This window comes from Barbatula barbatula (assembly GCF_947034865.1).
Source record: "Barbatula barbatula genome assembly, chromosome: 22".
Lineage (NCBI taxonomy): Eukaryota > Metazoa > Chordata > Actinopteri > Cypriniformes > Nemacheilidae > Barbatula > Barbatula barbatula.
This window is the reverse complement of record NC_136785.1, coordinates 1,769,288-1,841,181: the sequence shown is the minus strand read 5'-3', so window position 1 is coordinate 1,841,181 and position 71,894 is coordinate 1,769,288. Positions and strand designations below refer to the sequence as shown.

The window sequence follows — 71,894 nt, the reverse complement described above, 5'->3', positions numbered from 1 at the left end:
GCCAGTTACAAAATTATAAAATGAAACCCAAACCACACACACACAAAACCAATCAATAGTAGCACAGCACTTGTAAGCTTAAATTATAGCAGTAAGCGGCCCCCTTCTTCCAAACACCACGAATATATGACACAGAAAATTAAGAACAAATGACATAATCATAAACAAAACAAACCAACGAAGCAACTATTCATAATACAGGAAAATAATATAATTTATACCTTAAAGCTAATAAGGATATCTTTGCCTTACCCTTAATTACCCTGCTCAGAGAAACGGCAAGGCAGAAATAAACGAATACTATTTATAAGAAAAAGAAACGAAAATAAACAGCATCCACACATAAGACACAACAAAACAAAACAAATTATATTAACAACATAACCATACAAATGAACAAACCAGCCAGCCAATGGCAATAGAGAGTAAACAACGTACTGGACAACGCCAAGCTCCACACAAAAACATCATCAAAAATGGATTTGCAAAAAATGGTAAGTGAACACAGTCCACAACGCGGTGAAGCTACGCACCAAAATCTCAGGGCCGCTGCTAGCCATTTTGGTGCCCTAAGCATAATTACATTATGATGACATTCTGATTTGATAGCATCTGGCTGTCGTATATATGAGGAAGCTGCAGTTTAAATCAAACAGGTACAATAAGTGAGGTACATTGGCAAAATCTTATCTATGTGACATGGCTCCTTGTACATATGCTAAATAAAGTTTGGCTGGTTGTTATGTGTAGACCACAAAAAATAAAAGATATTGAAGCTGAGAAACTCGTCTTGACAGGTTTTCACAATGCCAACTCTTTGGTCATGAATCTGAAAGCTGTTGAACCACACAGGTTTGTTTGTTAGACACCAGTTCTCAATGAATGAGGCATATGTGCCCGTTTTGTGTTGGTATCATATAACAAGCTATACGTAGAGAAACATGTCTTGGCAGGTTTTATGATGTCAACCGTTCAGAAAAACAATGGACGTTTTTAGAATGTGAAAGCCGTTTTTTATCATAAGTGTGGAATGTTTCTTGGAAAGTATTTTGTAGATGTCGAAGAACTGATGCTGTTGTATTTTTAGCGTGATTATTTTGGTTAATTCCCACGATTGAGTGTATTTGGTCCTCACTATTGTTTAATAGTGATATATTACCTTATTACTTGTGGAAAATGCTGCGTCGTTCTGTGAATTATGGGTTGTTTTTTGATTGCCGTCATTGACACACAGTTGTTGTTTCGTGCCATTACTGTAGATTATTGTTCTATAAGGAATAAATTATTATTTAGCTCAAGTGACTAACATGGCTTTAGCATATGTTGCAAAAGGCAGACGCTAAAATGAGAAAGTAAAACTTCAGAATAGGTGGGCATTCTTACATTCATAGAAACCTTAAAGTTTTCTGAATGACTTTACAGGCCTACAACATATTTTCATTCTACGGTCAAATGTTTGGGATTCGTGTGTGATCTTGTTTTTACCTTTTTACTTTATTTGAGTTTTTTTGTGATAGCTCTTGGACTGGATAGTTCATTAAACATTACATTTTGTTCCTGCATTTTTCAGTTCTTTATTTAGAGCTTTGTGACTCTTTTAAGAGTCACAAAGTACATAGTAAAAACATATAACAACATATGAAGAGTTTATTTCCAAAAAGAGAGAACTCTTTTAACTCTTAAACGTTTTAAACAATATAAAAAATCACGTTTTTTTTATATATTCATGTTTTTTATTTATTGAAATTCAATTCAATTTTATTTATATAGCGCTTTTCACAATTTGCATTGTTCCAAAGCAGCTCTACAGGTGTGTCATGATTCTGCTGCATCATGTCATGTTTCTCTTGGTTTAGTGGCAGGATCATGACAGAACCTCATGTTTTGTGTGGAGAGAGGCAATTATTGTTCTTATGGCCTTCCATACTCTCTCTCCTGTCTCGTCTTTGTTCCCATCCTCTCGTTACCCTCGTTATTGATTAATGCCCTTCACCTGTTTCCCTCTTGATTTGCTCCCTTATTTAATGCCCTTGTGTCTTCTGTCTTGTGCTGGTTCATTGTGGTTTGTGTGGTGAGTTCCTGTGTGCTGGACGAAGGAAGTGACGTCCCTACAAAACTTCAGCCACTATTGGATTATTAATGATAATTTTAAATCATATTTTTGCCTTGTTGTGCAAGCACTGTTGAGCTTGTGCAGAGGCAGCAGTTTTTGCCAGAGGGGAACTGGAATCCCCTGGTTAGGCCTGGTTTCCCTCCGAGGTTTTTTTTCTCCTCCAAAGGAGTTTTGGGTTCCTCGCCACCGTTTGCATACTGTTTTGCAGTGTTTTGCCTGGCCGGGGGGGCTGCTAGAATTTGGTAGTCTTATTTAATTAACACTGCATATAGGAATTTATTGTGTGTCTGATATTTGACCTGTGTTTTGAATTTCATTACCTTTTATGTTTTACTTATAGTCATTTTTTCTTGTACAGCTGCTTTGTAACAATGAAAATTGTAAAAAGCGCTATATAAATAAAGCTGACTTGACTTGTGTCTTGTTAGTCTAGTGTAGTTTTGATGTTCATGTTCATAGTTTATTTTAGTCTTGTTTAAGTGTAGGTAGTTTTAGTCCTGTCTTGTTATTGTAGTCATGTCATGTTTTGTACTGTTACCCCCACGTGGGTCTTTGTTTTATTATTTATTAAAAATATGTTAACCCCTTAACCGCTGTCTGCACCTGGGTCCTCTCTCCGTGTCTCACCACGAGAATCATGACAGAATGAACCAGCCATAATCGGACCCAGCAGACAGGGGGATCGTTGTGGCAGCAGTTGAGGCTGCCGGATTCCCCTCCAGGGTTAGAGTTTGCCGGACTCCCTTCCAGGGTCGAGAACGTCGGACTCCCTCCTGAGTCGGGGCCGCTGGACTCCCTACCAGGGTTGAGACTGCTGGATTTCCGCTCAGGGCCGAGACCGCCGGACTGCCTTCCAGGGTTGAGACCGCCGGTCTTCCCTCCAGGGTCGAATCTGCCGGAATCCTGTTGCCTGCAACCGATCCCCAGCCAGGCATTCCAGGTCGGTGCAGCCGGGCATTCCCGTCTGGTGGAGCCGGGCATTCCCGCCCGGTGCATGCGGCCATTCCAGCCCGGTGCATGCGGCCATTCCAGCCCGGTGCATGCCTGTTCCGTGTTTGCCGGCTATCCTGTTTGTATCTGGTACCTGTCATGCCGGCTATCGTGTCCGTGTCAGCCCTTGTTTGGACTTCCCTTTGGACTCTTGTGTGCCCCTTCCCTTGGACTCTTGTGCTTGCCCGTTTTGTTTTATTGTATTGTCATGTTGTATTATGTTGCCATTGTCACAGTCTGTCTTGTCTTGTTTGTGCCTTGAGGAGCATCAGGTTGCTGCTCCTTTAGGAGAGGCTTATGTCATGATTCTGCTGCATCATGTCATGTTTCTCTTGGTTTAGTGGCAGGATCATGACAGAACCTCATGTTTTGTGTGGAGAGAGGCAATTATTGTTATGTCCTTCCATACTCTCTCTCCTGTCTCGTCTTTGTTCCCATCCTCTCGTTACCCTCGTTATTGATTAATGCCCTTCACCTGTTTCCCTCTTGATTTGCTCCCTTATTTAATGCCCTTGTGTCTTCTGTCTTGTGCTGGTTCATTGTGGTTTGTGTGGTGAGTTCCTGTGTCTTGTTAGTTTAGTGTAGTTTTGATGTTCATAGTTTATTTTAGTCTTGTTTAAGTGTAGGTAGTTTTAGTCCTGTCTTGTTATTGTAGTCATGTTTTGTTCTGTTACCCCCACGTGGGTCTTTGTTTTATTATTTATTAAATATATGTTAACCCCTTAACCGCTGTCTGCACCTGGGTCCTCTCTCCGTGTCTCACCACGAGAATCATGACAAGGGGACAATAAGAAAAAACACAAAAAAGGTAAAACACAGTACATGATATTCAAAATTCATATTAATTGGAGTGCACAGTAAAATAACATTATTTTTGAATATATATTTTAAGCGGTGTCATCTCTTTTTTTTTATATAAAGCCTTCATAGATATAATATATGCTAAGAAAAACTAATTCGTTTTTAGAAGCAACTTTTAAATAAAATGGTAGAGCAGATGCGACTCTATATTGGTAAAGGTAAGCTATTCCACAAGCTCAGTACAACCAGCTTTACATGAACAAGTGACAGAAACTAAAGAAACTGAGTTGAACTATAAACATAGTTTTTTTTTGTGAAACTGCATTCAATATTTCTATTCTTGTTTACAAGTGATCAAACTTGCAACCTGTTACCCCCACCTGTTGCGTGACACACGATTGAATTGTTATTTGGAACATTGAGGTTTTCAAGTCAATGGTAAGATTATTTCAAGGAAACGAAACCCAAGTTATTTTAACCCCAGTCAAGTGAGTAAACTTGTTCCCACAGTTATCATGTGCACGTGATCAGGAAAACAACATAAACAACATTAATACGCACATGAGGACATAACAGTTAGGTCCAGTTAAATGATCATTTCATTCAATAACCTTACTCATAGCTAAAATAGGTTTCATGCCTCTAAGTGCTTCCTCAAGCATCACATACTTAGGAAAAACTGCAGAAAACGTATTTTAAACAGGAAAAGATTGACATTTAAAGCAAGTCTACCGTATTCACAGAGGATTAGCATTACCTGAAGTAACTTTTTTACAGGAAGTAAAACTCGCCATAATGTTAACAGACATTGTCTCACTGAAAAAAATGATTTGTTGTTTATCAAAAATAAGTTAGCTGGTTGCCTTACATTTTTGAGGTAAACTGTTGTTTTAAGGGGAATTAAGGCAAACAGTTAACTTATATTTTTAAGTTGATGGTCAACAAGTTAAAGGTAGAACATACATTTATGAGTTGTCACATTCATTCATTTTTATTTCGATTGTGATTCTTTATGAGATTTTTAATAGATGGATTCATGTTTCATTGTTTTTGTAATACAGCTAAACAAGTCAGCTGGTTGTTTAAAAAGAAATTATATTATATATTTGAGGAAGCTGCAGTTGAAATCAAACAGGTACAATAAGTGAGCTACGTGGTCAAAATCGTATACAGTATGCTAAATAAAGATTGTCTGGTTGTTATGTGTAGACCACAAAAAATAAAAGATATTGAGGCTGAGAAACTCGTCTTGACTGGATTTCACAATACCAACTCTTTGGTCATGAATCTGAAAGGTTTGTTTGTCAGAAATCATTATTTAATGAATATGTGTCTGTGTTGTTTGGTTTCACTCAAGCATGTGATTTCACACATATTATCTTTCTGAATAACACTGACTTTTTAATGTTTTAAATTATTACATTTTTAAGGTAAAACATTGAGATTAAACTGGGGATGAAAACTATTGGGACCATACAACTGCTGACAGGGCAAATACAGACTAATGATTTGAATGAAACTGAATAAACTACAGAGCAAAGCACAAAAGAAAACAAAAGTTTTCAACGTAAATTTTTACTTTCTATAATAAATATAAAAAAGTGTGTGTGTGCATATGTATGAAAATTACACTCTTACAAGCGACAGCACATCTGATCAGTAATAGTGATAATGCGTCAGGAGAGTGCTCCTTTACAAAATTATATATTATTAAAGCAGACATTCTTTGGACAATAATAAATATGATAAACAAAATATAGAGTTCTAATATAAAGAATTCACAAAGCAGTTTTTCAATCTTTCAGCATTTGAAAATGAACCCATTGTATAACATTAAACAAACTGACACACATTTGAGAAGTGTAGGAGCCAAACTGTGTTTAGCTGTGCTATTTCTATCTTAGCCACTGAGTGACTCTGTTAACATGCTGGTGCATTTTGTTTTTAAGTGACCTAGTTACTGTTGTAAGGCAGGTGTTTGACCCAGAAGTTCAAAAATGTTTTTTACCGCAAACACAAAGCAACCAACGCATGATACCCATTGGACATCGTAACGTTCACATGTTTGTACGTACATTGGATATAAATGGAATATGCATGTTGATGTGGAGCCAGTAAACTATATGGTGATGCAAATGAGAAATAGTCCGTTCCTTATGCAGATAAAGACAAAGAAGCAAACAACAGTACAGGAGGAAAGCGGGTACACCTAAAACCTCGTTATGAAACACGCTGGAATATATCGAACAAGGACGACGCGGGAAATGGGAGTAGTTCTCGTTTTGCAACAAGGAGCATATATGTGGAAAGAATTGGGAAAGAAGCTGAACATTTCTAATGCTGGCCATCCAAAGAACAGTCAACAGTCAAAGAACAATGGTGTACAGTCTGAGGGATTTAAAGTTAACCTTAACACCTATGAGTCTTGTTTTGACACTGGATGATCTATTGGGGGCAGAGGAAGCCATCATTTGTTACCTGGAAAAGTCATGGTGAATCGACAAAGTCCTATTTATTGGTTGGATCCATTTTTGGATGATGGACTGTTAAGAGTTGGAGGAAGACTGAGTAAAGCAGCCATGCCCGAAGAGGTTAAACATCCACTTATACTCAGCAAAGATCACATATTTCTATGCTTATTCTGAAACGTGCATGAAAGTCTGGGTCATGGTGGACGAAGCCACACATTGTCTACAGTTAGGAGGAAATTTTGGATTACTAACTCTCACTCAGCTGTTAGGAAGGTCATTTCTGAGTGTGGATTTTGTAGACGCCATAATAGAAGAGCAGTTGAACAAAAGATAGCAGATCTTCCAAAGGAAAGGATCCTACCTGATGTACCACCATTTACTGATACTGGAGTTGTTATCTGTAAAATATATGGAGTATTATGTACCTGTATGGCAAGCAGAGCAAGTTCACTGGAAACAGATGCATGTATTAATGCATTATGACGTTTCATTAGCAGAAGAGGACAAGTGACACATTTGAGATCAGATAATGGTCAAAGGTAACTTCCTTGGTGCAAAAAGAGCTATCAGACGATCCTACTGATCTGGAGCCTCTGACGCCTAATCATCTTCTTCTCTTGAAAGGGAACCTGTTTAGGAGAGGCAAACGTGGAATCAGAAGAAAAGGAATTTGGTTCCTGGAGATATTGTTGTAATTATGGACTCTTCAGTTCCTCGTGTTTCCTCGGCTCTTGAAGCTATCGAGCCAAGTTATTTGGAGCATCCTAGAAAAACCACAATACAACACATTTGCAACGACCCGGAATACATTTCAACACCATAGCAACCACCTAAAAACACTTGCCAAAACAGATAAAGTTTATTTTCTTCAGAGTTTTACATATCCCCGAATCTTCACATTTTCTTCTAGTTTTTCACACTGCCTTATTATTACATCTTCTAGTTAAGAATTATTACATCTTCTAGCTAAACAATAATACAAAATAAATACAAATGTGTGGAACTTTAATGCTTTCCTAAAAAAAATCAAAATGGCTTTATTTGCAGATGAGTTCATGTTAATGAGTTAATGTTCTTTCAGCTAATTGTAGCTGAAACATCCATTGTAAGGCTGTTAAACAGTTCCTGTACCGGCCAGCAGGTAGGAGTGTTGTCAACAAACAAAGTCATTTGACAGGCATTGACAATGGGAAATAAAGTCGACAAAAAGACAGACAGTGAAGTGAGACAAAGAAAATAAAGGAAAGGAAACACAGACAGGAGCAAGGTGAGACAAGACAGGGGCCGCAAAGGAAAGGTATCACAAGGACCTGTCGGACCTTCAAACTGACAATATCTCAGCGAGTGTCCTTACAGGAAACAGAATGAGGGCCAAAACGGATATTGTGTTTTGTACTGTAACGTAAAGAGTAAACAGGAAAATAATGAAGATATTCAGATTCATATTTGGTCAGTCAGGAGGAGATTAAAGTGACGAGTCCTTTTCATTCCCCCTTTTATAGATGATCCAATAGAAGGAGACTGTGAAAAAGTGAACTTGAATATTAGAATGGGTGGGCATTAGCTGAAATCAAACAAGACATCTTCTGAACAGACCAACAGCTTTTTTTTGGTTGCACATTATATTTGAGATGTTTGTGTAGTTGTTGATAAATGAAGGGTCCAGTAAACTCACATCAGTTTCCGGTTTACTACAAAAGCTGCCATGGCTGTTTAATTTAATATTTGAATTAAAGAGAACCATCTATACCTGAACATTTAGCTGGTAGTTTGTCACCTGTTTGCCCTTCATTAAGTTCCTTCAAAGGTCTGATTAAAATGTATAAAGTGACTATATATGTTTTTTCTGATGTGCTGTTTAAGTTTAGGTTAGTTTTGTGTTAATTAAATACTTTCTGTTTGATCATATGGAATCTATGAGGGCAGTTTTTCTCCTCCTCGTGTGTCTATTGTTCTTCTACTTTTTATTTCACTGAATTCAGCACGACTTCAGATTCTACAAGAACACAAAAACAACTACATAAACCACCAGAGTCTTGGCTGGCCTTGCACACGACCACAGACACACCTCTTGTGCCACTCGGCTCATTTCCACTGAAAACCCACAGCCTCAAACATCACATCTACAGAGCAGCAACCTTCCACATTCTATGGGTACAACCGTAAACACCTCAACAGATTCAAAGTCAGATTCTACAGTATTTCTGGGAGATGTACAAAATCCCTTAATAGAACAGCCCAGACTCAACACAAAATCAATTAAACAGCACAAGAGAGCAAACACAAGGCCTTTAAAAATATGGGTCTATAGAGGTTAACTTCTTAAAGCACTTTTTATTTTATTTTATAATTTTTTGCACAGGGAAAAACATTTCAGATATTTTCATATTTTGTGATTTACTGTTTACACAAAATCAAATGTAAAGAATATGCTGTCAAAATATAATCTTGTTATCTTTAATATTGGGAACCATGTCAACGATTGAAATCATAGTGATGTTAATGGTTTAATCCAAATTTTAATGCTTGTTTTCTCATAATTAGTCTGTGAGACTTTACCTGTATTCTTTTTCTCGTATTAAACATATTGTTTGGATAAGCACAGCAAAGATAAGCAATAAACAACAATATTTAGTTTAGCATGTAGCTGTAATTCATGTGTGGTTTCAGCGATGTGGTCTTCACTGCAGATGAATTCAGTGACACAGAAAGTAGAAGAACAGCGGAGACAGCAGGAGGAGAAAACTGCCCTTGAAAACTCCATCTGATCAAAACAGAAAGTTTTTCATCAACACAAAACTGCATTTTATCAACCTGATGTCATGTAGAGGTGTTTTGTTCATAAAGTCACAGATTCTGATGGTTAGGATTTGATGTGGATTCGATGTCGTAAAAAAAGATCAAATACAGTTCACAAATGCTTAACTTTAAGGTACTTTTTCAATGCATGTGGACCTGAGCTTTATCTCTGGGTTTAATTGTATAGTGTGGACATGGACATGTCACTCCTGTTCATTTTGCCATATCTAAAATATCTGTCATTAATCATTTGAATGTAAAAATTCAAACCAAATTGGGTTTGAACTTTGTGTATAACCTTAAAAGCAAAGGTAATTTGATTTTCCCCGCGAGGGTATGCGTTCGATGCAAAATAGGTAATAAAATAATTTAAATCAATATGTCATTAACTATGAGCCAAGCTGCAGTGTAATTGGCAGATGGTTATCGCGATAAAGTTCCTCCGCCTTGTAAGAAATCATTTACAAGGCAGCCAGTTGTTATGTATGGCACCATAAACCCCAACAATGTGATCAGGACCCAAAGTGAAGCATTGCACTTTAAAACATTTGTTTTTAACATTTTTCAGATTTTTCAAGTCGTATGTAAATGTATGACCCTATACTGTAACTGATAAACTGTAGTTGCTTCGTAGAAAAGTATCAATTTAATCAATAGATTTCAAAGTAAATAAGTGTACAATTTTAAAATCTCACTGTATGGTAATTCCTTGGTTAAAAGACCACGATAATATTGCAAAAATTTTGCTATTGAAATAACAAGATTTCGATAATATTGTTGCATCCCTATAAATGAGTTTATGGATAAGCCAAAGGAAATACCTGCACCATTGCATAGGTGTTTCTTCACAAACATCAGAGCCACGAGACTCACACGCATAACATCTGATACAGCGTCCTTGAGTGGAAATAATAGAGCGAAAAAGATATTCAGTAAATCTCTCTGATAGATATTAATACATGAATACATATTGATGGATGGAGAGGGTTTTAACCTCCGGTAATGAAAACGGAGAGAAGAACAATGGTGATGCGCAGATCCATCTTTGGTCAGGAGAGAAATGAGCTGGTAATGTATTGGTGGTCCAGATTTCCAGACATATCTATATAACTTAGACCTACTGATATAAAATGATTCAACTTTATTTGGAGTACTACTTGTACACAATGCCCAATTCGAGCCTTGAATGCGTCACATAAAAAGAATAATTTTATTCTTATTCTTTCAAGAAAATCAACTAACATCCTGTTTCCCAGTTTCATTAAAAGACCTCTAATGCATGACAAAGGGTGCGTTTGAACCCCTGAGAACCTGCCTTTAACTGTGTCATCAAGACAAGAACAGTGGATCTTTAAGGAATGTCAAGAAATGTTGTTTCTAATATTTGTTTTTATTTATATTTTAGATAAAATTTTCTTGGCCCAAACCATGTTTTATAGTTGTTTAATACTAAAACATTTTATATGACAAGTTCTTTGTTGGATTAAGAAGAAATAAAGGTTTAGGTCATACCTTTTTATTGAGTTATGCAAACATTCAAAAATTATTATAAAAAAGCAACACAGAGAAACACTCTCTACTTTATTACATGTTGGGTTAGGCAGTGCACATTTTTGCTTTGCTTTTCTACTATGAATTCTTTAAAGTTGTGATGTGGAAAAATAGCAATGGTTTCAGTGGAAATGGATTCAGTGTGTGTGATATTTGTGGAAATCAGATAAGATTTCACAGTTAAAATCTCTTTGAATAATATTTACATATAATGTCTTGAATGTTCCTGTAAGCAGATGTAAACGATGTTGTTATAAACATTTCAAACATGTGAAGCATTTTTAAATTCATCAAAACCCAAAATTGCATTTGAATAATTTGTGGATAATTGATACAGCGCTCTGGTCAGCAAAATGCAAAAAACTAAAACAATAAACAGGTTTGATTTAGTTAAGAAGTTGTTGTTTGTGTTCTTGTAAAATCTGAAGTTGTGCTGAATTCAGTGAAACAGAGCGTAGAAGATCAGTGGACACAGCAGGAGGAAAAAACTGCCCTTATAGACTCCATCTGATCAAAACACAAACTGGTTAACACAAAACTAACACCGTACAAATATTATATATTAAACTATATATCTTAACTAAAACATACAGTATATCGTTATAGCCACTTGAAAAATATCACTCTTAATGTAGTGTATCGTGTTGACCCTAACTAGAAGTGTTTGATGCATTGTAGAAAGTGTCAGGAAAGTCAATACATTTAAATATAAATTAGATCATGGAAAAGTGAAAGGAAATACCTGCGCCATTGCAAAGGTCTGTATCACAGCATCGGATAGAAGTTTTCACTATTTCAGTATCTGCGGTTCCAGTAATACACTTATCGTCCGCTTTTGAACACAATTTAGCTGTTGTAGAACCTTCAAAAAGATAAAGATGCTTATGAATTCATACAGTATGGCAGTCTTCTCCAACATGGTGCTTGTTTGAAGTCTGTTGCCCAGCAAGCACATTCTAAACTCTAAAAAAATCAATAAAAGTAGGGCACAATATGCTTTATTAATATGAAGGTATTTTTCGTATTCATTTTTTACAGTTGTTTTACCTGTGTTTAAAATGGTGCACTGCATTAAATTACATTTTTGCATTAACAGAAATATATGTAAATTAAAGGAAAATGTACTGATAATTTTCTACCAGTAGGCTACTTTATCCGTTTTGTTAAAGAATTGTTTTACAGTGTATAAATCAGTTTTAATTTTAATTGCGCCATTAAAACATTTACACAACAGGAAAAGTGACCGAAGATATTTAATCTTGTTTATGAAAGAAAAATATATAAACTAGATAAGTTTGTGCTTAAAACTAAATTGCAAATAAATATTACAGCAAGTTTTACAGTGAAGTTGCCCTTATCATATTTCACATTTCTTCTCCAGTTGTAACTGTTAACTGTCAGTAGATTATAACGGTCAATGTCCGCAATCAAACTGGATTTACCTTGAGAAGTTGTAACTGTTGCAGTTGTACATCTTGTAAATCCGGCACCACATGTCTCCACTTTTGCATCGCAAACACCATTCAGAACAGATGAGCACACATAACACTTGAGAGAGTGTCCTTGAGTGCAAAGAAAAGAGAGAGAGAAAAAAAAAGAGAGACTTTCAGTAACTCCTTTATGTAAATCAAATAATATATCGATGCATGTTGAGTTTAGTTTTACCTCCAGTGATGAGTATGAAGAGAAGTGCAATGGTGATGCGCAGATCCATGTTCAGTCAGGAGAGGAATGGACTGGTTTCAGTGTCTCTTTTATAACTGTTCAGAAAGGGGAGGGTTGCATATGCACAAAGTTTGTGCTGCCCCTTAAACTTTTTTTTACAGTTGTCACTTTACAAATGCTTGATGCAAGGTTCTTTAACACCAGTTCTCAGCCCCCCCGTCTAAAGATTTTAGAAGTCTTCCTGTATAAATCACCTGTAGGGGGCATCAGTAAATTTGTTTTTTTACATTTACATTTATTAGACACTTACAAGTTGTTTTTTACAATGTCACATTACTGCAGAGCAATCAGGGGTAAGGTGTCTTGCTCAAGGGCACTTCAATCAGGGGACTGAGATTTGAACCAGCAACTTTCTTATCACAAGCCCAACGCTCTACCACTAGGCCACTAACCACTAACTACTAGACTGGGCATTTGAGATTCTCCTGTAATGTAATAGTAAAGATTATATTCTTTTTTCAACTCTACAGTAGTTCTTATTGACAATAAAGCATATCTACGTACAAAAAAATCTTTGTATTTACTCTGTCTATCTGGTGCATGTACGTATTTGTGTAGTAGGTTTTACAGTTTTTTCAACTGCTTACACACATATTTATTATTTGCTATAAGCATTTGTGTTTGGGAATGCAGTGAATACTGTACACAGTACGAAATATGTATATTATATTTTCCTGGAGGGACTCACAGCATAAATGTTCACATCATTAAGTTTGGGTATTTAACAAATTCTAATAGCATTATTGGCCAAAACCAAATTCATGATAGCCGTCTCTTGATCTTCAGTGAACATGTGACCTCGCCCACCATGAAACCTTCGCTTTTCCACCATTCAGGAACAGTGTGCGTGTGTGCCATAAACTGTAACATAATATATTACTTTATTCAATTTATGGCCAGAATGCCTTCTTACAGTCGGCTGTACTGTTGAACAAATTGATACCTCACCAGACTGTGACCAATGCCGTGCACTGTAGTAAATGAACGCAAGGGTACTGCTGTAAATATATGTATTACAGCCTACTGTTTGTAATGCTGAAATAGCTATTACAGTATGTGTACATTAGAACATGTGTCCTTAACAGTAGATTATAAGAGCTGTTCTCATTTCTAAAGGTTTGAATTATAACCGCCACTGTAAATTGACTCAAATTAGGCTTGACTGTCTGTATAACCTCTCTCGTTGTTATACCGTGGTTTATCACATGATCAATGACTGTGGGCCTAATCTCATTCGAGACCACTCTTCTTGTTCCTCATCCTCCCCTTGCTCCCCTTCCAACTCTGCCTCATGCTCTGGCTCTCCCTTCACCCCCCCTTCCCCTGTCTGCATTGTTTGCATCAATTGTTCAAAAGCCATAACTTGACCCATGACCTATTTATTGGCCTCTTCCAAAGTCATGATTGGTCGGTGTTAAGTAAAGCAGTGTGTGTTTGCACATTGATGAATGAATGTGGCATTTTGATTGGTTGTGTTTGAAAAAGGAAATCAATATAGTTCCTGTAAGATTTTTGTAGGTTCTTTGTAAAATGTGTTTTAGGACACTAAAATTTGTCAAAGTTCGGGAATTAGTGTATGCATGTGGTTCTGGTGTTTGAGTGTAAAATGTTTTTTTGCAAACCGTTGCCTGTTTCAGTTACAATCCCAGTCTGTGTTTCCCCTGTGTTTGTTAACTTTTATGTTACTTCCTGTTCTGTGCCATGTTTTGTACTCCTTTGTAGTTTTAATTAGTTCCTCCAGTCAGTTACCATAGTAACCTACTTTCTGAACCTAACCTGGTCAGGAGCAGGTTTTATTCCACAAACCCGGGGTTTGTTACAATCTCCGCCCCCTTTTCAAAGCACGAGTGGTGTTTAAATTGTTTGTGTTTTCATTCATTTCACTTAATCGCGCACAATTTTGTCACACAGACATTAAAATGGTATGTCTGTTTATTCAGTAACCCGTAGATGAGGAAGCTGCGTTAATTCAGAGAGAGTTAATTACGTTGGGAGAGAATGGTGAAGCCCCGTTTGGATGTTTTATCAATAAAATATATCCAAAAGAGTGGAAAAGTGATGAATGTGTTTTGCAAAAAAAAAACTAATAAATCACGGCTGGTCTAAAACTTAATTTTGAAACAATTTCTAATTGAAACAGACTTTTTGATAATATCTTTACTTGATAAAATGGTTAAATTCTTACAGTGTAAAAAAATACTTTATTTATTCTAAAAAGTGGAGGAGAGGGGGGTGCTCAGCTGTGAGGGGCATCCGAAATAATTTGATGTCTCGAACCGGCCCTGGTATGGAGTATCTCACGATCACATTTCATCAGTGTGAAGTTCTGCTGAATTCAATGGTAAATGATGTAGGAGAGGAAAGATCCGGAGAGGAAGAGGAGGTTCTGAGTGATGCTGTTAGCTCTGTTACGCACATTTCTCTCACTGTTATGCAGTTGTTCCTCGTGTTCATGCAGTTTCTCTTTTTTAATCAGTTTTTCCTCATCGTCCCGCGGATTGATCTCTTTAGTATCCAGATTCTCCTCACTGTCTAGCAAAATGTCCTCTTTACTATCCAGATTTCCCTCAATGTCCCACTGATCAGTATACAGGTTCTCCTCACTGTCATGCAGATTTATTTCAGTGTTACACAGATTTCCCCGACAGCATGCGACGTCCGTCAAATCGACTTGTGGTGCGGCATCACACATTAATTTAGAGGCACATCCTTGTAAAGTCTTTGACAGACCCCTATCAGTTTCTAATGTCAAGAGAAAAGTTGAGTCATAAATGATTGATGTGTGATTTTCATAAAGACTAAAACACTTGCACACATGGGCTTACTTAACAATGTATGTTTTAAACAAATAGTGTGATTACGAATGTAATCTATGATGTAAAGACATTCATCTATCGGAGAAAAATGTCTTTCTTACGTGTTGCTGTAATGCAGTGGTCTTCATTTCCCAAACAGTTTAATTTGTTAAAGCAACCGATTCCATCACAGCTGTAACATTGTTTTCCATTGGGTCTGTCGGAGGTGTAATCTGAAGAAACAAATCATATTCTTTTATCTTCAACGCGTCAGATTAATGCTAGCATATGTGCTTTATATCAAAGACAATACCTTGGACATCTAGGATATTGGAGAGATAGTAGTTACAGCAACGCATGGATATTTTTGACCTTACATTGCCAAAGTTAATGGATCCGCTTGCACAGTTCTGTGGCTTTACACATCCCTTAACTTTCTTGTTCATCACAGTGTTACCTAAAACATCTAACAAAACGTTTAATGCTTCACAAAAAACATGAATTTGAACAGATTGTGTGTCATTTTGTGTTGATTTTGTTAAGTTAGGGACAGATTTTTCACAGAACAGTTTTTAGAATAACTGTGTTTTTTATGCACGGATAATATGGCAAAATATTTCATGTCAGCATCGCAATCCGTTGTAAATAATATTTTATTTCACTGTTGAATCTCTCCCTTTTTAAATGAAGCAAGTGTGAGCCTCGAGCCTCTTGAATTTTGTCAATAAGCTGATCGATAAAGTTGTTGGATGTCATTTCTGTTCAAGTCAAGGCACAAAAAGAATGACGACACACGTACAACGACTTTCATACTGTACAAACTCTATATTCTGTACTCGACTTACTCATGGATGTTGTTACACTTGCACATTTAGTTCCATAGGGACAAAACACCTGTTCACCTACACAATGACTAGTCACACTGTTACACTCGTAGCACGCAAGCGAGTGTCCTAAAAGAAAACAGAATAAGGAAGAAACATTAAATAAACTAATTAAAAAAACAGTTAATACACTTTTGTGTTTTGTACTGTACCTCCCAGGGGCGCCGCCAGGAATTTTGGGCCCCATGAAAAAAAATCTAATTGGGCCCCCTCTGTGCAGCTGTTGGCACCACATCTCTAGGACCTAACTGTCCAATCAAAAGCTTTAAATAACTCCAATCAAAGGCTTGCAACTGTCTTGCTTCTTGTAGTTCAATACTAGTACTAGCAAAATATTTACTCCTGGTGATCTGTAAATGCAAGTCTACATACAGTATGCAGTTCACTATTTGATGCAAGATTAAAAGCCACCATAAAAATGTCCATTCTTAATGTATTTTAATTGTAAAAATATTGACAAATTTAAAAAAAGAAAAAAACTAAATATATATTAACTTTTTAATCAAAATAAATTAACATCATCATCTCAAAACAATGAAAACAGCTTTTTTTTACTTAACTGCACATATATGCCAACAACAAAATAAAGTTGAAGTGTAAAACGGAATTTCCACATCAGGGTTATTATAGTGCTACAAAACAGATCAAGTGATCACTAAATCAATAGGTTTTTTAGGTTTGGAAGATGGTCATAACAAAACTAACAGTACCAGTGACATCAAATTAAAGGTAAGTTAACATGGTACAAATAAGAAAAATGGAAATATATACCAATAAATGACACTACAGAACATTGACCCAAATTACATATAGTTCTGTATTATCATCACTTGATTACATACATTAGATATCATAGATTTGTGTGTGTGTGTGTGTGTGTGTGTGCAAGCTTCTCAAAAAAATTGCCCTTCATGGTGGGAATAATAAGGTCTGTATCTATAGATGTCATTTAACGGCCAAAATTCACTCTAAATGAACGCATCAAACTGGATTATTGTAATATTGTCTTGAACCTACATGCAGGTTGAGGTGAGCTACTCATTGTTTCTAAATGCATACAGACAAGATGTTCTTTTTTATGTCATAATGGTCATTATGTGAGAGAAACAATTTTGTTTGATTTCTGTCACTAATAAATATTTCACTTTCTTTTTTGTTATGGTTAAGTCATTAACACGGTGTTGCTCACCTTCTTCACTGGGACAGGGAGGGGTGCAGTTATGAGGAGACTGGGGTGCTGCTGACTCATCTGTTGTTAAGTCTGCTAAAATGGGCATGGACAATGATTTCATATGAATATCTTGCTAAACGTTTCCCTGCACTGATTAAATGTTTATGAAATGTAGGCTGACACTAGCCTGCAGCTAGCTATCTTATTTCACTATGGACAACAGGTTAATACCACTCAGACTGAATGCTACACACCTTTCTTGGTGAAAAACTGGGTTACAGATTGACACCCTTTCTTTTGTCTTTGCTCTCTCAATTTAGTTTCTTTTCCTTTTTTGAAAACCAGATTTTTTACTGCGCAACATAGTTGTCTCTGTTTCTGACACGACGCGACTTTCTGCAACTAAACACGTTACTGATGACGAGTGCGCTGAGGCAGGACCGAACCATTTCATGCAGACACAGGGGGGTGCTCGGTCAATATGGATGTTTACTTTTAGGTCCATTGGGGATATTTAACTTTAATTGCCAAAATGCGTTAAATAAAAGACATCCTTTATTTTATTATTATTTTAAATATACTAAATGATGATGATTTATATAGTGTATAATATAATTAAAAATTAATTAGTTTTTACCTATTTGTTGGGGCCCCTGTCAGTCAGGGGCCCTTGGAATTGTCCTAACTTTTCCCCCCTATACGGCGCCCATGGTACCTCCAGTGAAAAGAGTAAAAAGAACAATGAAGATATTCAGATCCATATTTGGTCAGTAAGACGGTGATTAAAAAGACAAGCCCCTTCAAAGCCTTTCTTATAGCAGATCAAAAGAGAAAGAGAACGTGGCCCACCCACTTCAGTTCCCTTTCTCTGAAACTAAAACAATTCATGTTTGAACGTTTACATTTTGCTTGTGTACTGTAAACCCAAATGTTCACATAACTAAAAAGATAAAGTTAACTTTTTAAACTCGTATACTTAAATATTTCAAGTTTCCGCAACACACCTGTAGATAAATGATGATATGCAATCTAGTTGCATATAGGCTGTGTATTAGAAAGCTATGTTCATATGTGGTTCTGGAGTGTCCCCTGGTGGTAATACACATTTTGTATACTGGAGGCACGTGCTGTTAAGTTGCTCCCGTGGTGAGCTAATAAACAAGTTGTTTCTCGGCATCCAAACGTCTCTATTTCTATAACGAACTACAACACCTTTTGAGTTACTGATTATTTTGATCCCATTGTTGTTAGTTTAGGTTATTTGACACAACTGTGCTTTTCTTGCTCATTGTGAGTTGCATACAGTACGTCAAGGTGTTTGGTTCATTCATAAAAGACTAATAAATCAATATAACGAAAGAAACAAAAACAATTGTTAACATTAAATTTAAAATTTTAAGTCACATTAACTAAAAAGAATGTTGTTGAACTAAGTTGGAGGTCTTGACACAGTTATAAAGAAAGAAAACCACAGAAGGTTGTTGTGGCTGCTCTTTCCTCCTATTGTGCTGTACTTTCCTTAAAGTGTTGTTGTGAGAATGGAAACTTTATCAAAGCTGGACGTCATACCAACAAATCATTTTATCACTTAACAACAACCTTTTTTTAACCTTTTTTTATTACTTAAATATATACTTTTGTCTTCTAGCACAGAAAGAACCTTATGATTTTGTCTTGACACACACAAGATCTAGATCTGAGCAAAACCTAATGAAGCCTGTGATGTCTTTAGCTCGTGCTTTAGACACTCTTTTAAGCCAAGTGCTCTCTGAGCTCGAGATTTCAGTGAACCAGAACGATTCGTTCACTTAAAAGACACAACAAGCACAGAAGACATGGTACTGTCATGAGTCCGTCCACAGCGCTATAAAACTCATGACCGGAAGGACAGAATCATGACAATGTTATCAGTGTAAATGTGGTGTACTGTATGTGTGTCATGATGAGAAACATGTGTGGATATCACTAAAGCATGTGATTTCACCGTATCACCTTTTTCTGAAAAAGATTTTGGTTTGTACTTTGATAAGTAACAATTTAATAATATAATGGATTTTTGGATAATTTGATATACAGCTTTTGGTGTATTACAGTAAAACCAAGTCAACACACAAACCTGATTAAGTGAAGGATTTTGAAATGTGTTTTCTGTTGTTGCAGTTGTTGGTTGTGGCCTTGTAGAGTTGAAGAAAAAGATGAAGAACAGTGGACACATGAGGAGGAGAAAACTCCTTTAATATTTGATCTGGGTGCAACATAGTCTCATTGTAATACGAAAGTCACAAACTGTAATCTATCGATTTGAGTTCATGAGAATTTCCCTTTATTTCCCCGTGTCAATCTTTCACATAAACGCAATCTGAAGGGAATACGTATCTTTATTTGGAGGTTGCTCATTCGTGTGAATTCGTCCAATCTCAATAAATGATGATTTGATTTGGCCCCATGTGTCATGAACTGCCATGAGACTAGATGCTTAGGGTTTAGAGTGGATTTTGTGTTATGAATACATCTGGAGGTCTTGACACAGTTTTGAAGGAAGGTGTTACCACAGAAGATTGTTGCGGCTGCTCTTTCTTTCCAGCGAACATCACTGTTCTTTAAGTGTTGTTTGTGAGAATTGAAACTCTGTTTCTATATACATATTTAGGTAAATATGACTTAAATGTGCAAACAAATTGTAATTTTTTGGAACCAAATACCTCATTTAGGAACCAAACTCTTCATATATACTGTATACAGTATATACCTTTCTCGCTACACCTGATCTAGTGTTGCTATCATTTGCTAACATTGTGAACTTGCATTGTAAAATGTCTGGCCAGGTCAGATTTAAGACAGCCCTTTGAGGATAAAGGATCACAAGTGTGAATGCATTCAAGGATGTGCTACGATCAGCAACTAAAGGCTAAAATACACTACAAGACTTTTGCCCAGATTCCAGTCTGGACTTGTTGCAATAATTCTGCAGATTTGATCAGTTAGTGTGTTTCTATCTGAAACTTTCAAAATGATGCAAGTGTATGATGTCTAGTTAAAAGTCTTGTAGAGTATTCCAGCCATGAGAAACATGAAGTCCAGTGCAGCTGATTTATTCCTCATGTCCCTGATGTTGTGCTTTAAGATTCTGTTGATATCAAAAGTCAGGTCCCGTGTTACTGTGGGCACCAATATTGAGGTTCCTCGGTCACAAAAGCTTATAAATTGAACAGAACGATAATTTTAGAAAATCTAAAAATGGTAAAAGTTTTGTACGCACTTTAGGTTTAGGGATTGGGTTAGGGGATAAAATATACAGTATGTACAGTATACAACTCTTTACGCCTGGACTGTACCCATGGAGATAACAAAACATATGTGTGTGCGTGTGTGTGTGTTAAAAGTTCTTTGTTTGTTCTGGGGTTACTTACATCTTCTTCCAAGTAGATGAAAACACTCTTGAATTCACGATGTTGCCTGTGTGTATGAAAAAGACAACCTGCTGCCATCTGCTGGTGGAGTCAGCATATACAGTTAACCACTCCAATACCGTAGACTACATGTAAACTGATTTAGTGAACAACAGAAATGAAAAAAAAACCTTTATTTGTAACTCATCCTGCACCATTAAATCATACTGAAATTAATTCTCTAAAATAAATGAGATAGAAGTGACTTATATTGAAAAAGTCAAGCCATAATAATGCTCAGCTTTGAAATATTATAGACCTTTAAATGATCCTTACTCTTTTAAAAATACTTTTTCATTGTTTATTGATAATCAGTTTTGCAAAGAGAAAACACATTCTACAGGATCTCACACACAATGTCATAGATCCGGCATTGTGTGTGTGAAATATTGCTTAGCAGTAAAACACCCGTTTCAAATATTTTGTAAATACAAATAATTATAAATAATTTGTTTCTACTAGTTTAAAACATTTTGCAGTAATATTAAAGTATACATTGGGGAAAACAGCAATTATAAGCAATACACAACCATAGTAAAGCGTTGCGATGTATATATAATGGTTCTTGGTTGTGGTCTTGTAGAATCTGAAGTTGTGCTGAATTCAGTGACAAAGTAAGTAGAAGAACAGTGGACACACGAGGAGGAGAAAACTGCCCCTATAAACTCCATCTATAACAAAAAGTGATTTATTAAAACAAAACTAACATCAACTTGAACAGAACAGCAGGAGGAAATTAGGTTGCGTAAGAGAAATACATGTCAATATCGTTTTTTTCATGTATATTCAACTCTAACCTTTCAAAAACCCTCCAGAAGCTAGAGAGGATATTTTCCCAGAAGATGAAAGAATAACAATTAACAATACCGATCATCCTTTTCAAAAGTTTACATTTGCTCTTAAAGGGATAGTTCAGCCACCCTCATGTACCCTCATGTCTTTTGAAACCTGTATATGACTCTTTCTTGAATGCAAAAGAAGCTTTGAGATGTCAATGTTGAGAGGTTTCATCAGGATCTTAATTTTTTTATTTTAGGGTGAACTATACATCTATAATGTATTGTGTTGCCTTCTTGAGCATCCGTAAATGTTTCGTAATAATTGTGTTTCTCAATGTGAAAAGACAGATCGTACAGCCGCTGTTGGAAAAGGGCTGAAATATGCATTTGTCTGATTTTTCTGAAGATCAATAAACGTTTTAATGGCTCAAGACAAACAAGAGACTCATGAACAAAAACAAAAAGATGTAGATCTCCAAGGTACATAGTGTACCACGGGTCTGTTGAATGCTTCAATCTGATTGGTTGACAAACATTCTATGGGTATGCATTAACTTTTAGTAAATTCACACATATCACACATAGTAAATTCGAAATATGAACAAGTGTCCATGCCATTTAAAGAACCAGAATCATCTTCTTTTTGTACAAGGAACAGAAAAAAATTATATTGTGTATAAAGTTATAAGAGACAACAATAAATAACCTGATGTATTTCAGGGTTTTCTGTACAACTGTTTTTTTTCCACTTATAACTAGGTGCATAAGGTTGTTTATGAGTATGTATTTTGTTTGACACATTTCAGGGTTTTTTTCCTTCAATATCCTGCCATGTCAAACTTTAAATAAAACTAAACTAGACTAAACCGACACAAATTTGAGTGGTGTAGGAGCCAAACTGTGTTAAGGTGTGCTATTTCTATTTTAGCCACTGAGTGGCGCTGTCAACACGCTGGTGCATTTTGTATTTAAGTGACCCAGCTACTGTTGTAAGGCAGGTGTTTGACCCTGAAGGGCAAAAAGTTTTTTTTTACCGCAAAGGCAAAGCGAAACAACGCAAGTAATCCATTGACACCATAAGCTAAAAAACAATAAAACAAATTAAAATAATAAATGGACATCTTAAGCTTTACATGTTTGTATGTACATTGGATATAATGGGAATATGATTAGATTAGATTAGATTCAACTTTATTGTCATTACACATATACTAGTACAGTGTAACGAAATGTAGTGTATGCACGATGGTGTAGAGGCAATAAACTATAGTGATGCAAATGAGAAATGGTCTGTTCGTTCTATATAGAAATGAAACAAAGAAGCAAACAACAGTACAAGAGGAAAGTGCGTACAGCTAAAATCCCGGGATCAAACAACTCAGTTGCTTAAAGACTTAGCCCCTACAATATAAAAAGGTTATACGTTTGTTTTTCAGAAACAAGTTTTTAATTAAGTCAAGTATAATTAGCTCCATAGTTTAAAAAAAACATCATATAAAAACACATTTAAACTGAGCACATTATTATGTATATTGACATGGAAATGGTAAACATTTTTGTGTTGCGTTAATCATAAAAATATGACGGAAAGAAAACTCAGCAGAAAAATAGCAATATAATGATGTCATTGTGCTGTGGGTGTAATGTTGGAAATGAGTCGAGTTGAAATAAGCCTTAATGAATCTAAAACAAGTCATATTTTTTTTGTCGGTCTGAGACAAGTGATATGGAATTCATTTGGTGATGCATTTGAGTTTTTGGAGAAAACAAGTTTAGTTGGAAAAATTCATTTTGACTAAGATAAATTTGGAAGAATTATAGAATTTTGCCTAATCATTTATTTTTGCTGATTTATACGTTATTTTGTAAAGCACTGTGGCCAACATTACTGTATTAATATGTGCTTTCTAAATGAATTGGAATTGTATTGAAGCCATTTAATGGTGGATGCAGAAAGGTTAACTTAGAGGTCAGCGTGGTTCGAATGCCCCGGCGGACACCTTTCCAACGAGTCCTGGCTTGTTTCTCTAAGACTTTCTGGATCGGTTAATGTTGGTTTGTCGAGGTCGCAGCGGGACCAACCCGAGCTCGTTGGAAAGGTCTCGTCCTGGTCTCCTTTTATGTTCCATTTTACATCCAACAACAGCACACATTAGTTGTTTCTTACATTCTTACAGAATCAGCACCATGGACAGCAACAGGACCTTGAGTCGCAAGAGTTTTAGGGCAGAGCAAGGCTGAGTTGCTACCTTGGTCGGTCAGAAGGTAAATAAAATGATCAAGAGATGGTTTTGCTATAATGAGAAAGTAAAACTTGAATATCGATCGAAGTGGCTTGCTATAATCTGCTAAACAAATGGTATATGAAAACGTACACGCTTGCTTGCTAGCCATTTCAAGTCATTGCTAGGTAATTGTTTTTGTTGAACCATACCATTATTGTTGAGCCGTTACTTTCTAACGTTACACTTATTTCCCAGCGTTTATAAACAGAGAGGTCACCTGTCTTTTTAATCATTCTTAGCAGGGATACTTTTTTGAAATATACAAAAGGAAGCATCTTGTTTTAAAGAGTAAGTAACATTAGATCATGACAATTACAATTGTCAGTGTGTTATGTTGCAGTGTTTGAAAGTAAGCAGTCTGCCAAGTTGTTAGTCCGAAGGTTAACAAATAACAAAGTTATCGGCTTGTAAAAAAGGCAGTCTACTCTGTCAATGGTCGTCTTTTGGACAACTGTAAAGTCAGCAGTCTTCCCCATGATTGTGTAGCCTACAGAACTAGACTGAGAGACCATTTAAAGGCCTCTGCAGATGTTTTGAGTGCCACCTGGTGTCTTCAATATTTAACCTTTTCACTGAATTTCATACTGAATTTGGAGTTAAAACAAATAAACATTTGAAATATATCAGTCTGTGTGTAATGAATGAATATAATATACAAGTTTAACTTTTTGAATGGGATTATTCAAATAAATAAACTTTTTGATGATATTTTAATTATATGACAAGCACCTGTACTTTCTAAAATGCTCTATGCAACATATGCACAGTAATAATATTATTGTTAACGTATTAACAGTATTTTAAGTAAATATATATATATATATATATTATATACATATTTTATTTCAATGATAAGCAAAAGCACAACATGCATGTTGTCACACTGGACGTTTTTATGACAAGAGTGGTCACTTGCCACTTAGAAACATCTTGTTGATGAACGTCTTCGGATGTTTCTTCGTCAGACTCGGCCTCAAGCTACACACTTTATATAATATCGAACCACCTGTAAACCATAATCCTGTAATGATGATAGGTGTTTCATTTGCGGCACACGATGAAACGCGTTCGACCAATCACTACGGACTACACCATCTGACCAATCACATGACACTATGCTCGCGGATAGGAGGATGAGCGTATCTGTACCTAAACTTGTTGTTAGACACTCCATAAACCAAAGTAGGGCCTTAAAAATATAATGTTACGTACTCTAAATAAGTTTCACTGTTTAGCTTTGGCTTTGGATTCCTAAACAACTTTCCATTTTGTAACTTAACGTTAGGCTCCATTAACAGATAGTATCGTTTGCCAACATACATTGTTTACATCGGGGTCGGAAATTAACACAGACTTTGAAAGAGATTACAAGGTGAAAAAAACTGATCTCCAAATTCAAGATAAAAGAGGAAAAGCAGTCCCTGCACATTAAAAAACTAGCTATGACAGTCGTAATCTAAATAAGATGACGAATGTGGATGACATCGCTTTACAGCCAATCAAATTCATGGTATGAATGTACTGGCCAATCAGAGTTGTTGAAGAGCTGTGCTGAAGTGGGCCATGCTCATAAATTGTATCCTTAACAACAGTGGCGGTTCTACATTGAATAGCACCCCGGGCGAGAACATCTTTGAGCGCCCCCCCCCCCCCCCCTCGAAAAAACTAAATTATGTCATATTTTTCTTGACCTAAACTACAGTGGTACAAATTGAATTTGTCATTAAAATGTAATTGTACCACTGTAGTTGAGGTCAAGAAAAGTATACATGACATTGTTATAAATTTAACAATTTGACAGAGTATTAACACTTAATGATATTTTACTGACATTCAATTTGTACCACTGGAAAAAAAAGTGGTCAGAAAAAGATTCATGACAGTTATAATGGCCTCATGACAGCCAATGTCAAAACCAACAGAAGTACAGAAGTGTCCCCGTTTCTCAGTCTCTAATACAATATGGTTAGATGCCGAAACACCAGCTAAGTAGTGTCTTACATTCAATTATTAATCTGCTATGTCATGTTTTTATGACAATTATGACAGGTTAAGATGTATTGGTTAATGTAAAGTTGTCAACAAAGACCTCAAACAAACAATATTTGCATTAAAAATGTCATAATTGAGCGAATGACACTTAATGACAGTTGTCATAAACATGCATAAAACCTTCATATTCATGACATGTGTGATGTAGCAAATAAATAGCAAAGGTTATGTTCGTCTTAGAAACTAGCTACAGATTGGAAAATTCTGTTTGCTCATTACGGGACCTTACGTTAACCCAACTGATGGAAATAAATAATAATAACTGAACTTGTAACAGTTTTGTTGCAAAGCACAATATTATGGTGAAATTAGATCTCGTGTTTGTTGACTAAAAACCCAAATTGTTGTTTAAGTGGTGTCGGTTCTACCTGCCCTGCGCGGGCCCCGAACCGGAGTCTGTCTGAATGAGAGTCGGGCGCTCTAACGACTAGGCTAAACACAGCAGTGTCATTTCACACAACATGGCAACATCGATACACTAATCATAATACAGAGAGAACATTATAGTTGCATACCTTTATCTTTTCAGCATACAGGGGCGCCAATTTGCCAATTCCCCACAAAATGAATGAATAGATAATAGATAACCGGCGGATAATAAGATTATTAATAGATAATAAGATTTGCGGCGGCCCAGAGTTTCTTTTACTGCTCGTGCCGGTGCCGCCCCCCACGTGACATGAAAAAATGCCGCCCCGGGCGACTGCCCGGTTCGCCCGTGCCTAAAACCGCCACTGCTTAACAATCACGTAAAGATACGATGTAAGAAAGAGACTCATTAGTAGTCAGACTCTTTACTGTATAAACTGAAGCCTTTGAGTGTTTTAGTGATTTTGGATGTTCTTTGTTTGTTTTCTATATTTTTCCAGTTGAATCTTTGTTGATTTTATTTCTTTACTTATGTTTATATTATCTGGTTCATTTCGCATTTCTTTAGTTTAGATTTCAGCTGTATTTGTTTAATTCCATTTAGATTTGTTTAGTGTTATGTGTTAAATGTAATGTATGCTTGGTTTCCCCCTCTTGTTCAGAATGGGCCGATCTTTTCCTTTATAAGCTCTGTTTTTGTTCCGTCCTTGCTGGGTAGTTTTCCCCTTTGTTTGACGGTATGGTACTTTATTTGTTGCAACAAATTTATGTTTGAGATTTTGACCTGGGTACAAATTATTTTCATAGTAAAGCTGGTGTTTCCTTTCCTTGGCCTCTCAGTCCCCACAACAGAAAGAAGAAAAACTGAAGAAGGGACAATATGTTAAAGTTTTTATGTGTTTATTAAGATTATCAACTGAAATAAACAATTACATTCACATTTATTCACTTGGCAGATGCTTTATTATTATAAAATTTTTATATTACAAATTATGATTGTTTCTGTTTTTACTCTTTAGTGTTACATAGTAGAATGTGTTGAATAGAAACCCCCAGATCAAGTTTACAAGAGGTTGTGTTTTATTTTATACATAAAAATTCTCCTTAGTCCACACCAGTACATAAAATACAGCATGTCACTTTCAAATCTCATGCTATGTTGTGTGAAGTTCTGCTGAATTCAGAAGAAGAGAATGTAGAACATGAACAGCAATGAGAGGAGGAGATTCTGAGTGATGCTCTCAGCGCTGTTACACAGATTCCCCTGACAGCACGAAATGTCTTTGAAACTTTGTGGTAAAGAATCACAGGAATTTTTGGAGGCACATCCTTTTAAAGTCGGTGGCAGAGATGTACTATTTGCTGATGTGAAGAGAACAGAATTTGGTCATAATTGATGGGTGAAATGATATGACTGTTTATATAATAAACATTTTCAAATATGAACTTCAAAGATCTCCAAATATGTTAAATGCAATTGTGTACAATTCACGTTTGCACATATACTGTGCTGTAAAATATATCTTGAAAAATTGGGCAATTCAAAATGTAATTCAATCTACGTGTATCATATGTTTGGAATAAAATCTTGTATTCTCACATTTGACTGAAATGCAGATGTCATCAATTTGTAAACAGTTTAATTTGTTTGAACATCCGTTCGCATCACAGCTGTAACATTGTTTTCCAGTGGCGGTGTTAGAGCTGGGATCTGTGGACGAAACCAATATTAAGCTTAATGCAAACATTACGGTATCCATACAGTCTAGTTTAGTGCTGTTACTGTATATCTAAGACAATACCTGGGGCATCTTGGGAATTACAGAGGTCTGTGGTACAGCACTGCATAGATGTCCCGAAAAAGCCAAAGTTAACATATCCATTGATACAGCTCTTTGTCGGAAAACAACCCCTAGCCTTTGTGGTAACCGTAGTGCCACCTAAAAAACAACAACAAAAACAATTGATGCTTCATGACCAGTAAAATATTAAAAGGATTTGAGTGTCCCAGAAGATTTGTGTGTGTGTTTGTATCATGAGAGATGAGTAAGATTAAAAATTATTGTTTCTATTCTTATTTTCCTACATATTAACTCATATATTAGTTTAATTTGACTTATTATTTATTAATGCTTCGTATTGTTTTGTTGGGTCCCATTGTCTTCAATTGCTGAAAAAAGAAAAAGGGATTGACTCCATCTCAAGGTTTTTAATATGGTGACGATGTTCTAAAGAAATGGCAACAGTAATCAAAATAATGTAAATGAATCAAAGGAAATCACAGACATCCGTAGTGTCAAGTCAGTATTTCTCTTGGATAAACACATGTCACTTGTGAGTAACTCAGATTCTAAGATCCTTCATCCGCAATAATGCATCAACCCTCCATCACACTCACCAGAAGTTATTACCGTTGTGCCACTAAAACAGGTTTCTGAAGCCGTGAGACAAGTCGTTTCTTTGGGAACACAAGAAGTGCCTGCGCACCCATAACATTTAAATGAGCAGCCTGAAAGAGAACAGAATGAGGCAGAAACATTAAATTATCTGTATTTGTAGCTAATAAAACATGAAATTTGTATTTTACTTACCTCCAGTAAAAAGAGTACAAAAGAGAACAACGAAGATGTTCAGATCCATCTTAGGTGAGTCAGGAGGAGAATAAAATAAAATATTTTTCAGGGTCCTTTTTATAGCCGATGAAAAAGGTGGAGACTGGAATGAGGAGGTAAAACTTCAGAAAGGGTGGGGATTCTTTAATTCATAGAAACTTTAAAGGTTCTGAATGACTTTATTTAAAATATTTTCATTGGACGTTTACATGTCTGGGATTCGTGTGTGATCTTGTTTTATCCTTTTACCTTGATGTCTGTCATTAAAAAAATAATGTCTGCAGAAACTTATTTATTGTGATTTATTTTGTTTTCCACCTCAATGGTTCCTTCATCAAAGTTCCCGTTCCCCCCGTTTTCCCTGAGGTGTTGCAACATTGTACAGTAGTTAGACGTTGATCGCTTACAGGCTTTGATACCTGAGGAGCAATTGGTGGTAAGGCACCTCGTCTGAAGGGTAATAAGAGTGGAAGAGAGAACTGTCCCTAAATTTTCTGCTAGTACTGATACTCAAATCCATGACATACTGTACAATCCAACTAACCATTAGATAACAGCTGTGCCCGAATGAAAATGTGCATTTAATACAAACTGTTTGAAATCAATGTTTTGTTCTCTTTAGAATATATTTAATAATCAACAGGAGCCAACAAAATAACTTTGTTATGTCATTTAATGTTTAGATTTTTGAGTTGTTGATATTTTAAGTTGGTTGACATAACTCATAAAAGGTGCTTGTGATAGGTTGCCTTATTATTCTGAGTTGCCTCAACTTCACTATTTAGTACTTTGCATTACAAAGGAGTGTAAGTACATTTTAAACTTACCCACTTGTCATTTTACAAAGAATAAATCAAAAACACTCGTCTCCAGACTGGAAACTGTCTACACATAAAGCATCCAATATCAGCGAGCACCACATTCAACTTAAACATATTTTATTTCCTCAAAACGTTATAATAATCTGGGGTGTATTTGTGCGTTATGTATACAGTATTTACATTTAAAAACAGTAGGCCTATTTACAAAAAAACACATGTAAATATAATTCGGATAGTTTTGAATGGTCCTTTTTTATGCTTTGCTGTATCCTTTGAAACATGTAAATATGTGCAAAATGGGATGTGTGACAGAGCTTTGCTGAAAGTCTGTATCCCACAGACCTTCTTTTCATGTTTAATATGAAGCCATTCTTGTGCAACCACATTACCCATTGCAGTTTGAATATCCAAATGACAAACAGATCATAGCAGAACAGGAAATATCATGCCCTATAGATCACTTTTGATGTATTTAGTTCCGCACCATGTAAATCTGTAAGGTATTTTTATGCTGTTTTAAAGGAAGATATTGGACCACAGTCAAATGTTGTAACTGCTCTTTCCACTCTCCTTTTTAAATAAAAAGAATGATTTAATCAGAAGTTTGTTCTTTCATTTCAATCACTTTCCTCCGATGTACTTACAGTATAGCATGTTGCTCACCCATACAGACCTTTAACATGAAATCTTACACTTTGAAATCATTTTAAAATCAAACACAATCCTGCCATTGCTGCTCATTTGTTTGTTAGAGGCCAATCTCAGATAGCACAATCCATCTGGCTTACGTCTATTTGACGTCTGCATTTACATCTGCAAGACATTTTCAAGACATAGTTTGCTCATCTGCTATACGTTTCGGAGACGTCTGAACGTCTGCAATACGTCTGCTAATGAGCTGGAAATTTGGAAACATCTGCTACGTAAAAACATCTGCTAAACATCTTAGAATGAACTGTTGTTCATCCATTCTAAATCATAAACATGTAACAGACATCTTCTAGATGTCTATATGACGTCTGACAGCAGACGTCTCCGAGACGAACTGCAGATGAGCAAACTATGTAGGCCTAGATGTCTTGCAGATGCAAATACAGACATCAAATAGACGCTTTCTGATATCAGATCAATAAAACTACAGAACAAACAGAAAAAGGGAAAAGTGTGCATAAAAGTGTGTATATATGTTTATATATATCTATATCTATATATATAGATATAGATATATAGTGCCTCCAATTCGACTGGCGAGAAATAAACGGAGCGCTTTTTGTCACGTGGCGTTGCCATGGTGAATCGTGTTATCTTCGCTCAATTGATGATGTCTTTTTAAAGCCGCGGTGAACAGAGTGGATTGAACTGATAGAAACCAGCTGTTCTGAAACAGAAAACTCAGAGTAGCGATTATCTGAGTAAATCAACTCAGAGTTCATATTTTAACTCAGTGTTGCTTGAACCTCCTTATTGAAACGGGTCCCAGTTCTTCAAAGTATTGATGCAAAACACTACCGTTTACTTGTACACTATTAAAGATAATAATAAAAAAAATTATGCATTTCATCCTGATTTCCTTTGTCTTCTGTAGGGAAAAACTGATAGACTTCAGCAGAGAACAAATGTAAATGTTTTTAAAGAATGAGGGGTTTCTTTATTGTACATTTGAGTGTACGGTTTGCGCTGTTTAAATATGGGCGGGCGCAGCGCTGGTGGTGGCGCTAGGAAACACGTCCCTGTGCGCTGACGAGGAGTCGCCTGGCTGGGCGATTGAATCGCGCAGATGACATTTCAGCGCGGCGCGAGCTCTGTAATACCCGCTGTCTCGTCCCACTTTTGGATTATTTGGCTTCCCATAGTTCGCGTGAGTTGAAAAATTCGCGTGGAGTCTGTTAAGAGATGATTGGGCCAGCCCAGTGTCAGTATGGAAAATGAACCAATGGGCCGCTGTCCCTGCTTTATGGGCCGGTCGTTGGCCGATTAAAAAAATATAATATAATATTATATCGGCCCCCAAGTGCATCGGCCCACCGGGCATTTGCCCGGTATGCCAGATTACCAGTCCAGCACTGCAATCAGTGAGAATAAAGATTGGCTGGTTGTTATGTGTAGACCACAAAACTAAAAGGAATTAAAGCTTAGAAACTCGCCTTGACTGGTTTTCACAATGCCATCTCTTTGGTCATGTCTCTGAAATCTGTTGAACCAAACAGGTTTGTTTGTCAGAAATCATTATTTAATTATTGATGCATATGTGTCCGTGTTGTGTGGGTATCACTCAAGCATGTGTTTTCACACATATTATCTTTCTGAATAACACTGTACTTGTTCACACAACAAGATCTTTCTTCAATGACAACAATTACCCTTGCAAGAATGAAAAAAAGCCACACCATAAATGGGAAGTTCAGAGTGTAAGGGCAAAAAGGGCATGTACTCTGCAGAGGTTGAGCCCTATCTGTGAATGTTTATAGGGGAGCATTCTGTGTAAGCCACATAACAAGCTATACGTAGAGAAACATGTCTTGGCAGGTTTTATGATGTCAACCGTTCAGAAAAACAATGGACATTTTTAAAATGTAAAAGCCGTTTTTTATCAAAAGTGTGGAATGTTTCTTGGAAATTATTTTGTAGAAGTCGAAGAACTGACGCTGTTGTATTTTTAGCGTGATTATTTTGGTTAATTCCCTGTAATTTTACTGTAGATTATTGTTCTATAAGGAATAAATAATAATATAGCTAAAGTGACTAACATGGCTTTAGCATATGTTGCATTGTTTTCTAGCTTCAGTTATTGTTATAAGTATTGTAAGTAAATAAGTATTGACATGTTTCTCTTTACACTCATAAAGTATATCTGGATAATGGAATTACCAGAGTTCAATAATGACCAGAACCCCAATATTTGCCATTTACAGAAAGACAAAAAACTAAAGTAGGGACAGTAAGTTGACAATTGTTAAAGTTTTGCAGGGTTTATCAACGTAAATAAAAAACAGAAATTACATTCACATTTATTCATTTAGCAGATGCTTTTAAGATGATTTATTTTATTATATTACAGATAATGATTGTTTCTGTTTTTACTCTTTAGTGTTATATAGTACAACTCCCCAGAACAAGTTTTCAAGAGGATATGTTTTATTTTATACATAAATATAAGTCTACAGCAGTACATAAAATACAGTATGTCACTTTCAAATCTCATTGCTATATTCGATGGCAGGAATGTTAAATTTGCTGATTTGAAGAAAACAGAATCTTGGTCTTATTTATGAGCGATAGGACATGACTGTTTACATAATAAAGATTTTATATATGAACTTCAAAGATCTATAAATATGTTTCATATCATACAATTCAGGTTCTCACATATACTGAGCTGTAATATGTCTTGAAAAATAATGTAATTCAATCTAGGTTGATCATGTGATAAAATCTCCACCAGGAGGGGAATAAAATAAAATATGTTTCAGGGTCCTTTTTATAGAATATGCAAAAAGCAGACGCTGGAATGAGAAAGTAAAACTTCAGAATAGGTGGGCATTCTTACATTCAAAGAAACCTTAAAGTTTTCTGAATGACTTTACAGGCCTACAACACATTTTCATTCTACGGTCACATGTTTGGGATTCGTGTGTGATCTTGTTTTTACCTTTTTACTTCATTTGAGTTTTTTTGTGATTACTCTTGGACTGGATAGTTCATTAAACATCACATTTTGTTCCTGCATTTTCAGTTCTTTATTTAGAGCACGTTTAAAAGAGTCACAAAGTGCATAGTAAAAATACATTAAACAAGATACGAAGAGTTTATTTCCAAAAAGAGAGAAGTCTTTTAACTCTTAAATGTTAAAAAAAATATCAAAAATCATGTTTTTTATTTATTGATATTCAAAATCGATATTAATTGGAATGCACAGTAAAATAACTTGATTTTTGAAAATATTTTAAACTGTGTCATCTTTTTTTTATATTAAGTCTCCATATATAATATAAAGTAATAGAAAAAGTTATTCGTTTTTAGAAGCAGCTTGTCGTGAACGTGGTGGAAGAACCCAAGTGCAAGGCAGCAGGGATGAAGGGGTAAACAAATAGATTTTAATGATAAAACGAATACAAAACAAACACCCACGATGGGGGAACAGATACTTCCCACAAGGGGGGCAAAAATAGATAACTAGGGATAACGAAAAAGGAACTTGGAAATGGCAATATACATACATGAAACAGGAACATGAACTATGAATACAATGAACAAGTACAGAGCAGGAAACATGTACAACGAACGAGCACAAGACAATAGACAAGAGGGCATTAAATAGAGAGACTAACAAAGGAGTGACAGTAAGTTTTGGCCACCAGATCTTGCACCAAAAAAAAACTGAGTTGAACTATATATGTACATTGTTTTTTAGTGTAACTGCATTGAATATTTGTATTCAGGTTTACAAGTGATCAAACTTGCAATCGGTTTCCCCCACCCGATCCGGGACACACTTAGGTGTTGAAACACGTCTAAGGTTTTCAGATAGTTTCAAGGAAACCAAACCTAACCCATTCAGTCGAGTGAGAAAACTTGTTCCCACAGTTATCCTGTGCATGTGATCAGGAAAACAACATAAACAACATTTATACGCACATAAAGAGATAACAGTTAGGTCCAGTTAAATGATCATTTCATTGAATTACCTGACTTAAAGCTAAAAGAAGTGCTTTCTCAAGCATCACATACTTGGAAAAACTGCAGAAAACTTATTTTAAACAGGAAAAGTTTGACATTTAAAGCATATCTACCATATTTACAGAGGATTAGCATTACCTGAAGTAACTTCTTTAAAGTAAGTAAAACTCGCCATAATGTTAACAGACATTGTCTCACTGTTTTGTTGTATTAACTTACCTGGTTGCCTTAAAATGTTTAGTTAAATTGTTGTGTTAAGGGGAATTAAGGCAACCGGTTAACTTATGTTTTTAAATTGATGGTCAACATGTTCAAAGTATTAGAACATTAATTTATGGGTCCTAAACCCAAAGTTTTACATGTGAAAATACCTCATTAGATTTGTATACATAAATGTCACATTAATTAATGTGTATTGTGATTTTAATGATGAGATTTTAATATAAGGATTAACGTTTCATGTCATAATTGACACTGTAATGAAGCTAAACAGGTCAGCTGGCTGTTTAATGAGAAATGATATTGAGGAAGCTGCGGTTGAAATCAAACAGGCATGACCAGTGAGGTCATTTGGGCAATTGCCCAGGGCCCCCGACCTCTAAAGGGCCCCGCGGGCGGTAACACCAATCAACGTGCACTGAGCCGGTGGCGTGACGGCAAGCGCCAACACAACACAACTCAAAAAATGCAAACACGAAGCAGCTAAGTGGGTGCGTTAATCGGAAATTTAAAAGGGAGAAGGATATCAGGAATGCAGAAAATTTTTAATATCCATCCGTCACAAGATATTCTGCTGCGAGTGGGACCATTGAGGGAAGCGGTGATGGGTCTCGAGTCTAACCGCCATCTGAACCGCTCGTCGAGTCAATGCTCTACAAAATGCTCGTGTAAGATGTGTTTGCCAAATGAAATCAAGCATTTCAAATTTAAACATGCTGTTCCCCATTATTTAGGATTCAAATTGTGTATTTTGCCAGATTATTTATCATTTCTTTTTGTCTTGTCTAATTGAGATAAATTGAAAGATTTCAAAATGTTTATATTGCACTAAAATGTTTAACCCTTGCCTGTCTTGTTGAACTGTGATGTGACAGGTTGTTTTCTGTTTTAAAACAAGTTCAAAAGAGTTTAGGAGCAGATGATATTTTATAAATTTTTTCCTTGTGGTGGCTCCATGAAAATGCTGTAAATTTTGTTTGTTTATTGTTGTTGCGAGAAAACAGCAGATTTCAAAATGTTTATATTGCGCTATAACTTGATAGTCCTATTACGTTCTGAGGTGACGGTGATTTCTGTTTAAAATGAGCTGAGGACCAAAATGCTACTTGATTCTAGGAGATGGATTGAATGGATTTTTGTTTGTGTCGTGTCTGTGAACTTCCTCTGTGATGGCTCTATCAATTCTATGCATTTGTGTTTGGAGTAGGTGTTGTTAAATAAATATTGGATGCTTTGAAAGTCGTTGCTTATTTATTTTTTGTGACTATGTAGTGGGTCAATTTTGCCAGATTATACTGATGCTGATGTGTTTTGTTTTCATAACATAATGACTGAGTGGTCTTGACAAGAGAACATAGTGGTGCATTTGTAGTGCGAAGAACATTTGCACATCTTTATATCAAAATGCATTTGATGTCAGTTAGTTATTGAAATATTGAGTATATTGACTGTATTACTGTAATTTATTCTGTATTTTGCCAGATTATGTTGATCCTGGGGTTGTGATGATGGGGCCCTTGAATATTGTTGCCCAGGGTACAGTGAAGTGTTAATCTGGCCCTGCACAAAACTAAAAGGAATTGAAGCTGAGAAACTCGTCTTGACTGGTTTTCACAATGCCAACTCTTTGATCATGCCTCTGAAAGCTGTTGAACCACACAGGTTTGTTTGTCAGAAATCATTAATTAATGAATGAGACATATGTGTCTGTGTTGTGTGGGTTGATTTCACACATAATATCTTTCTGAATAACACTGACTTAATGTTTTAGATTATTAAATTTTTAAGGTAAATCGAGTAAACTGGGGATAAAAACTGTTGGGATCATACGACTGCTCACAGGGCAAATACAGACTAATTTTTTGAATGAAACTGAATGAATGACAGAGCACAGTACAAAAGCAAACAAACGTTTTCAACATTAATTTATTCTTTCTCTTGATTGGTTTAATTGATTGGTTCCCTGCTTACAGCGTGTGTCTAAAGATGTCCCATCCATATCATATCAGCGAGCTTCTGCGGTGGTTTATTTAGCATATTTTGCTTTAAGTGAATGCTTGGCTGAAAAGATGTGTCTTTAATCTAGATTTAAATTGGGTGAGTGTGTCCGATCCTGAATAGTGTCGGGAAAGCTATTTCAGAGTTAAGGTGCTACGTATGAGAAAGCTTGACCCCCTTTGGTGGATTTAGTTATTCAAGGAGTTATCAAAAGTTTTGAGGTCTTAGAGAGCGTGATGGGTTGTAGTGTAATAGAAGCTCTGTTATGAAGGTAGGGTCTAACTGTTTATGGCTTTTTAAGTGAAAAAAAGAACTTTAAAGTCTATATACGATACTTAAATGGTAGCCAGTGAAGGGTTGATAACATTGGGGTTATGTGATCGTATTTTCTGGACCTGGTTAGAATGGACAAGCAGATTGACCATAAGACACTTGCAGGCAGGACTTCAAAGGACGTTTCATAGAAGTGGTTAAGAGGTATGCACGCAAACATTCAATATCAGTCTGTATTGTATATGGAAATATTAACAGCTAAAATGTGTTACCGGTTGCAAGTGAGGTTGCTATGTAGTTTCTATAATGTTCTGGGAGATTCTAGCCTGTTGATAAGGTATTTTGGTGGTTATAAGAGTGTTGCTATGCAGTTTGTGTTGAAGGAGAGACTGCGCGAGAACGGAGAGGGGGGAAATGACATCGGAGAGAAGATGGCGCCACAGCTTCCGGTGATATATCACTCAGAAAGAGTTTAAATCGTGTCAAGTCGGGTCATATTTATTAATTAGGGGGACACAATGACAGCCCGGGAAGAGTGAAAAACAATTATAATCACAGACAGCCATACAGATGTATTAAAATTGCAGAGTTAAAGATTTAAAACATATGAGAACATGGAGAATCAGACAGACAATATGTACAGTGACACCATTGACCACCAAATCCTCCTGTCGACCCTCAAGGTTATGGGTGTCTCTGGAATAGTCCAACAATGGTTCAGGTCCAACCTCTTAGGTAGGTCATTTAGATTATCCTGGAAGGGTGAGGACTCTGAGTCCCAAAATCTCGACACTGGGTTCCTCAGGGCTCAGTGCCTAGTCTGTTGATATTTCTTGTATGCATGACATGGCTAGGCTCTGTCATTCGGAAACATGGCTTTTCCTATCACTGCTATGCGGATGACACACAACTCCATTTCAGCCTGATGATCCGACTGTTTCAGAGCGACATCTCGCTCTGGATGAACCTGCAGCTAACCCTTGCAAGAACTTGACAGAACTCCTCGTAATCCCAGCTGACACAATGATCACAAGTTCTCCATTCAACTGGGTTCATCAAGCATCACATCTTCCAGAAAGGCAAGAAACCTGGGAGTGGTGATCAGCTTAACTTCACAGATCAGGTTGCCAGCACCATCCGGTCCTGTAGATTCGTCCTACAAGATTAGGAAAATTAGACCTTTTCTATCCGAGCATGCGTCACAAGTTCTTGTCCAGGCTCTTGTTCTGTCCAGACTGGACTACTGCAATGCGCTACTGGCTGGACTTCCAGCTTGCACAACCAAACATCTACAGATGATCCAGAATACCATGGCAAGAGTAGTCTTCAATGACCGACGAGATTAAACGTCACTACTCTCTTCATTAGGTTACATTGGCTCCCTGAAGTGGCTCGCATCAAATTCAAGACTCTGCTCCTGGCCTACAAGACCAACACTGGTTCAGCATCCCCTTATCTCCACTCGCAAATGCTGACATACTCGCCAGATCACTACGCTCTGCAAATGAACAATGTTATAGTGATCATAGTGATGTTAATGGTTTAATCCAAATTTGATTCTTGTTTCCTCATAATTAGTCTGTGAGACTTTACCTGTATTCTAAATATTACTTACAGCATGTTCTTTTTCTCTTATTAAACAACATATTGTTTGGATAAGCACAGCAAAGATAAGCAATAAACAACAATATTTAGTTTAGCATGTAGCTGTAATTCGTGTGTGGTTTCAGCGATGTGGTCTTCACTGCAGATGAATTAAGTGACACAGAAAGTAGAAGAACAACGGAGACAGCAGGAGGAGAAAACTGCCCCTGAAAACTCCATCTGATCAAAAAAGAAAGTTTTTCATCAACACAAAACTGCATGTTATCAACCTGATGTCATGTTGAGGTGCTTTGTTCATAAAGTCACAGATTCTGATGGTTAGGATTTGATGTGGATTCGATGGTTTAAAAAATTCTTGTTTCCCAGTTCTGGGACACAAGCCGATAGGTTACTTTGAAGAGCCCATCGAGTCTGCCAGGTATTTAGACACCTGGCCTCTCTCAGGTACTCTAGGTTGCTGTGGCCTAATGGTTAGAGCGTTGGGCTTGTTATCAGAAGGTTGCCGGTTCTAATCTCAGTGCCAGCAGGTCATGACTGAAGGGCCCTTGAGCAAGGCACCTTACCCCTGATTGCTCTGCAGTAATGTGCCACTGTAAGAAACTACTTGTAAGTCGCTTTGGATAAAAGCGTCTGCCAAATGAATAAATGTATATGTAAATGTAAACAGAAAGGGGTGACGATCTTGGGGCGTGCTCTGATGAGCTGGCACGCTTACAGTATCCAAGACAACACCTGCGATTTTAGCCCATGGTTGACTGACAAGGCTTAGCTAATAGTAATTGGGTAGTGTTCAATGCGGTCCAAGAACTGTTTGGTTACAAGCTTTCGTCCAAATATCTTTCTATTCGTTCAACCAAACAAAAAATATTTACGGAGTTGGAACAACTAGAGAGTGAGTAATTCATAACAGAATTTATTTTATTTTGTGGTGAACTATCCCTTAATCCAGGACTATGCCTCAGTTAAAGGGGTGGTTCAACAGTGTTTCATGCATTCTGACTTAAACGTGCCGACTTCTCATGCTCGACATTGATAACTTGTCAAAAAATGTATTGGGCACATGACGCTGTATTTCTGTGTTCAATACACACCGCCAAGGTTCGTGTAGGATGTGTTTGTTTGATCACTGCATTTTATAAGGAATGTAGTATAAACAGTGGATATAACATTACATTTCCATCACACGCTTGCAGTATTCGACCAATCACTACGCACTGGTTAACTGGTCAATCATAGCACAAACTTTTCAATGATCAAGATGCTGTTAGTTACTTGTACTCAAATTGCATGCTTGTAAAATGTGAATTTTCAACTATTGCTGAAGGAAACTGTAATTGAGCGCCGCTTGTACATGTGTTTCACAGGGATATATTCATGTAAGTCATCCTAACATCAGACCATAATGATGCTAAGAATTATTAATCCTTGAAAAACTCTAAAATATATTTTTTCAGAAATTTTGCCTTGGGAAGACACATTTCAGATAGACAAGATATTGGATATTGGATCCAGCATTCTGTGTGTAGATTTCCAGACATATCTATATAACTTAGACCTACTGATCAGAGATGGCAAAAGTACACACATCCCTTACTTAAGTAGAAGTACAGATACTCATGTTTAAAAATACTCTGGTAAAAGTTGAAGTACTGACTTAATTTAATTTTTTACTCAAGTAAAAGTAAAAAAGTATGTGCTCTAAAATATACTTAAGTAAAAAGTAGCCATTACTACTACCTGCTTTAGCCTGTATCCATGAACAACTGCTATAGAGAACACAGGCAGACAAAAGTGAGTTACATTGTTAATTATACTGAAATGCAAACAAGAGTGAAAGTATCATTATAATTCACACCTCACCTAGTTTACCAGATGACAGATTAATAGGCCTAGTGAAAATATTATAAATCATTACTGCTCAAATTGGCAACTTTCTAGATAATCCTATTCGCTGGCTTAAACAATTTGTGCTAAAGACTGAATATTAAAGTGTGTGCCAACGGCACGAACAGCACTAGCAACATCCCTTTAACAAAACTGAAAAAATTGGAGGGAAAAACTTAACAACAGATAACAGGCAAGCAAGAATTTTTAACACCGACAATTTCAAACATCTCCCGAATATATGGCCATGGGTGATTAGGAATGACTCACCTAAAAACCGATAAACCAACAGGCTTCTTGTTTAAAAACAGCGCGCATGACAACAAATAATACAGATTAAAGTAACAAGTCTGGTTTGAAAATGTAAGAAGTAGAAAGTACAGATATTTGGTTAAAAGTGTAATAAGTGAAAGTAAAAAGTTGTCGGAAAAATAAGTAGTGAAGTAAAGTACAGATACCAAAAAAATCTACTTAAGTACAGTAACGAAGTATTTGTACTTCGTTACTTACCATCTCTGCTACTGATATACTAAAATGATTCAATTTTATTTGGAGTATTACTTGTACACAATGCCCATTTTCGAGCCCTAAATGTTTCACTTCAAATAAGAATTGTATGATTTTTTAATAATATCAGTATTGTAACGCAAGATATTTGAAGTGTACCTCAAATATACTAGCAATAGTTCCACTTTGGCATGATCAAATAAACTTCAGTACCTTTAATAGGATCACAGCACTATTTCTGCACAATAAAATGCATTAAGTACCAATTTTGCAGACTTTTAGTAGGTCTATACCAATTTAGTATACCAAAAGTTCAATCGCAAGGTATTTTTATTAGGTATTTTATTTATTCTTATTCTTTCAAGAAAATCTACTAGCATTCTGTTTCCCAGTTTCATTAATCCCAGACCCCTAATACACGACAAAGGGTCCGTTTGAATCCCTGAGAACCTGCCTTTAACTGTGTCATCAAGACAAGAATAGTGGATCTTTAAGGAATGTCAAGAAATGTTCTGTCTAATATATTTTTACTAACATTTTCTTGGTCCAAACCATGTTTTATAGCTGTTTAATACTAAAACATTTTATATGACAAGTTCTTTGTTGGATTAAGAAGAAATAAAGGTTTAGGTCATACCTTTTTATTGAGTTATGCAAACATTCAAAAATTATTATAAAAAAGCAACACACAAAAACACTCTCTACTTTATTACATGTTGGGTTAGGCAGTGCACATTTTTGCTTTGCTTTTCTACTATGAATTCTTTAAAGTTGTGATGTGGAAAAATAGTAATTTCAGTAGAAATGGATTCAGTGAGTGTGGCATGTGTGGAAATCAGATAAGATTTCCCACATAAAATCTCTTTGAATAATATTTACATATAATGTCTTGAATGTTCCTGTAAGCAGATGTAAACGATGTTGTTATAAAGATTTCAAACATGTGAAGCATTTACTTATTCATCAAAACCCAAAATGGCATTTGAATAATTTGTGGATAATTGATACAGCGCTCTGGTCCGCAAAATGCAAAAAACTAAAACAATAAACAGGTTTGATTTAGTTAAGAAGTTGTTGTTTGTGTTCTTGTAGAATCTGAAGTTGTGCTGAATTCAGTGAAACAGAGCGTAGAAGATCAGTGGACACAGCAGGAGGAAAAAACTGCCCTTATAGACTCCATCTGATCAAAACACAAACTGGTTAACACAAAACTAACACCGTACAAATATTATATATTAAACTATATATCTTAACTAAAACATACAGTATATCGTTATAGCCACTTGAAAAATATCACTCTTAATGTAGTGTATCGTGTTTACCCTAACTAGAAGTGTTTGATGCATTGTAGAAAGTGTCAGGAAAGTCAATACATTTAAATATAAATTAGATCATGGAAAAGTGAAAGGAAATACCTGCGCCATTGCAAAGGTCTGTATCACAGCATCGGATAGAAGTTTTCCCTATTTCAGTATCTGCGGTTCCAGTAATACACGAAACGTCCGCCTTTGAACACAATTTAGCTGTTGTAGAACCTTCAAAAAGATAAAGATGCGTATGAATTCATACAGTATGGCAGTCTTCTCCAACATGGTGCTTGTTTGAAGTCTGTTGCCCAGCAAGCACATTCTAAACTCTAAAAAAATCAATAAACGTAGGGCACAATATGCTTTATTAATATGAAGGTATTTTTCGTATTCATTTTTTACAGTTGTTTTACCTGTGTTTAAAATGGTGCACTGCATTAAATTACATTTTTGCATTAACAGAAATATATGTAAATTAAAGGAAAATGTACTGATAATTTTCTACCAGCTACTTTATCCGTTTTGTTAAAGGATTTTTTTACAGTGTATAAATCAGTTTTAATTTTAATTGCGCCATTAAAACATTTACACAACAGGAAAAGTGACCGAAGATATTTCATCTTGTTTATGAAAGAAAAATATATAAACTAGATAAGTTTGTGCTTAAAACTAAATTGCAAATAAATATTACAGCAAGTTTTACAGTGAAGTTGCCCTTATCATATTTCACATTTCTTCTCCAGTTGTAACTGTTAACTGTCAGTACATTATAACGGTCAATGTCCACAATCAAACTGGATTTACCTTGAGAAGTTGTAACTGTTGCAGTTGTACATCTTGTAAATCCGGCACCACATGTCTCCACTTTTGCATCGCAAACACCATTCAGAACAGATGAGCACACATAACACTTGAGAGAGTGTCCTTGAGTGCAAAGAAAAGAGAGAGAAAAAAAAAGAGAGACTATCAGTAACTTCCTTATGTAAATCAAATAATATATCGATGCATGTTGAGTTTATTTTTACCTCCAGTGATGAGTATGAAGAGAAGTGCAATGGTGATGCGCAGATCCATGTTCAGTCAGGAGAGGAATGGACTGGTTTCAGTGTCTCTTTTATAACTGTTCAGAAAGGGGAGGGTTGCATATGCACAAAGTTTGTGCTGCCCCTTAAACTTTTTTTACAGTTGTCACTTTACAAATGCTTGATGCAAGGTTCTTTAACACCAGTTCTCAGCCCCCGTCTAAAGATTTTAGAAGTCTTCCTGTATAAATCACCTGTAGGGGGCATCAGTAAATTTGTTTTTTTACATTTACATTTATTAGACAACTTACAAGTAGTTTTTTACAATGTCACATTACTGCAGAGCAATCAGGGGTAAGGTGTCTTGCTCAAGGGCCCTTCAATCTTGACCTGCTGGGACTGAGATTTGAAGCAGCAACTTTCTTATCACAAGCCCAACGGTCTACCACTAGGCCACTAAACACTAACTACTAGACTGGGCATTTGAGATTCTCCTGTAATGTAATAGTAAAGATTATATTCTTTTTTCAACTCTACAGTAGTTCTTATTGACAATAAAGCATATCTACGTACAAAAAAATCTTTGTATTTACTCTGTCTATCTGGTGCATGTACGTATTTGTGTAGTAGGTTTTACAGTTTTTTCAACTGCTTACACACATATTTATTATTTGCTATAAGCATTTGTGTTTGGGAATGCAGTGAATACTGTACACAGTACGAAATATGTATATTATATTTTCCTGGAGGGACTCACAGCATAAATGTTCACATCATTAAGTTTGGGTATTTAACAAATTCTAATAGCATTATTGGCCAAAACCAAATTCATGATAGCCGTCTCTTGCTCTTCAGTGAACATGTGACCTTGCCCACCATGAAACCTTCGCTTTTCCACCATTCAGGAACAGTGTGCGTGTGTGCCATAAACTGTAACATAATATATTACTTTATTCAATTTATGGCCAGAATGCCTTCTTACAGTCGGCTGTACTGTTGAACAAATTGATACCTCACCAGACTGTGACCAATGCCGTGCACTGTAGTAAATGAACGCAAGGGTACTGCTGTAAATATATGTATTACAGCCTACTGTTTGTAATGCTGAAATAGCTATTACAGTATGTGTACATTAGAACATGTGTCCTTAACAGTAGATTATAAGAGCTGTTCTCATTTCTAAAGGTTTGAATTATAACCGCCACTGTAAATTGACTCAAATTAGGCTTGACTGTCTGTATAACCTCTCTCGTTGTTATACCGTGGTTTATCACATGATCAATGACTGTGGGCCTAATCTCATTCGAGACCACTCTTCTTGTTCCTCATCCTCCCCTTGCTCCCCTTCCAACTCTGCCTCATGCTCTGGCTCTCCCTTCACCCCCCCTTCCCCTGTCTGCATTGTTTGCATCAATTGTTCAAAAGCCAAAACTTGACCCATGACCTATTTATTGGCCTCTTCCAAAGTCATGATTGGTCGGTGTTAAGTAAAGCAGTGTGTGTTTGCACATTGATGAATGAATGTGGCATTTTGATTGGTTGTGTTTGAAAAAGGAAATCAATATAGTTCCTGTAAGATTTTTGTAGGTTCTTTGTAAAATGTGTTTTAGGACACTAAAATTAGTCAAAGTTCGGGAATTAGTGTATGCATGTGGTTCTGGTGTTTGAGTGTAAAATGTTTTTTTGCAAACCGTTGCCTGTTTCAGTTACAATCCCAGTCTGTGTTTCCCCTGTGTTTGTTAACTTTTATGTTACTTCCTGTTCTGTGCCATGTTTTGAAGTCCTTTGTAGTTTTAATTAGTTCCTCCAGTCAGTAACCATAGTAACCTACTTTCTGAACCTAACCTGGTCAGGAGCAGGTTTTATTCCACAAACCCGGGGTTTGTTACAATCTCCGCCCCCTTTTCAAATCACGAGTGGTGTTGAAATTGTCTACGCCGTTTGTGTTTTCATTCATTTCACTCAATCGCGCACAATTTTGTCACACAGGCATTAAAATGGTATGTCTGTTTATTCAGGAACCCGTAGATGAGGAAGCTGCGTTAATTCAGAGAGAGTTAATTACGTTGGGAGAGAATGGTGAAGCCCCGTTTGGATGTTTTATCAATAAAATATATCCAAAAGAGTGGAAAAGTGATGAATGTGTTTTGCAAAAAAAAACCTAATAAATCACGGCTGGTCTAAAACTTAATTTTGAAACAATTTCTAATTGAAACAGACTTTTTGATAATATCTTTACTTTATAAAATGGTTAAATTCTTACAGTGTAAAATAATACTTTATTTATTCTAAAAAGTGGAGGAGAGGGGGGTGCTCAGCTGTGAGGGGCATCCGAAATAATTTGATGTCTCGAACCGGCCCTGGTATGGAGTATCTCACGATCACATTTCATCAGTGTGAAGTTCTGCTGAATTCAATGGTAAATGATGTAGGAGAGGAAAGATCCGGAGAGGAAGAGGAGGTTCTGAGTGATGCTGTTAGCTCTGTTACGCACATTTCTCTCACTGTTATGCAGTTGTTCCTCGTGTTCATGCAGTTTCTCTTTTTTAATCAGTTTTTCCTCATCGTCCCGCGGATTGATCTCTTTAGTATCCAGATTCTCCTCACTGTCCAGCAAAATGTCCTCTTTACTATCCAGATTTCCCTCAATGTCCCACTGATCAGTATACAGGTTCTCCTCACTGTCATGCAGATTTATTTCAGTGTTACACAGATTTCCCCGACAGCATGCGACGTCCGTCAAATCGACTTGTGGTGCGGCATCACACATTAATTTAGAGGCACATCCTTTTAAAGTCTTTGACAGACCCCTATCAGTTTCTAATGTCAAGAGAAAAGTTGAGTCATAAATGATTGATGTGTGATTTTCATAAAGACTAAAACACTTGCACACATGGGCTTACTTAACAATGTATGTTTTAAACAAATAGTGTGATTACGAATGTAATCTATGATGTAAAGACATTCATCTATCGGAGAAAAACGTCTTTCTTACGTGTTGCTGTAATGCAGTGGTCTTCATTTCCCAAACAGTTTAATTTGTTAAAGCAACCGATTCCATCACAGCTGTAACATTGTTTTCCATTGGGTCTGTCGGAGGTGTAATCTGAAGAAACAAATCATATTCTTTTATCTTCAACGCGTCAGATTAATGCTAGCATATGTGCTTTATATCAAAGACAATACCTTGGACATCTAGGGTATTGCAGAGATAGTAGTTACAGCAACGCATGGATATTTTTGACCTTACATTGCCAAAGTTAATGGATCCGCTTGCACAGTCATGTGGCTTTACACATCCCTTAACTTTCTTGTTCATCACAGTGTTACCTAAAATATCTAACAAAACGTTTAATGCTTCACAAAAAACATGAATTTGAACAGATTGTGTGTCATTTTGTATTGATTTTGTTAAGTTAGGGACAGATTTTTCACGGAACTGTTTTAAGAATAACTGTGTTTTTTTATGCACGGATAATATGGCAAAATATTTCATGTCAGCATCGCAATCCGTTGTAAATAATATTTTATTTCACTGTTGAATCTCTCCCTTTTTAAATAAAGCAAGTGTGAGCCTCGAGCCTCTTGAATTTTGTCAATAAGCTGATCGATAAAGTTGTTGGATGTCATTTCTGTTCAAGTCAAGGCACAAAAAGAATGACGACACACGTACAACGACTTTCATACTGTACAAACTCTATATTCTGTACTCATATAGATGGATGTTGTTACACTTGCACATTTAGTTCCATAGGGACAAAACACCTGTTCACCTACACAATGACTAGTCACACTGTTACACTCGTAGCACGCAAGCGAGTGTCCTAAAAGAAAACAGAATAAGGAAGAAACATTAAATTAACTAACTTAAAAAAAATGTAATACACTTTTGTGTTTTGTACTGTACCTCCAGTGAAAAGAGTAAAAAGAACAATGAAGATATTCAGATCCATATTTGGTCAGTAAGACGGTGATTAAAAAGACAAGCCCCTTCAAAGCCTTTCTTATAGCAGATCAAAAGAGAAAGAGAACGTGGCCCACCCACTTCAGTTCCCTTTCTCTGAAATGAAAACAATTCATGTTTGGACGTTTACATTTTGCTTGTGTGTACTGTAAACACAAATGTTCACATAACTAAATAGATAACGTTAACTTAATATTTCAAGTTTCCACAACACACCTTTTGATTATTTTGATCCCTTGTCCTTTGTTGTTAGTTTAAAGGTTATTCGACACAACTGTGCTCTTCTTGCTCATTGTGAGTTGCATACAGTATGTCAGGTGTTTGGTTAATTCATAAAAGACTAATAAATCAATATAATGAAAGAAACAAAAACAATTGTCAACATTATATTTAAAATGTTATCTCACATTGGCAATGGCGCCGGAGCATGGCGACATGGTGCTGCTCTGGTTACTTTGGCTGATAATTGTTTGTCTGAATGTGGATCGTGTGGATTGTCTTGTAAAATATGAGAGACTGGAATTACTGCATATTCGGGACACTGTGCAGCAGTCTCCCCCAAGACTGCTGTACTCATCAAGTGACTTTGAAACCACATCGATATCGCCGTCCGAGGGTGCCTCTGCACGTAACCAACCACCCCGGAAGCGAGGGAGAAGAGCCGGGGCTCTCGTGCGTCTACGGAGGCGCAAACACCGGTGCCCACTGCCCAGCATAATCCTGTCTAACGTCCGATCGCTAGCTAACAAGACGGACGAGCTGTCCCTCCGAATTAGCTCCAGACGTGACGTGGCGGACTGCTCTGTGATGTGTTTCACAGAAACATGGCTTCACGAGGGAGTGCCAGACTCCGCAATACTACCAGCCGGCTTTTCACTGTTTCGGGCGGACCGTACAGCGGACTCGCAAAAACAGAAGGGCGGCGGGGTCTCTTTCCTGGTGAATGAAAGATGGTGTACCAACACTACAACAATACATCGGTCATGCTCGCCTGAACTAGAGGCCCTCACAATACAATGTCGGCCCTTCTATTTGCCGAGGGAATTCGCCTCCATTATCCTGGTGGCTGTATATATCCCCCCGCAGACCGTAGCCACAACTGCAATGCAGCAACTGGCTGCCCAGGTCACGGAGATTGAAAGAGCGCACCCGGACTCGGTACTTCTGTTAATGGGGGACTTCAACCATGTCAACCTCAACAAATCACTCCCTAGATACAAACGACAGATTCACCTTGCCACGAGAGGTGAGAAAACACTGGACCAATGTTACTGCACTATTCCACAGGCGTTCCGTGCTGTGGCACGGGCGCCTCTAGGTAAGTCCGACCATAATATGATCTTTTTAATGCCTCAGTACCGTCAACAATTAAAAACTGTTAAACGATCCATAAGGACAGTAAGACAATGGACGCCCGCTGCTGCAGGAATGCTAAGTGACTGTATGGAACAAACGGACTGGAATGTTTTTAGGGCAGCATGCGATGGTTTAGATGAATTCACTGACACAGTCACCTCCTATATCAACTTTGTAGAGAACTCATGCATAACGTCAAAGCCTGTGGTTGTTTTTAGTAATAATAAGCCATGGTTCAATAAAGAGATTAAACAATTATGCACAGAAAAAAATCGTGCATTTAAAAGTGGTGACAAAGATCTATATAGAGTTGCTAGATTTGAATTTGAACGTGCTGTGAAGAAAGCAAAGGCTAGATACAGAGATAATCTAGAAGATAAATTAAAAGCTAAAGATACTAGAGGGGTATGGCAGGGACTACAGAGGATAACTGGGTACAAGACTAAACAGGCACCTCAAGACATAGACCCCCAGCTTCCAGATAAGCTTAATGAATTTTGCTGCAGATTTGATTGCCCCCAGCTTGACACAGCCCCTGCACCTAGAACAGACCCTGTTACCCCACCATTTGTGATTAGGGAACATGAAGTCAAAGCCCTGCTCCGCAAACGGAATGTGAGGAAGGCAGCAGGGCCAGACGGTGTGTCTGCTTTTACTCTCAAGAACTGTGCCCATCAACTCGCCTCTGTCTTCACAGATATTTTTAACTGGTCTCTTTGTGAGTGCCAAGTCCCTGCATGTTTTAAATCTGCTGTAATCATCCCTGTACCTAAGAAATCAAATATTAGTTGTTTGAACGATTACAGGCCTGTTGCTCTGACCTCCATTGCAATGAAGGTTTTTGAACGGCTTGTCTGTAAACAATTAGCCAGTGTTGAGATGGACAGCTATCAGTTTGCCTACCGTGCTAACAGGTCTGTAGAGGATGCTGTATCCTTATGCCTCCACAGCATCCTGCAGCACCTAGAGGCCCCAGCTACATATGCAAGAGTTTTATTTATAGATTACAGTTCTGCTTTTAATACTATTATACCCATTACATTATTTGCTAAACTCCAGCTGATGGGAATCAATCAATCCCTCTGTCACTGGATCTTAAACTTTTTATTAGACAGGAGGCAGGTTGTGAAAATGGGCAACCTGTTATCCAAACCCAGGACCATCAACACTGGGGCCCCACAGGGGTGTGTACTCTCTCCTCTGCTTTATTCTCTCTATACCAATGACTGTATGTCCCATTCTGACAATGTGAAAATCCTTAAATATGCTGATGACACAACAGTTGTAGGTCTGATCAGTAACAACTGCGAGTCAGACTACAGATCTGAGGTGGCAGCCTTGGAGGTATGGGGTAAGAGGAATAACCTATTTTTAAATGTCAACAAGACAAAGGAACTAATCATAGATTTTAGGAAAAGTAGGTTAGTGCACTCCCCTCTGATCATCGACGACCAGGCAGTGGAGAGAGTGTCCAATTTTAAATTCCTTGGCACCACCATATGTCAGTCCCTGAAGTGGGAGGTTAACACCAACCTCATCATAAGTAAAGCCCACCAGAGGCTTCACTTTCTGCGCCAGCTCAGGAAGTTTGGTGTAGCTAGGGATGCAATGCTCCAATTTTACAGAGCTACAGTGGAAAGTGTGCTAGCCTTCTCGATCACTGTCTGGTACGGCAACTCCACCTCTTTAGAGAGGAAACAGTTGGAGAAGGTGGTGCATTCAGCATCCAAAATCATTGGACTTGCAATCCCATCAGTAGCCTCTATCTACGCCACTCGGGCCAGCCATAAAGCCCGGAAAATACTGGATGATCCCTCGCACCCTGCCAGGTACCTCTTCAAACTACTGCCCTCTGGTAGGAGAGTCCAAAGCCTTGGGGGTAAAAAATCCCGGTTCTGTAATAGTACTTACCCTGCCACTATTAGGTTCCTGAATGCTTCTAAACGACCTCTTTCAAAAGCACTTTACTGAACTGCACAAGACACTTTATTGGGTAGTTAAAAGTAGCACAAGTTTTTTTTACAGTCTTGTATTGGTTTGAATGATTGTCTATGTGAGGGTTTTTTTTTAATGTACTGTATGTTATGTGTATGTTTATGTATTGCCTTTTTAACTGGAGTGGCACTAAGACAAATTCCAATCAACTGTTGTTGATATGGCAATAAATTACTTACTTACTTACTTACTTACTTATTAACGAAAAAGAATGTTGTTGAAGTTGGAGGTCTTGACACAATTATAAAGAAAGAAAACCACAGAAGGTTGTTGTGGCTGCTCTTTCCTCCTATTGTGCTGTACTTTCCTTGAAGTGTTGTTGTGAGAATGGCAACTTTATAAAAGCCGGACGTCATACCAACAAATCATTTTATCACTTAACAACAACCTTTTTTTTTACCTTTTTTTATTACTTAAATATATACTTTTGTCTTCTAGCATAGAAAGAACCTTATGATTTAGTCTTGACACACACAAGATCTAGATCTGAGCAAAACCTAATGAAGCCTGTGATGCTTCATTAGAGGATCAATAACAGATATAATATTATGTATTTTGATGGTTTTGCTATCAGTAAGGTAAATCAATGAGCACTGTCAATGATCCACAGAGTTTAAAGGGACAGTTCACCCAATACTGAAAATACACGCTGCGTCCCAATTCGCTATACTATCCTTCCTATTTGAAAACAGAATTAGTATGTCCCAAATCGTAGTATGTTAAAAAGTGTATTCTATACATCCCCAAATGTCTACTTCCGGTAGAAATTCGAAGTGCAGAATGATAGGAATTATGATTCATTTGAGTGATTAGAAAAAAAAGACTAACTCTTCTCTCAACAGGTAGTGGTCTAGCTTTTGTTGAAACTGGTAACTTGTATTAGCTCCTATCGTACTATTGCTCTTTTATGACGCATATTGCTCCCTGAACTCTTTGCAAATCGCTTTGGATAAAAGAGTCTGCTAAATGACTAAATGTAAATGTACTGTATTTGTTGATACATAGTACAAAATATTCAACGAAACACAGTAGTGCTAAAGTACAAAATAAGGGCAACATTTAAAGAGTAAATTATAATGTTAAAACAAGTAACAGTCAAGTAAAGAATGTATACAGTATACACAAATACAATTCAAGTAAGTCTAAAACACAATGCCAATGTTAATTTTTCTGTTAGATTTCACCATCAGCATCAGCATCGGGCATTATTTTAATATTTTCCTAAGAATCTTCACATTGTGTCCATTTCTGTTCTTGTTGAAATGTGGTGTACTGTATGTGTGTCATGATGAGAAACGTGCGTGGATATCACTAAAGCATGTGATTTCACCGTATCACCTTTTGCTGAAAAAGATTTTGGTTTGTACTTTGATAAGTAACAATTTAATAATATAATGGATTTTTGGATAATTTGGTATACAGCTTTTGGTGTATTACAGTAAAACCAAGTCAACACACAAACCTGATTAAGTGAAGGATTTTGAAATGTGTTTTCTGTTGTTGCAGTTGTTGGTTGTGGCCTTGTAGAGTTGAAGAAAAAGATGAAGAACAGTGGACACATGAGGAGGAGAAAACTCCTTTAATATTTGATCTGGGTGCAACATAGTCTCATTGTAATACGAAAGTCACAAACTGTAATCTATCGATTTGAGTTCATGAGAATTTCCCTTTATTTCACTGTGTCAATCTTTCACATAAACGCAATCTGAAGGGAATACATATCTTTATTTGGAGGTTGCTCATTCGTGTGAATTCGTCCAATCTCAATAAATGATGATTTGATTTGGCCCCATGTGTCATGAACTGCCATGAGACTAGATGCTTAGGGTTTAGAGTGGATTTTGTGTTATGAATACATCTGGAGGTCTTGACACAGTTTTGAAGGAAGGTGTTACCACAGAAGATTGTTGCGGCTGCTCTTTCTTTCCAGCGAACATCACTGTTCTTTAAGTGTTGTTTGTGAGAATTGAAACTCTGTTTCTATATACATATTTAGGTAAATATGACTTAAATGTGCAAACAAATTGTAATTTTTTGGAACCAAATATCTCATTTAGGAACCAAACTCTTCATATATACTGTATACAGTATATACCTTTCTCGCTACACCTGATCTAGTGTTGCTATCATTTGCTAACATTGTGAACTTGCATTGTAAAATGTCTGGCCAGGTCAGATTTAAGACAGCCCTTTGAGGATAAAGGATCACAAGTGTGAATGCATTCAAGGATGTGCTACTATCAGCAACTAAAGGCTAAAATACACTACAAGACTTTTGCCCAGATTCCAGTCTGGACTTGTTGCAGAAATTCTGCAGATTTGATAGTGTGTTTCTATCTGAAACTTTCAAAATGATGCAAGTGTATGATGTCTAGTTAAAAGTCTTGTAGTGTATTCCAGCCATGAGAAACATGAAGTCCAGTGCAGCTGATTTATTCCTCATGTCCCTGATGTTGTGCTTTAAGATTCTGTTGATACCAAAAGTCAGGTCCCGTGTTACTGTGGGCACCAATATTGAGGTTCCTCGGTCACAAAAGCTTATAAATTGAACAGAACGATAATTTTAGAAAATCTAAAAATGGTAAAAGTTTTCTACGCACTTTAGGTTTAGGGATTGGGTTAGGGGATAAAATATACAGTATGTACAGTATACAACTCTTTACGCCTGGACTGTACCCATGGAGATAATAAAACATATGTGTGTGTGCGTGTGCGTGCGTGTGTGTTAAAAGTTCTTTGTTTGTTCTGGAGTTACTTACATCTTCTTCCAAGTAGATGAAAACACTCTTGAATTCACCATGTTGCCTGTGTGTATGAAAAAGACAACCTGCTGCCATCTGCTGGTGGAGTCAGCATATACAGTTAACCACTCCAATACCGTAGACTACATGTAAACTGATTTAGTGAACAACAGAAATGAAAAAAAAACCTTTATTTGTAACTCATCCTGCACCATTAAATCATACTAAATTACTGCTTTAAAATAAATGAGATAGAAGTGACTTACATTGAAAAAGTCAAGCCATAATAATGCTCAGCTTTGAAATATTATAGACCTTTAAATGATCCTTACTCTTTTAAAAATACTTTTTCATTGTTTATTGATAATCAGTTTTGCAAAGAGAAAACACATTCTACAGGATCTCACACACAATGTCATAGATCCGGCATTGTGTGTGTGAAATATTGCTTAGCAGTAAAACACCCGTTTCAAATATTTTGTAAATACAAATAATTATAAATAATTTGTTTCTACTAGTTTAAAACATTTTGCAGTAATATTAAAGTATACATTGGGGAAAACAGCAATTATAAGCAATACACAACCATAGTAAAGCGTTGCGATGTATATATAATGGTTCTTGGTTGTGGTCTTGTAGAATCTGAAGTTGTGCTGAATTCAGTGACAAAGTAAGTAGAAGAACAGTGGACACACGAGGAGGAGAAAACTGCCCCTATAAACTCCATCTATAACAAAAAGTGATTTATTAAAACAAAACTAACATCAACTTGAACAGAACAGCAGGAGGAAATTAGGTTGCGTAAGAGAAATACATGTCAATATCGTTTTTTTCATGTATATTCAACTCTAACCTTTCAAAAACCCTCCAGAAGCTAGAGAGGATATTTTCCCAGAAGATGAAAGAATAACAATTAACAATACCGATCATCCTTTTCAAAAGTTTACATTTGCTCTTAAAGGGATAGTTCAGCCACCCTCATGTACCCTCATGTCTTTTGAAACCTGTATATGACTCTTTCTTGAATGCAAAAGAAGCTTTGAGATGTCAATGTTGAGAGGTTTCATCAGGATCTTAATTTTTTTATTTTAGGGTGAACTATACATCTATAATGTATTGTGTTGCCTTCTTGAGCATCCGTAAATGTTTCGTAATAATTGTGTTTCTCAATGTGAAAAGACAGATCGTACAGCCGCTGTTGGAAAAGGGCTGAAATATGCATTTGTCTGATTTTTCTGAAGATCAATAAACGTTTTAATGGCTCAAGACAAACAAGAGACTCATGAACAAAAACAAAAAGATGTAGATCTCCAAGGTACATAGTGTACCACGGGTCTGTTGAATGCTTCAATCTGATTGGTTGACAAACATTCTATGGGTATGCATTAACTTTTAGTAAATTCACACATATCACACATAGTAAATTCGAAATATGAACAAGTGTCCATGCCATTTAAAGAACCAGAATCATCTTCTTTTTGTACAAGGAACAGAAAAAAATTATATTGTGTATAAAGTTATAAGAGACAACAATAAATAACCTGATGTATTTCAGGGTTTTCTGTACAACTGTTTTTTTTCCACTTATAACTAGGTGCATAAGGTTGTTTATGAGTATGTATTTTGTTTGACACATTTCAGGGTTTTTTTCCTTCAATATCCTGCCATGTCAAACTTTAAATAAAACTAAACTAGACTAAACCGACACAAATTTGAGTGGTGTAGGAGCCAAACTGTGTTAAGGTGTGCTATTTCTATTTTAGCCACTGAGTGGCGCTGTCAACACGCTGGTGCATTTTGTATTTAAGTGACCCAGCTACTGTTGTAAGGCAGGTGTTTGACCCTGAAGGGCAAAAAGTTTTTTTTTACCGCAAAGGCAAAGCGAAACAACGCAAGTAATCCATTGACACCATAAGCTAAAAAACAATAAAACAAATTAAAATAATAAATGGACATCTTAAGCTTTACATGTTTGTATGTACATTGGATATAATGGGAATATGATTAGATTAGATTAGATTCAACTTTATTGTCATTACACATATACTAGTACAGTGTAACGAAATGTAGTGTATGCACGATGGTGTAGAGGCAATAAACTATAGTGATGCAAATGAGAAATGGTCTGTTCGTTCTATATAGAAATGAAACAAAGAAGCAAACAACAGTACAAGAGGAAAGTGCGTACAGCTAAAATCCCGGGATCAAACAACTCAGTTGCTTAAAGACTTAGCCCCTACAATATAAAAAGGTTATACGTTTGTTTTTCAGAAACAAGTTTTTAATTAAGTCAAGTATAATTAGCTCCATAGTTTAAAAAAAACATCATATAAAAACACATTTAAACTGAGCACATTATTATGTATATTGACATGGAAATGGTAAACATTTTTGTGTTGCGTTAATCATAAAAATATGACGGAAAGAAAACTCAGCAGAAAAATAGCAATATAATGATGTCATTGTGCTGTGGGTGTAATGTTGGAAATGAGTCGAGTTGAAATAAGCCTTAATGAATCTAAAACAAGTCATATTTTTTTTGTCGGTCTGAGACAAGTGATATGGAATTCATTTGGTGATGCATTTGAGTTTTTGGAGAAAACAAGTTTAGTTGGAAAAATTCATTTTGACTAAGATAAATTTGGAAGAATTATAGAATTTTGCCTAATCATTTATTTTTGCTGATTTATACGTTATTTTGTAAAGCACTGTGGCCAACATTACTGTATTAATATGTGCTTTCTAAATGAATTGGAATTGTATTGAAGCCATTTAATGGTGGATGCAGAAAGGTTAACTTAGAGGTCAGCGTGGTTCGAATGCCCCGGCGGACACCTTTCCAACGAGTCCTGGCTTGTTTCTCTAAGACTTTCTGGATCGGTTAATGTTGGTTTGTCGAGGTCGCAGCGGGACCAACCCGAGCTCGTTGGAAAGGTCTCGTCCTGGTCTCCTTTTATGTTCCATTTTACATCCAACAACAGCACACATTAGTTGTTTCTTACATTCTTACAGAATCAGCACCATGGACAGCAACAGGACCTTGAGTCGCAAGAGTTTTAGGGCAGAGCAAGGCTGAGTTGCTACCTTGGTCGGTCAGAAGGTAAATAAAATGATCAAGAGATGGTTTTGCTATAATGAGAAAGTAAAACTTGAATATCGATCGAAGTGGCTTGCTATAATCTGCTAAACAAATGGTATATGAAAACGTACACGCTTGCTTGCTAGCCATTTCAAGTCATTGCTAGGTAATTGTTTTTGTTGAACCATACCATTATTGTTGAGCCGTTACTTTCTAACGTTACACTTATTTCCCAGCGTTTATAAACAGAGAGGTCACCTGTCTTTTTAATCATTCTTAGCAGGGATACTTTTTTGAAATATACAAAAGGAAGCATCTTGTTTTAAAGAGTAAGTAACATTAGATCATGACAATTACAATTGTCAGTGTGTTATGTTGCAGTGTTTGAAAGTAAGCAGTCTGCCAAGTTGTTAGTCCGAAGGTTAACAAATAACAAAGTTATCGGCTTGTAAAAAAGGCAGTCTACTCTGTCAATGGTCGTCTTTTGGACAACTGTAAAGTCAGCAGTCTTCCCCATGATTGTGTAGCCTACAGAACTAGACTGAGAGACCATTTAAAGGCCTCTGCAGATGTTTTGAGTGGCACCTGGTGTCTTCAATATTTAACCTTTTCACTGAATTTCATACTGAATTTGGAGTTAAAACAAATAAACATTTGAAATATATCAGTCTGTGTGTAATGAATGAATATAATATACAAGTTTAACTTTTTGAATGGGATTATTCAAATAAATAAACTTTTTGATGATATTTTAATTATATGACAAGCACCTGTACTTTCTAAAATGCTCTATGCAACATATGCACAGTAATAATATTATTGTTAACGTATTAACAGTATTTTAAGTAAATATATATATATATATATATTATATACATATTTTATTTCAATGATAAGCAAAAGCACAACATGCATGTTGTCACACTGGACGTTTTTATGACAAGAGTGGTCACTTGCCACTTAGAAACATCTTGTTGATGAACGTCTTCGGATGTTTCTTCGTCAGACTCGGCCTCAAGCTACACACTTTATATAATATCGAACCACCTGTAAACCATAATCCTGTAATGATGATAGGTGTTTCATTTGCGGCACACGATGAAACGCGTTCGACCAATCACTACGGACTACACCATCTGACCAATCACATGACACTATGCTCGCGGATAGGAGGATGAGCGTATCTGTACCTAAACTTGTTGTTAGACACTCCATAAACCAAAGTAGGGCCTTAAAAATATAATGTTACGTACTCTAAATAAGTTTCACTGTTTAGCTTTGGCTTTGGATTCCTAAACAACTTTCCATTTTGTAACTTAACGTTAGGCTCCATTAACAGATAGTATCGTTTGCCAACATACATTGTTTACATCGGGGTCGGAAATTAACACAGACTTTGAAAGAGATTACAAGGTGAAAAAAACTGATCTCCAAATTCAAGATAAAAGAGGAAAAGCAGTCCCTGCACATTAAAAAACTAGCTATGACAGTCGTAATCTAAATAAGATGACGAATGTGGATGACATCGCTTTACAGCCAATCAAATTCATGGTATGAATGTACTGGCCAATCAGAGTTGTTGAAGAGCTGTGCTGAAGTGGGCCATGCTCATAAATTGTATCCTTAACAACAGTGGCGGTTCTACATTGAATAGCACCCCGGGCGAGAACATCTTTGAGCGCCCCCCCCCCCCCCCCTCGAAAAAACTAAATTATGTCATATTTTTCTTGACCTAAACTACAGTGGTACAAATTGAATTTGTCATTAAAATGTAATTGTACCACTGTAGTTGAGGTCAAGAAAAGTATACATGACATTGTTATAAATTTAACAATTTGACAGAGTATTAACACTTAATGATATTTTACTGACATTCAATTTGTACCACTGGAAAAAAAAGTGGTCAGAAAAAGATTCATGACAGTTATAATGGCCTCATGACAGCCAATGTCAAAACCAACAGAAGTACAGAAGTGTCCCCGTTTCTCAGTCTCTAATACAATATGGTTAGATGCCGAAACACCAGCTAAGTAGTGTCTTACATTCAATTATTAATCTGCTATGTCATGTTTTTATGACAATTATGACAGGTTAAGATGTATTGGTTAATGTAAAGTTGTCAACAAAGACCTCAAACAAACAATATTTGCATTAAAAATGTCATAATTGAGCGAATGACACTTAATGACAGTTGTCATAAACATGCATAAAACCTTCATATTCATGACATGTGTGATGTAGCAAATAAATAGCAAAGGTTATGTTCGTCTTAGAAACTAGCTACAGATTGGAAAATTCTGTTTGCTCATTACGGGACCTTACGTTAACCCAACTGATGGAAATAAATAATAATAACTGAACTTGTAACAGTTTTGTTGCAAAGCACAATATTATGGTGAAATTAGATCTCGTGTTTGTTGACTAAAAACCCAAATTGTTGTTTAAGTGGTGTCGGTTCTACCTGCCCTGCGCGGGCCCCGAACCGGAGTCTGTCTGAATGAGAGTCGGGCGCTCTAACGACTAGGCTAAACACAGCAGTGTCATTTCACACAACATGGCAACATCGATACACTAATCATAATACAGAGAGAACATTATAGTTGCATACCTTTATCTTTTCAGCATACAGGGGCGCCAATTTGCCAATTCCCCACAAAATGAATGAATAGATAATAGATAACCGGCGGATAATAAGATTATTAATAGATAATAAGATTTGCGGCGGCCCAGAGTTTCTTTTACTGCTCGTGCCGGTGCCGCCCCCCACGTGACATGAAAAAATGCCGCCCCGGGCGACTGCCCGGTTCGCCCGTGCCTAAAACCGCCACTGCTTAACAATCACGTAAAGATACGATGTAAGAAAGAGACTCATTAGTAGTCAGACTCTTTACTGTATAAACTGAAGCCTTTGAGTGTTTTAGTGATTTTGGATGTTCTTTGTTTGTTTTCTATATTTTTCCAGTTGAATCTTTGTTGATTTTATTTCTTTACTTATGTTTATATTATCTGGTTCATTTCGCATTTCTTTAGTTTAGATTTCAGCTGTATTTGTTTAATTCCATTTAGATTTGTTTAGTGTTATGTGTTAAATGTAATGTATGCTTGGTTTCCCCCTCTTGTTCAGAATGGGCCGATCTTTTCCTTTATAAGCTCTGTTTTTGTTCCGTCCTTGCTGGGTAGTTTTCCCCTTTGTTTGACGGTATGGTACTTTATTTGTTGCAACAAATTTATGTTTGAGATTTTGACCTGGGTACAAATTATTTTCATAGTAAAGCTGGTGTTTCCTTTCCTTGGCCTCTCAGTCCCCACAACAGAAAGAAGAAAAACTGAAGAAGGGACAATATGTTAAAGTTTTTATGTGTTTATTAAGATTATCAACTGAAATAAACAATTACATTCACATTTATTCACTTGGCAGATGCTTTATTATTATAAAATTTTTATATTACAAATTATGATTGTTTCTGTTTTTACTCTTTAGTGTTACATAGTAGAATGTGTTGAATAGAAACCCCCAGATCAAGTTTACAAGAGGTTGTGTTTTATTTTATACATAAAAATTCTCCTTAGTCCACACCAGTACATAAAATACAGCATGTCACTTTCAAATCTCATGCTATGTTGTGTGAAGTTCTGCTGAATTCAGAAGAAGAGAATGTAGAACATGAACAGCAATGAGAGGAGGAGATTCTGAGTGATGCTCTCAGCGCTGTTACACAGATTCCCCTGACAGCACGAAATGTCTTTGAAACTTTGTGGTAAAGAATCACAGGAATTTTTGGAGGCACATCCTTTTAAAGTCGGTGGCAGAGATGTACTATTTGCTGATGTGAAGAGAACAGAATTTGGTCATAATTGATGGGTGAAATGATATGACTGTTTATATAATAAACATTTTCAAATATGAACTTCAAAGATCTCCAAATATGTTAAATGCAATTGTGTACAATTCACGTTTGCACATATACTGTGCTGTAAAATATATCTTGAAAAATTGGGCAATTCAAAATGTAATTCAATCTACGTGTATCATATGTTTGGAATAAAATCTTGTATTCTCACATTTGACTGAAATGCAGATGTCATCAATTTGTAAACAGTTTAATTTGTTTGAACATCCGTTCGCATCACAGCTGTAACATTGTTTTCCAGTGGCGGTGTTAGAGCTGGGATCTGTGGACGAAACCAATATTAAGCTTAATGCAAACATTACGGTATCCATACAGTCTAGTTTAGTGCTGTTACTGTATATCTAAGACAATACCTGGGGCATCTTGGGAATTACAGAGGTCTGTGGTACAGCACTGCATAGATGTCCCGAAAAAGCCAAAGTTAACATATCCATTGATACAGCTCTTTGTCGGAAAACAACCCCTAGCCTTTGTGGTAACCGTAGTGCCACCTAAAAAACAACAACAAAAACAATTGATGCTTCATGACCAGTAAAATATTAAAAGGATTTGAGTGTCCCAGAAGATTTGTGTGTGTGTTTGTATCATGAGAGATGAGTAAGATTAAAAATTATTGTTTCTATTCTTATTTTCCTACATATTAACTCATATATTAGTTTAATTTGACTTATTATTTATTAATGCTTCGTATTGTTTTGTTGGGTCCCATTGTCTTCAATTGCTGAAAAAAGAAAAAGGGATTGACTCCATCTCAAGGTTTTTAATATGGTGACGATGTTCTAAAGAAATGGCAACAGTAATCAAAATAATGTAAATGAATCAAAGGAAATCACAGACATCCGTAGTGTCAAGTCAGTATTTCTCTTGGATAAACACATGTCACTTGTGAGTAACTCAGATTCTAAGATCCTTCATCCGCAATAATGCATCAACCCTCCATCACACTCACCAGAAGTTATTACCGTTGTGCCACTAAAACAGGTTTCTGAAGCCGTGAGACAAGTCGTTTCTTTGGGAACACAAGAAGTGCCTGCGCACCCATAACATTTAAATGAGCAGCCTGAAAGAGAACAGAATGAGGCAGAAACATTAAATTATCTGTATTTGTAGCTAATAAAACATGAAATTTGTATTTTACTTACCTCCAGTAAAAAGAGTACAAAAGAGAACAACGAAGATGTTCAGATCCATCTTAGGTGAGTCAGGAGGAGAATAAAATAAAATATTTTTCAGGGTCCTTTTTATAGCCGATGAAAAAGGTGGAGACTGGAATGAGGAGGTAAAACTTCAGAAAGGGTGGGGATTCTTTAATTCATAGAAACTTTAAAGGTTCTGAATGACTTTATTTAAAATATTTTCATTGGACGTTTACATGTCTGGGATTCGTGTGTGATCTTGTTTTATCCTTTTACCTTGATGTCTGTCATTAAAAAAATAATGTCTGCAGAAACTTATTTATTGTGATTTATTTTGTTTTCCACCTCAATGGTTCCTTCATCAAAGTTCCCGTTCCCCCCGTTTTCCCTGAGGTGTTGCAACATTGTACAGTAGTTAGACGTTGATCGCTTACAGGCTTTGATACCTGAGGAGCAATTGGTGGTAAGGCACCTCGTCTGAAGGGTAATAAGAGTGGAAGAGAGAACTGTCCCTAAATTTTCTGCTAGTACTGATACTCAAATCCATGACATACTGTACAATCCAACTAACCATTAGATAACAGCTGTGCCCGAATGAAAATGTGCATTTAATACAAACTGTTTGAAATCAATGTTTTGTTCTCTTTAGAATATATTTAATAATCAACAGGAGCCAACAAAATAACTTTGTTATGTCATTTAATGTTTAGATTTTTGAGTTGTTGATATTTTAAGTTGGTTGACATAACTCATAAAAGGTGCTTGTGATAGGTTGCCTTATTATTCTGAGTTGCCTCAACTTCACTATTTAGTACTTTGCATTACAAAGGAGTGTAAGTACATTTTAAACTTACCCACTTGTCATTTTACAAAGAATAAATCAAAAACACTCGTCTCCAGACTGGAAACTGTCTACACATAAAGCATCCAATATCAGCGAGCACCACATTCAACTTAAACATATTTTATTTCCTCAAAACGTTATAATAATCTGGGGTGTATTTGTGCGTTATGTATACAGTATTTACATTTAAAAACAGTAGGCCTATTTACAAAAAAACACATGTAAATATAATTCGGATAGTTTTGAATGGTCCTTTTTTATGCTTTGCTGTATCCTTTGAAACATGTAAATATGTGCAAAATGGGATGTGTGACAGAGCTTTGCTGAAAGTCTGTATCCCACAGACCTTCTTTTCATGTTTAATATGAAGCCATTCTTGTGCAACCACATTACCCATTGCAGTTTGAATATCCAAATGACAAACAGATCATAGCAGAACAGGAAATATCATGCCCTATAGATCACTTTTGATGTATTTAGTTCCGCACCATGTAAATCTGTAAGGTATTTTTATGCTGTTTTAAAGGAAGATATTGGACCACAGTCAAATGTTGTAACTGCTCTTTCCACTCTCCTTTTTAAATAAAAAGAATGATTTAATCAGAAGTTTGTTCTTTCATTTCAATCACTTTCCTCCGATGTACTTACAGTATAGCATGTTGCTCACCCATACAGACCTTTAACATGAAATCTTACACTTTGAAATCATTTTAAAATCAAACACAATCCTGCCATTGCTGCTCATTTGTTTGTTAGAGGCCAATCTCAGATAGCACAATCCATCTGGCTTACGTCTATTTGACGTCTGCATTTACATCTGCAAGACATTTTCAAGACATAGTTTGCTCATCTGCTATACGTTTCGGAGACGTCTGAACGTCTGCAATACGTCTGCTAATGAGCTGGAAATTTGGAAACATCTGCTACGTAAAAACATCTGCTAAACATCTTAGAATGAACTGTTGTTCATCCATTCTAAATCATAAACATGTAACAGACATCTTCTAGATGTCTATATGACGTCTGACAGCAGACGTCTCCGAGACGAACTGCAGATGAGCAAACTATGTAGGCCTAGATGTCTTGCAGATGCAAATACAGACATCAAATAGACGCTTTCTGATATCAGATCAATAAAACTACAGAACAAACAGAAAAAGGGAAAAGTGTGCATAAAAGTGTGTATATATGTTTATATATATCTATATCTATATATATAGATATAGATATATAGTGCCTCCAATTCGACTGGCGAGAAATAAACGGAGCGCTTTTTGTCACGTGGCGTTGCCATGGTGAATCGTGTTATCTTCGCTCAATTGATGATGTCTTTTTAAAGCCGCGGTGAACAGAGTGGATTGAACTGATAGAAACCAGCTGTTCTGAAACAGAAAACTCAGAGTAGCGATTATCTGAGTAAATCAACTCAGAGTTCATATTTTAACTCAGTGTTGCTTGAACCTCCTTATTGAAACGGGTCCCAGTTCTTCAAAGTATTGATGCAAAACACTACCGTTTACTTGTACACTATTAAAGATAATAATAAAAAAAATTATGCATTTCATCCTGATTTCCTTTGTCTTCTGTAGGGAAAAACTGATAGACTTCAGCAGAGAACAAATGTAAATGTTTTTAAAGAATGAGGGGTTTCTTTATTGTACATTTGAGTGTACGGTTTGCGCTGTTTAAATATGGGCGGGCGCAGCGCTGGTGGTGGCGCTAGGAAACACGTCCCTGTGCGCTGACGAGGAGTCGCCTGGCTGGGCGATTGAATCGCGCAGATGACATTTCAGCGCGGCGCGAGCTCTGTAATACCCGCTGTCTCGTCCCACTTTTGGATTATTTGGCTTCCCATAGTTCGCGTGAGTTGAAAAATTCGCGTGGAGTCTGTTAAGAGATGATTGGGCCAGCCCAGTGTCAGTATGGAAAATGAACCAATGGGCCGCTGTCCCTGCTTTATGGGCCGGTCGTTGGCCGATTAAAAAAATATAATATAATATTATATCGGCCCCCAAGTGCATCGGCCCACCGGGCATTTGCCCGGTATGCCAGATTACCAGTCCAGCACTGCAATCAGTGAGAATAAAGATTGGCTGGTTGTTATGTGTAGACCACAAAACTAAAAGGAATTAAAGCTTAGAAACTCGCCTTGACTGGTTTTCACAATGCCATCTCTTTGGTCATGTCTCTGAAATCTGTTGAACCAAACAGGTTTGTTTGTCAGAAATCATTATTTAATTATTGATGCATATGTGTCCGTGTTGTGTGGGTATCACTCAAGCATGTGTTTTCACACATATTATCTTTCTGAATAACACTGTACTTGTTCACACAACAAGATCTTTCTTCAATGACAACAATTACCCTTGCAAGAATGAAAAAAAGCCACACCATAAATGGGAAGTTCAGAGTGTAAGGGCAAAAAGGGCATGTACTCTGCAGAGGTTGAGCCCTATCTGTGAATGTTTATAGGGGAGCATTCTGTGTAAGCCACATAACAAGCTATACGTAGAGAAACATGTCTTGGCAGGTTTTATGATGTCAACCGTTCAGAAAAACAATGGACATTTTTAAAATGTAAAAGCCGTTTTTTATCAAAAGTGTGGAATGTTTCTTGGAAATTATTTTGTAGAAGTCGAAGAACTGACGCTGTTGTATTTTTAGCGTGATTATTTTGGTTAATTCCCTGTAATTTTACTGTAGATTATTGTTCTATAAGGAATAAATAATAATATAGCTAAAGTGACTAACATGGCTTTAGCATATGTTGCATTGTTTTCTAGCTTCAGTTATTGTTATAAGTATTGTAAGTAAATAAGTATTGACATGTTTCTCTTTACACTCATAAAGTATATCTGGATAATGGAATTACCAGAGTTCAATAATGACCAGAACCCCAATATTTGCCATTTACAGAAAGACAAAAAACTAAAGTAGGGACAGTAAGTTGACAATTGTTAAAGTTTTGCAGGGTTTATCAACGTAAATAAAAAACAGAAATTACATTCACATTTATTCATTTAGCAGATGCTTTTAAGATGATTTATTTTATTATATTACAGATAATGATTGTTTCTGTTTTTACTCTTTAGTGTTATATAGTACAACTCCCCAGAACAAGTTTTCAAGAGGATATGTTTTATTTTATACATAAATATAAGTCTACAGCAGTACATAAAATACAGTATGTCACTTTCAAATCTCATTGCTATATTCGATGGCAGGAATGTTAAATTTGCTGATTTGAAGAAAACAGAATCTTGGTCTTATTTATGAGCGATAGGACATGACTGTTTACATAATAAAGATTTTATATATGAACTTCAAAGATCTATAAATATGTTTCATATCATACAATTCAGGTTCTCACATATACTGAGCTGTAATATGTCTTGAAAAATAATGTAATTCAATCTAGGTTGATCATGTGATAAAATCTCCACCAGGAGGGGAATAAAATAAAATATGTTTCAGGGTCCTTTTTATAGAATATGCAAAAAGCAGACGCTGGAATGAGAAAGTAAAACTTCAGAATAGGTGGGCATTCTTACATTCAAAGAAACCTTAAAGTTTTCTGAATGACTTTACAGGCCTACAACACATTTTCATTCTACGGTCACATGTTTGGGATTCGTGTGTGATCTTGTTTTTACCTTTTTACTTCATTTGAGTTTTTTTGTGATTACTCTTGGACTGGATAGTTCATTAAACATCACATTTTGTTCCTGCATTTTCAGTTCTTTATTTAGAGCACGTTTAAAAGAGTCACAAAGTGCATAGTAAAAATACATTAAACAAGATACGAAGAGTTTATTTCCAAAAAGAGAGAAGTCTTTTAACTCTTAAATGTTAAAAAAAATATCAAAAATCATGTTTTTTATTTATTGATATTCAAAATCGATATTAATTGGAATGCACAGTAAAATAACTTGATTTTTGAAAATATTTTAAACTGTGTCATCTTTTTTTTATATTAAGTCTCCATATATAATATAAAGTAATAGAAAAAGTTATTCGTTTTTAGAAGCAGCTTGTCGTGAACGTGGTGGAAGAACCCAAGTGCAAGGCAGCAGGGATGAAGGGGTAAACAAATAGATTTTAATGATAAAACGAATACAAAACAAACACCCACGATGGGGGAACAGATACTTCCCACAAGGGGGGCAAAAATAGATAACTAGGGATAACGAAAAAGGAACTTGGAAATGGCAATATACATACATGAAACAGGAACATGAACTATGAATACAATGAACAAGTACAGAGCAGGAAACATGTACAACGAACGAGCACAAGACAATAGACAAGAGGGCATTAAATAGAGAGACTAACAAAGGAGTGACAGTAAGTTTTGGCCACCAGATCTTGCACCAAAAAAAAACTGAGTTGAACTATATATGTACATTGTTTTTTAGTGTAACTGCATTGAATATTTGTATTCAGGTTTACAAGTGATCAAACTTGCAATCGGTTTCCCCCACCCGATCCGGGACACACTTAGGTGTTGAAACACGTCTAAGGTTTTCAGATAGTTTCAAGGAAACCAAACCTAACCCATTCAGTCGAGTGAGAAAACTTGTTCCCACAGTTATCCTGTGCATGTGATCAGGAAAACAACATAAACAACATTTATACGCACATAAAGAGATAACAGTTAGGTCCAGTTAAATGATCATTTCATTGAATTACCTGACTTAAAGCTAAAAGAAGTGCTTTCTCAAGCATCACATACTTGGAAAAACTGCAGAAAACTTATTTTAAACAGGAAAAGTTTGACATTTAAAGCATATCTACCATATTTACAGAGGATTAGCATTACCTGAAGTAACTTCTTTAAAGTAAGTAAAACTCGCCATAATGTTAACAGACATTGTCTCACTGTTTTGTTGTATTAACTTACCTGGTTGCCTTAAAATGTTTAGTTAAATTGTTGTGTTAAGGGGAATTAAGGCAACCGGTTAACTTATGTTTTTAAATTGATGGTCAACATGTTCAAAGTATTAGAACATTAATTTATGGGTCCTAAACCCAAAGTTTTACATGTGAAAATACCTCATTAGATTTGTATACATAAATGTCACATTAATTAATGTGTATTGTGATTTTAATGATGAGATTTTAATATAAGGATTAACGTTTCATGTCATAATTGACACTGTAATGAAGCTAAACAGGTCAGCTGGCTGTTTAATGAGAAATGATATTGAGGAAGCTGCGGTTGAAATCAAACAGGCATGACCAGTGAGGTCATTTGGGCAATTGCCCAGGGCCCCCGACCTCTAAAGGGCCCCGCGGGCGGTAACACCAATCAACGTGCACTGAGCCGGTGGCGTGACGGCAAGCGCCAACACAACACAACTCAAAAAATGCAAACACGAAGCAGCTAAGTGGGTGCGTTAATCGGAAATTTAAAAGGGAGAAGGATATCAGGAATGCAGAAAATTTTTAATATCCATCCGTCACAAGATATTCTGCTGCGAGTGGGACCATTGAGGGAAGCGGTGATGGGTCTCGAGTCTAACCGCCATCTGAACCGCTCGTCGAGTCAATGCTCTACAAAATGCTCGTGTAAGATGTGTTTGCCAAATGAAATCAAGCATTTCAAATTTAAACATGCTGTTCCCCATTATTTAGGATTCAAATTGTGTATTTTGCCAGATTATTTATCATTTCTTTTTGTCTTGTCTAATTGAGATAAATTGAAAGATTTCAAAATGTTTATATTGCACTAAAATGTTTAACCCTTGCCTGTCTTGTTGAACTGTGATGTGACAGGTTGTTTTCTGTTTTAAAACAAGTTCAAAAGAGTTTAGGAGCAGATGATATTTTATAAATTTTTTCCTTGTGGTGGCTCCATGAAAATGCTGTAAATTTTGTTTGTTTATTGTTGTTGCGAGAAAACAGCAGATTTCAAAATGTTTATATTGCGCTATAACTTGATAGTCCTATTACGTTCTGAGGTGACGGTGATTTCTGTTTAAAATGAGCTGAGGACCAAAATGCTACTTGATTCTAGGAGATGGATTGAATGGATTTTTGTTTGTGTCGTGTCTGTGAACTTCCTCTGTGATGGCTCTATCAATTCTATGCATTTGTGTTTGGAGTAGGTGTTGTTAAATAAATATTGGATGCTTTGAAAGTCGTTGCTTATTTATTTTTTGTGACTATGTAGTGGGTCAATTTTGCCAGATTATACTGATGCTGATGTGTTTTGTTTTCATAACATAATGACTGAGTGGTCTTGACAAGAGAACATAGTGGTGCATTTGTAGTGCGAAGAACATTTGCACATCTTTATATCAAAATGCATTTGATGTCAGTTAGTTATTGAAATATTGAGTATATTGACTGTATTACTGTAATTTATTCTGTATTTTGCCAGATTATGTTGATCCTGGGGTTGTGATGATGGGGCCCTTGAATATTGTTGCCCAGGGTACAGTGAAGTGTTAATCTGGCCCTGCACAAAACTAAAAGGAATTGAAGCTGAGAAACTCGTCTTGACTGGTTTTCACAATGCCAACTCTTTGATCATGCCTCTGAAAGCTGTTGAACCACACAGGTTTGTTTGTCAGAAATCATTAATTAATGAATGAGACATATGTGTCTGTGTTGTGTGGGTTGATTTCACACATAATATCTTTCTGAATAACACTGACTTAATGTTTTAGATTATTAAATTTTTAAGGTAAATCGAGTAAACTGGGGATAAAAACTGTTGGGATCATACGACTGCTCACAGGGCAAATACAGACTAATTTTTTGAATGAAACTGAATGAATGACAGAGCACAGTACAAAAGCAAACAAACGTTTTCAACATTAATTTATTCTTTCTCTTGATTGGTTTAATTGATTGGTTCCCTGCTTACAGCGTGTGTCTAAAGATGTCCCATCCATATCATATCAGCGAGCTTCTGCGGTGGTTTATTTAGCATATTTTGCTTTAAGTGAATGCTTGGCTGAAAAGATGTGTCTTTAATCTAGATTTAAATTGGGTGAGTGTGTCCGATCCTGAATAGTGTCGGGAAAGCTATTTCAGAGTTAAGGTGCTACGTATGAGAAAGCTTGACCCCCTTTGGTGGATTTAGTTATTCAAGGAGTTATCAAAAGTTTTGAGGTCTTAGAGAGCGTGATGGGTTGTAGTGTAATAGAAGCTCTGTTATGAAGGTAGGGTCTAACTGTTTATGGCTTTTTAAGTGAAAAAAAGAACTTTAAAGTCTATATACGATACTTAAATGGTAGCCAGTGAAGGGTTGATAACATTGGGGTTATGTGATCGTATTTTCTGGACCTGGTTAGAATGGACAAGCAGATTGACCATAAGACACTTGCAGGCAGGACTTCAAAGGACGTTTCATAGAAGTGGTTAAGAGGTATGCACGCAAACATTCAATATCAGTCTGTATTGTATATGGAAATATTAACAGCTAAAATGTGTTACCGGTTGCAAGTGAGGTTGCTATGTAGTTTCTATAATGTTCTGGGAGATTCTAGCCTGTTGATAAGGTATTTTGGTGGTTATAAGAGTGTTGCTATGCAGTTTGTGTTGAAGGAGAGACTGCGCGAGAACGGAGAGGGGGGAAATGACATCGGAGAGAAGATGGCGCCACAGCTTCCGGTGATATATCACTCAGAAAGAGTTTAAATCGTGTCAAGTCGGGTCATATTTATTAATTAGGGGGACACAATGACAGCCCGGGAAGAGTGAAAAACAATTATAATCACAGACAGCCATACAGATGTATTAAAATTGCAGAGTTAAAGATTTAAAACATATGAGAACATGGAGAATCAGACAGACAATATGTACAGTGACACCATTGACCACCAAATCCTCCTGTCGACCCTCAAGGTTATGGGTGTCTCTGGAATAGTCCAACAATGGTTCAGGTCCAACCTCTTAGGTAGGTCATTTAGATTATCCTGGAAGGGTGAGGACTCTGAGTCCCAAAATCTCGACACTGGGTTCCTCAGGGCTCAGTGCCTAGTCTGTTGATATTTCTTGTATGCATGACATGGCTAGGCTCTGTCATTCGGAAACATGGCTTTTCCTATCACTGCTATGCGGATGACACACAACTCCATTTCAGCCTGATGATCCGACTGTTTCAGAGCGACATCTCGCTCTGGATGAACCTGCAGCTAACCCTTGCAAGAACTTGACAGAACTCCTCGTAATCCCAGCTGACACAATGATCACAAGTTCTCCATTCAACTGGGTTCATCAAGCATCACATCTTCCAGAAAGGCAAGAAACCTGGGAGTGGTGATCAGCTTAACTTCACAGATCAGGTTGCCAGCACCATCCGGTCCTGTAGATTCGTCCTACAAGATTAGGAAAATTAGACCTTTTCTATCCGAGCATGCGTCACAAGTTCTTGTCCAGGCTCTTGTTCTGTCCAGACTGGACTACTGCAATGCGCTACTGGCTGGACTTCCAGCTTGCACAACCAAACATCTACAGATGATCCAGAATACCATGGCAAGAGTAGTCTTCAATGACCGACGAGATTAAACGTCACTACTCTCTTCATTAGGTTACATTGGCTCCCTGAAGTGGCTCGCATCAAATTCAAGACTCTGCTCCTGGCCTACAAGACCAACACTGGTTCAGCATCCCCTTATCTCCACTCGCAAATGCTGACATACTCGCCAGATCACTACGCTCTGCAAATGAACAATGTTATAGTGATCATAGTGATGTTAATGGTTTAATCCAAATTTGATTCTTGTTTCCTCATAATTAGTCTGTGAGACTTTACCTGTATTCTAAATATTACTTACAGCATGTTCTTTTTCTCTTATTAAACAACATATTGTTTGGATAAGCACAGCAAAGATAAGCAATAAACAACAATATTTAGTTTAGCATGTAGCTGTAATTCGTGTGTGGTTTCAGCGATGTGGTCTTCACTGCAGATGAATTAAGTGACACAGAAAGTAGAAGAACAACGGAGACAGCAGGAGGAGAAAACTGCCCCTGAAAACTCCATCTGATCAAAAAAGAAAGTTTTTCATCAACACAAAACTGCATGTTATCAACCTGATGTCATGTTGAGGTGCTTTGTTCATAAAGTCACAGATTCTGATGGTTAGGATTTGATGTGGATTCGATGGTTTAAAAAATTCTTGTTTCCCAGTTCTGGGACACAAGCCGATAGGTTACTTTGAAGAGCCCATCGAGTCTGCCAGGTATTTAGACACCTGGCCTCTCTCAGGTACTCTAGGTTGCTGTGGCCTAATGGTTAGAGCGTTGGGCTTGTTATCAGAAGGTTGCCGGTTCTAATCTCAGTGCCAGCAGGTCATGACTGAAGGGCCCTTGAGCAAGGCACCTTACCCCTGATTGCTCTGCAGTAATGTGCCACTGTAAGAAACTACTTGTAAGTCGCTTTGGATAAAAGCGTCTGCCAAATGAATAAATGTATATGTAAATGTAAACAGAAAGGGGTGACGATCTTGGGGCGTGCTCTGATGAGCTGGCACGCTTACAGTATCCAAGACAACACCTGCGATTTTAGCCCATGGTTGACTGACAAGGCTTAGCTAATAGTAATTGGGTAGTGTTCAATGCGGTCCAAGAACTGTTTGGTTACAAGCTTTCGTCCAAATATCTTTCTATTCGTTCAACCAAACAAAAAATATTTACGGAGTTGGAACAACTAGAGAGTGAGTAATTCATAACAGAATTTATTTTATTTTGTGGTGAA

The 71,894-nt window shown here is 36.6% G+C and overlaps 5 protein-coding genes across 8 annotated transcripts; all 5 read right to left on the bottom strand.

The window, feature by feature from the left end:
* Positions 1-8,691: 8,691 nt before the first annotated feature.
* On the bottom strand, positions 8,692-12,456 carry LOC306911456 (uncharacterized protein). The gene is made up of 6 exons (XM_079486821.1): positions 12,391-12,456; positions 12,168-12,287; positions 11,468-11,587; positions 10,169-11,232; positions 9,996-10,071; positions 8,692-9,139 (listed from the first exon to the last, which is right to left on the bottom strand). The coding sequence occupies exons 1-4, from the start codon at positions 12,437-12,439 to the stop codon at positions 11,165-11,167; spliced, it is 357 nt and encodes a 118-aa protein (XP_079342947.1). The 5' UTR covers positions 12,440-12,456; the 3' UTR covers positions 8,692-9,139; positions 9,996-10,071; positions 10,169-11,164.
* Positions 12,457-27,119: 14,663 nt separating this feature from the next.
* On the bottom strand, positions 27,120-28,894 carry LOC306911732 (uncharacterized protein). The gene is made up of 5 exons (XM_079487292.1): positions 28,826-28,894; positions 28,633-28,743; positions 28,037-28,174; positions 27,835-27,945; positions 27,120-27,596 (listed from the first exon to the last, which is right to left on the bottom strand). The coding sequence occupies exons 1-5, from the start codon at positions 28,872-28,874 to the stop codon at positions 27,415-27,417; spliced, it is 591 nt and encodes a 196-aa protein (XP_079343418.1). The 5' UTR covers positions 28,875-28,894; the 3' UTR covers positions 27,120-27,414.
* Positions 28,895-41,390: 12,496 nt separating this feature from the next.
* On the bottom strand, positions 41,391-43,323 carry LOC306911628 (uncharacterized protein). The gene is made up of 4 exons (XM_079487097.1): positions 43,163-43,323; positions 42,942-43,061; positions 42,246-42,365; positions 41,391-42,010 (listed from the first exon to the last, which is right to left on the bottom strand). The coding sequence occupies exons 1-4, from the start codon at positions 43,209-43,211 to the stop codon at positions 41,943-41,945; spliced, it is 357 nt and encodes a 118-aa protein (XP_079343223.1). The 5' UTR covers positions 43,212-43,323; the 3' UTR covers positions 41,391-41,942.
* A 1,830-nt stretch (positions 43,324-45,153) lies between these two features.
* Positions 45,154-47,221, bottom strand: LOC306911023 (urokinase plasminogen activator surface receptor-like). Of its 4 annotated transcripts, none has more exons than XM_079486032.1 (5): positions 47,067-47,221; positions 46,933-46,983; positions 46,346-46,498; positions 46,155-46,265; positions 45,154-45,979 (listed from the first exon to the last, which is right to left on the bottom strand). In XM_079486032.1, exons 1-5 carry the CDS (start codon positions 47,110-47,112, stop codon positions 45,573-45,575), a joined length of 768 nt encoding a protein of 255 aa, XP_079342158.1. In that variant the 5' UTR covers positions 47,113-47,221; the 3' UTR covers positions 45,154-45,572. The 4 variants fall into 4 exon arrangements, with proteins under 4 accessions (XP_079342158.1, XP_079342160.1, XP_079342161.1 ...); XM_079486035.1 differs by having other exon boundaries at positions 45,155-45,979; positions 46,937-46,983; XM_079486033.1 differs by having other exon boundaries at positions 45,155-45,979; positions 46,346-46,489; positions 46,937-46,983; positions 47,067-47,135.
* A 12,420-nt stretch (positions 47,222-59,641) lies between these two features.
* Positions 59,642-61,416, bottom strand: LOC306911703 (uncharacterized protein). The gene is made up of 5 exons (XM_079487247.1): positions 61,348-61,416; positions 61,155-61,265; positions 60,559-60,696; positions 60,357-60,467; positions 59,642-60,118 (listed from the first exon to the last, which is right to left on the bottom strand). Exons 1-5 carry the CDS (start codon positions 61,394-61,396, stop codon positions 59,937-59,939), a joined length of 591 nt encoding a protein of 196 aa, XP_079343373.1. The 5' UTR covers positions 61,397-61,416; the 3' UTR covers positions 59,642-59,936.
* Positions 61,417-71,894: the final 10,478 nt, after the last annotated feature.

Bases quoted from the DNA above. Each gene is read 5' to 3' on its own strand.
- LOC306911023 (XM_079486034.1), bottom strand. From the start codon at position 46,655: ATGAAATATTTTGCCATATTATCCGTGCATAAAAAAACACAGTTATTC. The intron at 46,266-46,345 runs GTATTGTCTTTG...TTGTTTCTTCAG, and splicing joins CAATACCCTAGATGTCCAAG to ATTACACCTCCGACAGACCC. The intron at 45,980-46,154 runs GTAAGAAAGACG...TCTTGACATTAG, and splicing joins CCACTGCATTACAGCAACAC to AAACTGATAGGGGTCTGTCA.
- LOC306911628 (XM_079487097.1), bottom strand. From the start codon at position 43,211: ATGGATCTGCGCATCACCATTGCACTTCTCTTCATACTCATCACTGGA. The intron at 43,062-43,162 runs GTAAAAATAAAC...TTTGCACTCAAG, and splicing joins CTTCATACTCATCACTGGAG to GACACTCTCTCAAGTGTTAT. The intron at 42,011-42,245 runs GTATTTCCTTTC...TGTTTTGATCAG, and splicing joins AGACCTTTGCAATGGCGCAG to ATGGAGTCTATAAGGGCAGT.
- LOC306911703 (XM_079487247.1), bottom strand. From the start codon at position 61,396: ATGGATCTGAACATCTTCGTTGTTCTCTTTTGTACTCTTTTTACTGGA. The intron at 61,266-61,347 runs GTAAGTAAAATA...GTTCTCTTTCAG, and splicing joins TTGTACTCTTTTTACTGGAG to GCTGCTCATTTAAATGTTAT. The intron at 60,697-61,154 runs GTGAGTGTGATG...GTTGTTTTTTAG, and splicing joins CACAACGGTAATAACTTCTG to GTGGCACTACGGTTACCACA.
- LOC306911456 (XM_079486821.1), bottom strand. From the start codon at position 12,439: ATGGATCTGCGCATCACCATTGCACTTCTCTTCATACTCATCACTGGA. The intron at 11,588-12,167 runs GTAAATCCAGTT...ATCTTTTTGAAG, and splicing joins AACAGTTACAACTTCTCAAG to GTTCTACAACAGCTAAATTG. The intron at 11,233-11,467 runs GTATTTCCTTTC...TGTTTTGATCAG, and splicing joins AGACCTTTGCAATGGCGCAG to ATGGAGTCTATAAGGGCAGT.
- LOC306911732 (XM_079487292.1), bottom strand. From the start codon at position 28,874: ATGGATCTGAACATCTTCGTTGTTCTCTTTTGTACTCTTTTTACTGGA. The intron at 28,744-28,825 runs GTAAGTAAAATA...GTTCTCTTTCAG, and splicing joins TTGTACTCTTTTTACTGGAG to GCTGCTCATTTAAATGTTAT. The intron at 28,175-28,632 runs GTGAGTGTGATG...GTTGTTTTTTAG, and splicing joins CACAACGGTAATAACTTCTG to GTGGCACTACGGTTACCACA.